This window comes from Ursus arctos, unplaced genomic scaffold (assembly GCF_023065955.2).
Source record: "Ursus arctos isolate Adak ecotype North America unplaced genomic scaffold, UrsArc2.0 scaffold_1, whole genome shotgun sequence".
Taxonomy (NCBI): domain Eukaryota; kingdom Metazoa; phylum Chordata; class Mammalia; order Carnivora; family Ursidae; genus Ursus; species Ursus arctos.
The window spans coordinates 20,651,156-20,723,244 of NW_026622763.1; positions in this window are offsets into that span (position 1 = coordinate 20,651,156).

Below are 72,089 nucleotides of genomic sequence, written 5' to 3' on the forward strand. Positions count from 1 at the left end.
CTTGGTGACTCTTTCCAATAAAATTCAGTACTCTTTTAATACTCTTGTTTTGTCTCTACTGTCACTATTGCATGAATGATTCTCTTTACTTTCATGATTTTGTAGAAGAGTTTCAGTGCTGTTGGAGGATGACCCAATCCGACTGAAGGCAATTTCCTTGAGTTGGTTATGAAACCCAAATGTAGATACGAGGTTTCTCACTTTCATAATTCGAACATTCTCTTTCTCTCCTTATTGAGGTGCAATTGAAATATACTTTTATGTTAGGTCCAGGTGTGTAATGTAGTGATCTGACATTTTTATACATTGAAAAACGATCACCGTAAGTTTAGTTACCACCTGTCACCATGCAAAGTTAACACAGTTTTGTAACGGACAGCTTGGGGAATACAGTCAACATCACCCTGACTTCACTTATTTTATAACTGGAAGTTTGTACTTCTTGTCCCCTTTTGCCCATTTTGTTCCCCAACCTCCAGCCCTCTCCCCTCTGGCCACAGCAATCTGTCCTCCGTATCTAGGAGTCTGGGTTTTGTTTGTTAGATTCCCCATATAAGTGAAATCCTGTGGCATTTGTCTTTCTCTGCCTTACTTACTTTACTTAGCACGATACCCCGAAGCTCCACCCATTCTGTCCTAGATAGCAAGATTTGATTCTTTCACATGGCTGAGTAATAGTCCCTTGTGTGTATATACCACATCGTCTTTATCCATTCATCTATCGATGGAACTTAGGTTGTTTCTGTGTCATGGCTGTTGTAAATACTGCTGCAATGAATACAGATATGCATATATCTTTTTGAATTGGTGTTTTCATTTTCTTCGGATAGATACCCAGTGGTGGAGTTGCTGGATCATATGTTCTATTTTTAATTTTCTGAGGCACCTCCATACTGTTTTCCATAACAGCTGCACCAGTTTAGATTTCTACCAATAGTACACGAGGTTCCTGGTTCTTCTCTCCATATCTTTGCCAACACTTGGTATTTCTTGTCTTTTCGATACTAGCCATTCTGACTGCTGCGAGGTGATCTCTCATGGTGGTTTTGATTTGTATTTCCCTGATAATTAGCGATGTTGAACATCTTTTCATGTGTCTGTTGACCACCTGTAGGTCATCTTTGGAAGAAGTTTATTCAGGTGCTCTGCCCATTATTTAATCAGATTGTTTTTTGTTATTGTATGAATTCTTTACGTATGTTGTAGATGAAATCCTTATCAAATAAAAGATTCGCAAATAGCTTCTTTCCCCCAGGAAGTTGCCTTTTCATCTTGGTCGTGGTGTCCGTGTGTCTAGAAGCTATTTTATCTGATGTAGTCCCAATTGTGTCTTTGTTTTTATTGCCATTGCCTTTGGAGTCAGATCCAAAAAAAAAAAAAAAAAATCAGCGTGAAGAAGCTTACTGCCTATTTTTTCTTTTAGGAATTTTCCAGGTTTACGTTTAAGTCTTTAATCCAGTTTGAGTTAATTTTTTTATATGGTGTAATAAAGTGGTCCAGTTAATTCTTTTGAATGTAGTTGTCCACTTTCATCAACAGCATTTATCGAAGAGACTGTTCTTTCCCTGTTGTATATTCTTGCCTTCTTTGGTATATTTTAATAACTTTATGCCAGGGTTATTTCTGGGCTCTTACTCTGTTCCGTTGATTTATGTGTTTGTTTCTATGCCAATACCTTACTGTTTTGAAAACTATGGCTTTGGACTATAGTTAGAAATCAGGGAGTGTACAGTAGAATTCTCTGACTTTGTTCTTTTTTTTTTTTTTAAAGATTTTATTTATTTATTTAACAGAGATAGAGACAGCCAGCGAGAGAGGGAACACAAGCAGGGGGAGTGGGAGAGAAAGAAGCAGGCTCATAGCGGAGGAGCCTGATGTGGGGCTCGATCCCAGAATGCCGGGATCACACCCTGAGCCGAAGGCAGATGCCCAACCGCTGTGCCACCCAGGCGCCCCCCTCTGACTTTGTTCTTAATGTTATTTTGGCAATTTGGGTCTTTTGTGGTTCTCTATCAATTTTAGAATCAGTTGTTACAGTTTTGTGGAAAATGCCATTGGGAGTTTTGGTAAGGATTACACTGAATTTGTGGATTGCTTTGGGTAGTATGGACATTTTCACCATATTCTTCCAATTAATGAGCATGGAATATATTTCCACTTATTTGTGCCTTTAACCTTTCATCCAAGTCTTATAGTTTCAGTGTACAGGTCTTGTAGCTCCTTGGTTAAATGTATTCCTACATATTGGGATTGTTTTCTTGCTTTCTTTGATAGTTTGTGCTGAGTGTATACAAACACAACAGACTTCTGTATGTTCATTTTGTATCCTGCCACTTCACTGAATTCATTGTTTTCTTTTTGGTGGTGGCTTTAGGATTTTCTACGTATAGTTATCATGTCGTCTGCAAAGAGTGAAGGTTTTACTTCTTCCATTGTGATTTGTAAGCCTTGTATTTTTCTCACCAAATTGCTGTGGCTAGTACTTCCAACACTATGTAGACTAAAAGTGAGGCGCGTGGTCATCCTTATCTTGTTCCTGATCTTAGAGGAAAAGCTTTCAGCTTTTCACCTGTAAGTATGATATTACCTGTGGGTTTGTCATGTATGCCTTTTATTATGTTGAGCTTTGTTCCCTCTGTACCCACTTAGCTGAGAGTTTTTATCATAAATAGATGTTGAATTTTGTCAAATGGTTTTTCTGCATCTATTCAGTAGGTGATCATAATTTTTATCTTTGTTTATCAAGTGGAGCCACCGGTTCTAGACTTGGTTTGCAGGTTTTTGATTGCTGATTCAGTTTCCTTACTGATAATTGGTCTATTCAGATTTTCTGTTTCTTCGTGACTCAGTCTTAGAAGATTTAAAGTCTCTTGCATTTATCTATTTCTTCTAGTTTGTCCAATTTATTGGTGTATAATTTTTCATAGCAGTCTCTTATGATCCTTCATATTTCTGTAGTATCAGTGGAAAGATCTCCTCTTTCAGTTCTGATTTTATTTATTTGAGCCCTTTCTTTTTCTCTTACCGCGTCTAGCTAAAGGTTTTTTAAATTTTGTTTATCTTTTCAAAGAACCATCTTTCTTTTTATTGATTTTTTCCTTTTGTCTTTTTAGTCTCTATTTCATTTATTTCCACTCTGATTTTATTTCCTTCTTCTTACTAACTTTGGGCTTTCTTTGTTCTTCTCTTTCTTTAAGGTGCAAAGTTAGATTTTTTTTTTTAATTGATATTTCTTTTGTTTCTTGAAGCAAGTCTGTATTGGTATGAACTTCCCTCTTAGAAGTACTTTTGCTGCATCCGTAGATATTGGGATATATTGCCATTTATCTGTTTTTATCTCTAAGTGTTTTAAAATTTTTCCATTGATTGCTTCTATGATCCAGTAGTTGTACGGTGACAGGATTTTTTAATCTCCCCTTATTTTTTTTCCAGTATTTTTCTTGTAATTGATTTTTAAGCTCCATACCATACTAAGTTCCATAGAAATCCTTGATATGATTTCTATCTTCTTGAATTTATTGAGACATTTTTGTGGTCTAATGTGATCTAACCTGGAGAATGTTCCATGTGTGTTTGAGAGCAATGTGTATTCTGCTTTGGGATGGAATGTTCTGTATGTATTTAAGTCCATTTAAGGCTGGTGTTTCCTTACTTGCTGTCTGGATGATCTATCTATTGATGTAAATGGGGTGTTAAAGTCTACTCTTTTGGTATTGCTATCAATTTCTTCCTCTAGGTCTGTTTATAGTGGCTTTATATATTTAGATGCTCCTATATTGGGAAAACATACATTTACAAATGTATCTTCTTGCTGGATTGACCCCTTATTATGTAGTGCCCCTCTTTGTCTTTTATTACAGTCTTCGTTTTAAATTTTATTTTGTCTGATATGAGTATAGCTATACCTGCCTTCTTTTTGTTTGCATTTGCAAGGAGTGTCTTTTTCCATCCATTCACTTTCAGTCTGTATGTGTTTTTACTTCTGAAGTAAATCTCCTGTAGGCACTAAATAAACATGTCTTGTTTTTTATCCATGCAGTCACTCCGTCTTTTAAAGAATTTAGTCAATTTACATTTAAAGTAATGAGAGACTATGGACTATGAGAAACAAACTGAGGGCCTCAGAGGGGAGGGGGGTGGGGGAATGGGATAGGCCGGTGATGGGTAGTAAGGAGAGCACATATTGCATGGTGCACTGGGTGTTATACACAACTAATGAATCATCGAGCCTTACATCGAAAACCGGGGATGTACTGTATGGTGACTAACATAATATAATAAAAAATCATTATAAAAATAAATAAATAAATAAAGTAATTATTGATAGGCATATGCTTACTGCTATTCTTAAAATTTTTTTTCTGGCTGTTTTTGTAGTTCCTCTCTGTTGCTCTGCTCTTGTGGTTTGATGACTTGAACGTTAGGTTTAGACTCCTTTCTCATTTTCTTTTGTGTATTTACTATAAGTTTTTGCTTTGTGCTTACCATGAGGTTTACATATATCCTCCTATGTATATAACAGTCCATTTTTAATTTGTAAGTTGATACCAACTTCAATTTGAACACATTTCAAAACTCTACATATTTACTTCCCCCCATTTTGTTTTTGATGTCCCATTTTTATATCTTAATACGTATCCCTTAACTATTGTGGTTTTTATCTTACTACTTCTACCTTTTAACTTTCATAGTAATTTTACAAGTGATTAATCCACTACCTTTACTATATACATTTGTGTTTTCCTGTGAGATTTTTACTTTTGTATGTTTTCTTGTTATTAATTTGTGCATTTTTTTCAGCCTAAAGAAGTTACTTTAACAATTCTTATAAGGCTGGTTAGTGGTGATGAACTCCTTTAGCTTTTGCTTATCTGAAAAAAATCTCTATTTCTCTTTCTATTCTGAATGGTAACCTTGCTGGGTGTTCTTATTTGGAAGTCTTTTCCTCTCAGCACTTTGAGTATGTCATGCCACTCGCTTCTGGCCTGGAAATTTCTGGTGAGAAATCTGCTAGCCTTGAGGGGTTTCCCTTGCATGTAAGAGGTTTTTTTTTGTTTTTTGTTTTTTGTTGTTGTTTTTTGTTTTCCTCTTGCTGCTTTTAAGATTTGTTCTTCATCTTTAACTTTTGACCTTTTAATTATGTGTTTTGTTGTGGATACCTTTGGGTTCTTTGTATTTGGAACTCTTTTTGCTACCTGGACTTAGAGATCAGTTTCCTTCCCTAGGTTAGGGTAATTTTCAGGCATTATTTCTTCAAATAAGTTTTCTGTCCTTTTCTCTCCTCTGCTTCTGGGATCCCTATAATGCAAATATTATTCTGCTTGATGCTTTGCTATAGGTTCCTTAAGTTATCTTCATTTCTTAAAAAAAAATTCTTTTCTTGCTGCTCTGTTTTGGTGAGTTCCATTGCTTTATCTTCCACCTTACAGATCCATTCTTCTGCTTTGTCCAGTCTGTTGTTGAACCCCTCTAGATTCTTCAGCACTGTAACTTCTGTTTGATACTTATATTTTCTATCTCTTTGTTGAATTTTACTTTATTCATCCATTCCTTTCTCAAGTTCAGTGAGCATTTTTATGATCATTACTTTAAATTCTTTATCATGTAGAATTCTTTACTGTTCTTGTATCATTAAGGTCTCTTTCTGAGGCTTATGTCTTGTTACTCTGTTTGGAACATATTTCTCTATTTCCTCATTTTTCTTGACTGTTTGTTTCTGTATATTAGACAAAACAACTACCTCTTTCAGCCTTGAAGAAATAGCTTTGTGTAGGTGATAAAACTTCTCATTCAACCTTGCCCTAGCTCTTGGCTGTCTCTCATACTTTAGTGATTGGATATGTCAAGAATATATCAGGCAGTTTAGACACTGTTGAGGGTGTGCTAAGACCTGTCAGTGTTCCAAGGGGAGGAATCTCATTTAGCACCTAGTTTCAGGCTGATTGGAAGACACACCCTCAGGCAGCAGCTTTGATAGTACGCAAATATAAAATCCTAGGGGCCACAGTCATAATCCTTGCTGACCTCCAGACCAGGGAATTTGGAGGAGACCCCTAGGCAACAGTTGCAAAAATTAGGACCTCAGACACCTATATAAACTCCTTTCTGGGACGCCTCACTGAGCTGTAGCAAGGCCAACGATGTGCACAAGGATGGTGTCTCCCTACTTATATTCCCTGGGAGTGCCTCCTTAGCTTCTAGGTGTGTGGGAAACCTGAAACCTGTCCCTCAGGCTGATACCCCAGGCTAAGTAAATTGGACTTTTTTACAGGAAGACTGGGGTTGTGCTTTAATCTGCTCTCCTACCTTGCTAACAAGGCAGGTGGAGTTCAACAGCGGCATCCTCTAGCACCTGCATCTCCAAGGAGAGTTTCACTTGGTCCCTGAGCCTCCAGCAAATGCTTTTTTATTAGCAAACGAATTCCCTTGACATGTAGTCGAGGCACTTTTCAAACTGCTGATTTTTGCTGGGTCTCAGAGTTAGTGAGACTATGCGTGAGCCATTTAAAAGAGAAATCTCCATTTCTTACGACACTTTGGGTCCTTCTGACGTCACCCCATTGGTTTTTTAAGCCAGATGTTTTCGGTCTTGTCTCTGTAGTACAGATGCCAACAGTTGGGGTGCCTGATATGGGGCACTAACCACTAGATCCTCTGGAAAAAATACCAGACTGGTAAGGTCCCTACCTATTGTGTGTCATCATGCCGGGGGCGGGGGGGTTGGTGAGACTGTATCCCTGACTCTCCTACCCAACTCAATGTAGTCTTTTCATCCTTTGTTGTGGAGAAGGAGTTCGCCTAGTTTTCCAATCTATTAAAAAAGGATCCATATGTAACTCTAGATCCGATGAGTCCGTGGGAGGAGGTGAACTCAAGATCTTCCTATGCCACCATCTTGCAGAAGTTTCCACTCTTTTTTCATAGAAAATATTTTGTAATGCTTCTTTCACCACCCTGAAATAAATTTCATCAATAATATAATCTACCTACTCATATTTATAAAATTTTCAATGCTAATATAATGCCTTACCTGTAAGAAAAATATAAAAGAGAAGTAATTTATAGTAAATTAATGTGTATTTCAAGATGTAAATACTGGAGCAGGACTATATTTGGAGACATAATGAAGTTGTCAAGTGCTTATACCTTTATGAAGAATCACATTGAATCCAAAATCCTACTGGTGTGTTCTGTTGGTAACTCAAACTAGATAACTAGATGGCATTACTTACATTCATGTGATTTTTTAAATTAATTAATTAATTAATTTTTAGAGCAACTGTAGGCTTACAGCACAATTGAAAGGAAGGTACGGAGTTTTTCCATATACTCCCTACCTCCATAAATGCATAGCCTCATCCATTATCAATATCAGTAGCCTCCACTACAATGGTACATTTGTTAAAATTGGTGAACCTACACTGACACATATAATTACCCAAAGTCTATTGTTTACATTAGGGTTTATTCTTGATGTTGTGTATTTTATGGGTTTGGATAAATGCATAATGACATGTCTATTATAATATTGTACAAAGTATTTTCACTGCCCTAAAAATCCTCTGTGCTCTGCCTATTTATCTCTCCCCCACCCTACCCCTGGCAACCACTGATCTTTTTACCACCCCTACCCCCCAGTTTTGTATTTTCCAGAATGTCCTGTATAGAATTATATAGCTTATGGCCTTTTCAGATTGGCTTCTTTCACTTAGTAATATGAATTTAAGTTTTCTCTATGTCTTTTCATGACTTGATAGCTAATTTCTTTTGAGTGCTGAAAACTAGTCTATTGTCCGGATGTAGCACAGTTTGTTTATCCATTCATTTACTGGGTTTGGCATCTTGTTTGCTCCCAAGTTTTGACAATTATGAATGAGGCTGCTACAACACGTGCAGGTTTTTGTATGGACTTAAGATTCCAACTTCTTTTGGTAAATACCAAGGGACATGATTGCTGGATCCCGTGGTAAGAGTGTGTTTAGTTTTATAGCAAACTGTTTTCCATGGTAGCTATATCACTTTGCATTCCCATCAGCAATATATGAGCGCCCCTGCTGCTCTACATTCTCACTGACATTTGGTGGTGTTAATATTTTGCATTTTAGCCATTCTAGTAGGTGCTCAGTGGTATCTCATTGTTTTAATTTGTATTTCCTTGATGACATATGATGTGAAGCATTTTTCATATGCTTATTTTCTATCTGCATATCTTCTTTGATGAGATGTCTGTTAAGGTCTTTGGCCATTTTTTAATCAGATTGTTGTTTTTGTATCGTTGAGTTCTTCGTATATCTTAGATAACAGTCCTTTATTAACTATATCTTTTGCAAATATTTTCTTACAGTCTGTGTCTTGTCTTCTGATGCTCTCAACATTATCTTTCACAGAGCAGAAGTTTTAAATTTTAACCAAGTCCAACTAATCAGTTGTTTCATGGATTGTGTCTTTGGTATTGTATATAAAAAGGCATTGCAATGCTCAAGGTCCTCTAGGTTTTCCCTAATGTTCTAGGAGATTTACAGTTTTGTGCTTTACATTTGGAGTTAATTTTTTTAAGGGTGTAAGTTTGCATCTAGATACATTTTTTTTTCCATATGTGGATGTCCAGGTGTTCTAGCACCATTTGTTGAAAATGCCATCTTTGTTCCATTATATTGCCTTTGTGCCTTTGTCAAAGTTCAGGTGACTACGTTTATGTAGGTCTATTTCTGGCCTCTTTGTTCTGTTCTACTGATCTATTTGTTGTTTTACCAATATCACACTGTGTTGATTACTATAGCTTTATATTAAGTCTTAAAGTTGGGTAGCATCAGTCTTTCAACTTTATTTTTCTTCAATATTGTGTTGGCTATTATGGGTTGTTTTTTTTCTTCCTCTCCATATAAATTTTAGAATCCGTTTGTTCATATTCACAAAATAACTTGCTGGGATTTTGATTGACTCTATAGATCAAGTTGGGAAGAACTGACATCTTGCATGCATACGATTGTTCTGAAACGATGAAGGATGTCTTAGTTTGCTTGGATTGCCATAACAAAATGTCATAGACTGGGTAGTTTTAAACAACAGACATTTATTTCTCATGATTCTGGAGGCTGGAAGTCTATGATCAGGGTGTGAGCATGGTCAGGTTCTGGCAAAGACTCTTTCTACCACGCAGACAGCTGCTTTCTTGTTGTATGCTCACATGGTAGTGAGGAGGAAAGAGCGTTCTCTGGTCCCTCCTTATCAGGGCAGTAATCCCATCAGGAGGACCCCCACATGAACTCATCTAAACCTAATTACCTCCCAAAAGTCAGGTAATTGCCATTTGCAGACAACAAACAGCAATGGAAGGTTAGGGCTTCAACATATGAATTTGGGGGGACATAATTCAATCCATCGCAAAGGATTTCTGGTAAAGTTCCATAGAAAGCAAAGCACATTCTTTGCTCAATTTCCCTGGTTGTTGTATTCTTGAAAATGCAGTGTGTATCAAAAATGGTATAGAAATACCTGTGTCTCCATTAAAAACAAAACAAAACAAAACAGAGTTAGGTTATAGGCTAAGATATTTGTAAGCTGTATTTCACCCTCATGAATGGGAGGATTCTTTATCATGTGAGCCACCACTCTTAATTTCTCTGCGTAGTGAGTATCCTCACCATCAAAAATGCCATTACAGGTTTTCAAAACTCACTCCATTAGGAGCCATTGGAATAGATGAAAAAAGAGAGTGGACATTGTCTGCATAGAACAGAAAAGGGAAAGGAGAAGGTGGTAAACTAAAACTTACTGAATGCCAGGGCACAGAGCACAAACCTAGAGACTGAATGGGATTTTTGTTTTCAAAAACCTGTTTTAAAAATTGAATTTGAATGCCAATGCACCACAATTTTTATCGCCTTTTATTGCCTTTATCAACCCTATTTTACTTACTTGCGTTGCCTTTTAGTCTCCTAAAGACATTTAAGTTCTTGGTGGCTCATGGTGACCCAGGAGCTGAATATCCATCCACTTGTTTAATCCCTATAACTATTCATCCAAGGAGGAATTCTACACACTCCATTTGACAAATGACGAAACCACAGCTCAAAGAGGTTAACATCACACAGCTTATAAGTGGTAAAGTCAAGATTTGGACCTTCTTTAAAAAATTTGTTTGAATCCAAGAACTATACTCTTTCCACAACACATTCAACATGTTTACCTGTGATCCATCCTGTGTCTGGCTGTGGAGAGGCAGCTCTCTGGAGCTGATCTTAGGGAAACACCCTATCCCCCAGCCTTGAAAATGATGCCCAGATTTCTGACACTGTTTTCTGGGATGAGTGAGTGCTGGTCCTTGGACAGGCAATACATGATTACAGGTCTGGCTGTTCCAGGGGAGACCCAAAAATGACGGCCTCCTGTTGCGTTTCATACCTGCTGAGCTTATCCATTTCTGTTTAAGCAGCCCAGTGGCATCTATAAAGATTTTTCTTTATGGCATGCTCCTGTAAATAAGTAGTTTATCAAATAAAACCTTTCAACAAAGGTTGTGAAGACATGCCATATTGATGGCCCCTCACTGTGTTGTTCCTTGCGGGGATCTTGGTGAGAAAAGTCACCTCCTGTCAACGACTGGATTTGCTGACATCTTGTGGCTTAAGAGGCTTTGAATGAATTTGGGTATAAAGTTGATTTGAATAATCCTAGTCTTCCAGTTCTATCCTAAGGAATAACTTCTTGGAATTCAATAATGCACTGCAAAACATGATAAACAACCAGTTTCCCTGGGTTTTCTGTAATTACCTGGGAGAGAAATCTCACATATATGAGAAGGCAAGGGTATAGGATGAACTCGATGATATTTATTTATCCTGGCATTTTGGTGACTAATAACCACAAAATTCATTTATCAAGTATCCGAGCAGTGTCAAATGCTACAAGGATACTAGAAAGACCATGTTTATACTTTGGGTCCCTCTGTCTCTGCCACAGCTGGCTGGATCAGGAATGGACACCTCACCCAATCTGAATTTACTCTGGGAATTTGGGATTGTGACTGTGAATGGGTAGTCATTGTTCATTCTTGAACTTGGATGACATTTTGGGGGTAGGTGGGCAAGGATAGGGCCTCTTATCCCACAGGAGCAGAGAGGCATAAAGAAAAGTGAGGTCCAGGATCAGAGAGAGGCAGAGGTAGGAACCTGTGCAGCTCCAGGAAGAGGAAGGAACTTCTTGGAGTACCACCTGTTTCTTGAAAGTTCTTCAGTCATTGGTTTTGGTTCCACAGGAGGCCCAAATGCATGCAGAGTTTTGGGGGTTAAGTGAAATCACTAATCTTTAAAATAAATTCTCTATTCTGCTGAAATAAGTCTGAGTGATTTTTCTACTATGTTCAAGCAAACAATTCCTGACTAAACCAACTAGATTTTTTAAACTCATCATTTTGTTTAATCCTTTCAACAACCCTTTGGGATAGATACTACTATTTCTGTTATACAGATGAAGAAACTGAGACTTAGAGCTTTCAAAGAAATTTCTCAAGGTTCTACAGCCACCAAATGGCAGATCCAAGAAGATAAACCCACAAAAATTTCTTGCTGCATGTTAAAATAATCACTTAGCTTGTATGTGTTCTATTTCCAAAACACACGTTTGGGTCTAAGGAAAGGGCTATTTTACAGATGGGGATAATTGAGAGATGGAATAAGTAAACAATTGAATCTGAAATTAGATTATATTGCTATATATGTGTGTACACATTTTAATTCTTAAAAAAAATTGAAATTATTACAAATATTTCACACATATAAAGAAATGCGGGGATAAGGTATGAAACTAAGTGAAATGAAGTTCTATGCAAATCACTCTGTGTACAAAGTTAAATGTTACTAATCTAATTGAAGTTTCCTATGTTCCCTTCCTGATCATACTCCACTTGTCATTGCCCCAGGATAACCAATATTCTATTCCGTGTTTATCTTCTTGCTGTTCGTTACAGGTTTTTGTTTTGTTTTGTTTTTTTAGATTTATTTATTTTAGAGCGAGAGTGAGAAAGAAGGGGGGCAGAGAGAGAAGGAGAGAGAATTTTTTTGGGGGGGGAGGAGGGAATCTTAAGCAGACTCCTTGCTGAGCACAGAGGCAGGACTTGATCTCAGAACTCTGAGATTGTGACCTGAGCTGAAACCAAGAGTCTAGTGCTTAACCAATTGTGTCACCCAGGTGCCCCTGTTCATTGCAATTTTATGTAACTAATGTGTCCTCAACAATGTATTATTTAGTTTTGTTCCTGAATTTTGTATAAAGAAATGCTATATATATTATTTATCAACTTGCCTCTTTCCCCCAACTTTGTGTTTCTGAGATTCATTCATGGTCATGCGTGTGAAGCTATTTCGTTTATTTTCATTGCTATAAAGCATTCCAATTCATCCATTCCCTTGTCAATGAACATTTAGGTTATTTCCAGTTTTTTGCAATTATAAACAATACTGATTTGAAGATTTAGTATCTGTGCCCTGGGGCGCAGTATTAGAGATTCTCTAGAGTACATACCTAGGAGTAAAATTTGCTGTGTTGTGGGATATGTGCCTCTTCAACTCTACAGTAACTGTTACCCAAACAATAGTGTGAAAAATAAAGTGTTATCCAAAGTGATGATATCATTATACCCTCACCAGCAGTCTGTAAATGTTCTTATTACTTCACATTCTTGTAAACTTTTGGTATTTTTTGATTTGAAAATTTCTGGCAATTACATGGATATGAAATGGCTAATCAATTTATATTCTCTACCCATTTTTCTATTAGTATGTTTGTCTTATTGATGTATAAGGGCTCTTTTATATATTCTGGGTATATATGTTAACAAATTTCTTCCAGTTTGTGGCTTGTATTTTCCTCTCTATTGTGTCTTAGCAAATAGAGATTCAAAATTTTAATATAGTCAAATTTATCAATATCTTCCCCTTTGGTTTATGTTTTTTGTGTTGACATGTTTCCTCTTTTGCAGACAAAAAGGTATTCCCCCATATCATTTTCTAAAACATTTACAGTTTTGCTTTTCACACACAATTAGTTTACATTGAATTTATTTTTGTATATAGTGTAAAGTAGATTCCAATTTTGTTCCTTCCATATTATAAGCAGATGTCTAGGATTATTATCCTTTTCCTACTTATTCGAAATGACCTTTACATTGTATATCAAGTTTTCATATATTTGTGGTCCTTTTTCTGAATTTTAAAACTTGTTTTGTCGATTCATTTATCTCTGTACTTTTATACATATATGTATAAATATATATGTATATATAAAATTACATAATATATAAGCATATAGTTTTTATATATAAAATATGTATAGTACAATACATATTATAGAATATGTGTGCATAGCTTTATACTGTCTTGAAAGCCAGGAGAATAAATTCCCTTGCCTTCTTTTGCTTCAGGAGTTTGAAGGCAGAGTGGCTAGCTGTTCCTCAAACCTAATTCCACTTTTCCTTGGGCGTGTTGCTAGACTTTAGTCTCTAGTCCCTCTTGCAGTTAAAGGTTTCCAGCTGGAGTGATGTGTGTCACTGCTGGAACAAAGCAGGTTAGGGGCAATTTCTGTCTGTACTCTTTTCTCATTGGCCAGCTAAATAAGGGGGCCTTTGAGTCCAAAGGACCACATGGAAGATTGGTGGCTGAGAGAACCACCCATATTGGATTTTTATGTGAGGAAAGAAAACCATCTTGGGAAATACTGAATTGAATGTGTCTGCTATAGGAACTAACAATATCCTAATTAATACCTGTATCTTGGTTATTTTGGCCTTGATCTTCAGGATAAAACTTTTGAATCTGCCTTACAGATGCATACACACACTATATCTGTTGGGATTGTCATAAAATTTTATTAAATCAATGAGGAGAACAGATATATTTATGATGCTTAGGCTTCCTGTCTATGATTATATTTTTTCCATTTTATTTAGGTTTTTTAATGCAGTTCAATAAAGTTTTATAATTGTATTAAATGTCATTAAATTTATCACATGTCACTTTATATTTTGGTTGCCATGGCAAATTATCTTTAAAAAAATAATCTTCTTTTTCTTATTTGGTACTTGTGTATAGAAAAAATTTTTCTATGTTGTGTATAAAACTTTTTCATGGTGATCTTGTGTGCTGTAACTTTGACATTCTTAGTAATTACAATATTAAGATTTTCTTGGGGTGTTCTATATAAAAATCAGATCATTTGCAAATAATGAAGTCCTTTTTCATCTTTTACCTTATAATTTTTTCCCGGTCTTTCTAAATTGCCTAGGAACTATAATACATTGTGGAATAGAATGGGCAACCTTGGCTTGGTTCTTACTTTAAAGGGAATGGTTCTAAATTTTCATCCTGAAGAGTGTTTGTTGGAGGTTTTTGGTAGCTATCCTTCCTTAAGTCAAAGAAATTCCCTTTATTTCTAGTTTCTATGAATTTTTATAAAAAATGCTGAATTTTATCAAATTTTTATTCATCTCTTGATAATCATACATAATTTCTGCTATATTACTGTCATAGATTTTGAGTTAATAGAAACAACATCCTCTTAGGTTAAGTCAAATTTATGAGATATACCCAACTTGGTCGTGATAAATTATATTTCTTAACTTTTTCTAGATTTGCCAATATTTTGTTGAGGTGTATTGAATCTATGTTCCTGAAAAGAGCTTGGTCTGCCCTACTTTTTTCTCATGCTTCTCATCCGCTTCTCTACTTCAGGGGCCCTAATTAGGCCCCCATGTTAGAGGTAGTCATTCAGTCGTCCGTGTTTCCAAACCTCTCCTTCCTACTTGCCATCTCCTTGTCAATCTGGGGCACGTTCAGTGTAATTCTTCCAGGCTTGTAATTTCCTAATAATCTGTGTGTAGCCAGCTGTTCAACCCACCCATTTTTAATTTCAATGCTTATATATAAAAATTTTTAAAGATTTTATTTATTTATTTGACAAAGAGAGAGACAGCCAGCGGGAGAGGGAACACAAGCAGGGGGAGTGGGAGAGGAAGAAGCAGGCTCCCAGCGGAGGAGCCTGATGTGGGGCTCGATCCCAGAACGCTGGGATCAACGCCCTGAGCTGAAGGCAGATGCTTAATGACTGAGCCACCCAGGCGCCCCAATGCTTATATTTTGAAAAAAGAATTTTATTCGGTTTGTTCCTCAAAACTAGCTGGCCATTATTAGTAATCTCTTATGTCCTTTCTCATTTTTTATGTTACATATTTTTTTCTTTAAACCATTTAATACAGTTTTTTCTATATTTTTATGTGATATTTCTAAGTTACAGTACTTTAGGGATCCTGTATTTTGTTTCTTCATTTGTTTTATTGATTTTTATTCGTGGTACCCTGTTTCCTTATAATGTTTGGTAATTTTTTTTTATTGTGAGCCCATATTTATCTGAACTTAATCTGTGGGTTTTCTGTGAGGGCCAAGGTTGCCCTGTTTTCCTCCAAAGATAATTTGTTTGATTTCAATTAAAGGCAAGAGGTAATACTAAATTTGCTCATTTTTCTGGCCGTGAGGGTAATACATACTCAATATCCAGATCCATGTGGGGCCAGGTCCATGGTTACCTACACACAGAAAAGATGGTGTGGTTGTCATTATTACTTCTTTTTTTTTTTTTTAAGATTTTTTATTTATTTATGTGACAGAGAGACAGCCAGCGAGAGAGGGAACACAAGCAGGGGGAGTGGGAGAGGAAGAAACAGGCTTCTAGCCGAGGAGCCTGATGTGGGACTCGATCCCGGAACACCAGGATCACGCCCTGACCGAAGGCAGACGCTTAACGACTGCGCTACCCAGGCGCCCCTGTCATTATTACTTCTAACAGAGGTGTGGTGGAGACGGGGAGATTTCTTTGTCATCTCCCTTTGCTACCTGCTAGCAGAACATTTTTTTTTTTCTGGCTTTTTATTTTCGAGACTTTGGCTGTGTGTGTGCATGTGTGTGTGTGTGTGTGTGTGTGTGTGTGTGATGAGGAGAGCATCTCCAGTCCTTAGATTAGGTTTTGCTCAAACTTGGGCAATGCTAGTTTCCAATTTCTTGCATGGCCAGCCATTAACTCCAAATTGCATAATTCTTAGTAAAGGCATGTGATTATTTACTACCGTGATTTTACTTATCCTCATTTTGTTGTTGTGCTTGCTTGTCTTTTGCCCTTGGGGATTCCCTTAGCTCCATTTTTGTGAGCTCAGCAACGTTTTTTGTTTGCTTTTATTGAAATATAGTTGACATACAATGTTACTTTTGTTTTAGGTGTATAGCATAGTGATTCGATGAGTTTATTTATTATACTTTCGTCACCACAAGTGTAGCTCCAGCGGTCACCATCCAACACTATTACAGTTCCGTTGACTATATTCCCTGTGCTGTACCTTCCATCCCTGTGACTTACTCATTCCATAGCTAGAAGCCTGTACCTCCCACTCCCCTTCATCTATTTTGCCCATCCTCCACTCTCTTCCCCTCTGGCAACCATGTTTGTTCTCTGTATTTATGGGTCTATTAATGCTTTTTGTTTATACATTTTATTCTTTTTAGATCCCACATATAAGTGAAATCCTATGGTATTTGTCTTTCTCCATTTGACTTCTTTCACTTAGCATAATACTCTCTAGCTTCATCCACGTGGTTGCAAATGGCAAAATCTCATCCTTTTAATGGCTGAGTAATATTCCATTACATATATAAAACCACGTCTTTATCCATTCATCTTTTGACGGACACTTGGGTTGCTACCATATCTTGGCTGTTGTAAATAATGCCTCAGTAAACAGGCATGTGAGCTCAGCAGCGTTTTTAACATTGTTGCAGTTTATCCAACATCCAGTTCTTTTGGAGTGAGCCTTTTTTTTTTTTTCCTTTCGGTCAGAATATCTAGTCCAGGGGTGCCTGGGTGGCGCAGTCGTTAGGCATCTGCCTTCGGCTCAGGGCGTGATCCCGGCGTTATGGGATCGAGCCCCACATCAGGCTCCTCTGCTATGAGCCTGCTTCTTCCTCTCCCACTCCCCCTGCTTGTGTTCCCTCTCTCGCTGGCTGTCTCTATCTCTGTCGAATAAATAAATAAAATCTTTAAAAAAAAAAAAAGAATATCTAGTCCATCTTCTTGTTAGAAACAGAAGTTTTCTGGCACCCCATTATTTTCTCTGAATGTTGCTCTCTAGTTAGGATGTAGATAAAATCTGATTGTCCTTCCTGGGTCAGAAGATTCCGGTTTGGAAGTACGTCAAAAAGAACCTGAAATTTAGGAGCCACAGTTCCAGGTCCAGTTGCTAAAAGCCCAAACTAGAAGACCAAGTAAGAATTTGACCTAGTCTCATGTGGGCCCTTATCGAATACATGAAGCAGTCTGATGTTTTAGCACTTGGAAAGCAGCTGGAGGATTTCCGCCCGCCCCCCCCCAGAAGCTTTTATAGTGGTTTCTGAGGTTGGTATAGCTACTTGGTCACTGGTTTGCTTTGCTTATATGGCAAGTCCCAGTTATCAATGTACTTACCTAAACCTTGGTGGTCAGTTACCTCTAAAAAAAAAAAAGAAAAAAGAAAGAAAAAAAGGAAAGAAGAAAAAAAAAAAGGCAACAAATCTCAGAAATGACCTGTGTGTGTGTTTGTGTAATATAACTCAGAACCACAAAAATATTCAGATTGATATAACTGAAATCAAACAGGTGTTCTAAAATTTATCATTTTTCCAATTTCTCTTTTATCTTGAAGGTGGTTTTTAAAAATTAAAATGTATACTTGGGGTAGTTATAAATAGATAGCCGACTGTGTTTCCCTAGCCTTCTGAGATGGGGTAAAGTAGAAGGAGGGAAAATTTGAATATACAAATGGGATGCACTGGAGGTTTGTCTTGACTTTTCCAGCCAAATAGATTTTCTGAAAACAACCGCATAACTTTAGAAAGCTGTTTTGCAAGGCTAAGATCATTCTTTCTTCTTCGTTTTTGAAATACACCTTGTTATTTGGTGAGACTTTCCATTACCATTTTCCACTACATGAGAAATAAACCAATTGTACCTTCTTGTCTACCCAATTCCCTTGAAAGTACAATTCGGGGATCCAATAACAATCCAGCCAATTCTAGAAAAACCTTGCGAGTTAGAAATTGCGTTCAGTGGCTAACAAGAGTTAGAGGCGATTAATTAGAAATATAGCATGCATTATGTAATTTTACTAAGGAACGATTCGCCATCCAGAAGACTGGCTGAATTGCAGACAGTAAGCAAACTTTGAAAAAACTGAATCAAGTGATGTGGAGTCATTACTGTTAAATCCTGGATTGGTGGAAGCAATTTTCACTGTCCTTCATGTATTAAACTGAAGCCTATTTGGAAAGGGGAGGTGATGTTGAATGTGGGTTTGCTTTTGCTGCCAATTTCAGACATAATATCTTTTTAGTACCTGGTAAAGGTGATGATAATTCTATCTAGTGGAAAACGTGGGTATAGGGGCAGGTGTTCCACAGTTACCTGGGGGGATGGGGTGTTTATATACGTATTTGTTTATACATGTATAGGATTTAGTCCCCATCACAGGGTCATCTTGTAGGCTCTGATATTGTGTACAAATCTCGCATTCATCTGTCACCAAGAAGATCAGGGTAAACTGCTTGTTCTCCGCTTACATGTCAGGGCTCTGTGATTATGGGCTCCAAGCGATGTACAATGCACATCTCTTTATAGCAAGATACTGAAGAAAATGGTCAAAAGAGAGCTTTCTGTGTAGTGCACAGAGCCCACCTGCAGAGAGAACCCGTATAATCTCGGATGATGTGGAGCTATTCCTGTTCAGAAGGGTGACTCAGACCCACTCTTGTGGTTTATTTCTGAAGACTGACCTGCCCAGTTACCCCTCCTGTAATAATGGAATCAGAAGTCCTCATTCCTTCTCCAGCACACTGGAGCCTGGAGCCCTCTCCCCAGGGATAGTCGCTCACCCGAGGGGCTAGCAGTGTGGCCACAGTTCACCACCCAAGAATCTTAATTTCATGGACAACCCCTCTCCCCATTCCCATGAAGCCCAAGAATAATCTAATGGAGCATCTACAATATTCTATATGTTTAAGAGTGGGTGCTCCTAAGATGAGGCAACCCAAAGTTTCAATTTAGCCTTGTTCTGGACTTTGAATCCTCTTGTAGTTCACTGGACATGTTGTAGTGTTTTCTTTTCTTTTCTTTTCTTTTCTTTTCTTTTCTTTTCTTTTCTTTTCTTTTCTTTTCTTTCTTTTTTCTTTTCCAAGATTTTATTAGAGAGCATGAACTGGAGGAGGAGTGGAGGGAGATGGAGAAACCGACTCCCCGCTAAGCTGGGAGCCCAATGTGGGGATCCATCCCAGGACCCTGAGATCCTGACCCAAGCCAAAATCAAGAAAGAGTCAGACGCTTATGTGACTGAGCCACCCAGGTGCCCCATGACACATTGTATCCTTCAAACCTGTTTCTTTGCGTGTGATGTCACTCTGCCAAGAATGCCCCTTTCTCTTTTCATTTGGAAAATCCTATTCATTCTTCAAAGTCCATTCTTTTCTGTAAAGCTTTCCCTGAACATTTCTGACAGAGGATTACTTCCTCTCTCAATAAATTTTGTGCCTTATCTCTTATTGAAACCCCATTCTAAATTTAAACTGTTACTTATTAATGAGTATTAATCGTTTGTCTTACACACTGGCCTCATTGGTGGCAGGCACTGACTTCTACCTGCCTTTGGACTGCCTGCCAGGACTGCCTGCCTCTACCCCAGCAAGTACTGGGCAGATAGCACAGGCTCGTCAGTCGAGTTAATCCTACTACAACAGAAGTGCCTGGGCGTCTTTGAATAGTCCGTGTGTTTACCAGTTATGGAAGGAGCTGCTCCAGAGTGCAGACTTCTGCTCTATCTAACCAGACCTCAGTTCATAACACAACTGGAAGGCAGCCCACAGTAAAGAGGATGCATTTTTGCTTCTGATTCTCTTTGGCCTCCTGAGAAGTGGCTCATTAAGCTCATTACTGTAAACTGTGAAATAGGTAGGAAGGCGTTACTCGTGGTCTTGGGTTAAAGTTAGAGGCCATTCCCATTAATTAGGTTGCCTACCACTCAAGTCCGTGGCTTTCTGGGGGCATTGTTCCCCGAGAAGGGCCACAGATAATGGTTTCCAAGTAAGATCCAAAGTCTAGATTACCTTCAAACAAGGTGAAATGTTCCTAGAGCTAACAATTAAATAGATTTTCTTCTTTTTCCCTGGTACTTTCATCCTAAAATCCACTGTGGTTAAACTGCTGGTTGGTCAGGCTCCTAAGACTTATGAACATTTTGGTGTGTTTTTGATACCAACTTTTAAAGAGCAAATGATTTCCCACCAGTAACTGGAATCCCCCAAAGGTAGCATCCTTTATGAATTCACAGCCTGTTAGATTGCTGGCCCGAGGGACTCTGTGTTTTGTTCTGCCTCGAGAGATGTAAGGGAGAGGTGCCGTTCTGCATTAGTAAGTTTCTGACTAAAGTGACCTTTAATTAAAAGCAGGCAATTAATTGTAATCACTCACCAATTATTTTTTTCTTCAAGGGTTTCGTGTTTTCATTTGTTTAGTATTTTACGTGCATTTTCAAACTGTTCTGTTACATTTCAAGGGAAATGAGCTATTATGATAATGATATGGTAGGTTAAGAAAGGATGGAGCGCCTGGGTGGCCCAGTTGGTTAAGCAGCCAGCTGGCCAGCTCTTGGTTTCAGCTCAGGTCATGATCTCAGGGTCCTGGGATTGAACCCTGTGTCCGGCTTTGTTCTCATCAGGGAATCTATTTGAGGATTCTCTCTCCCTCTGTCCCTACCCTTGCTCTCTCTCAAATAAATAAATCTTTAAAAAGAAAGAAAGAAAGAAAGAAAGAAAGAAAGAAAGAAAGAAAGAAAGAAAGAAAGAAGGAACTCTTTTTAAAAACACACTTTCCTTCCTTTCTTTCCTTATCAAAGGGCCTTGGACACAAAGATAAATAATGCCAAGTGCTCTCAACTAGTTTACAGTCTGGCAGGAAGGGGATCATTGAAGGAATGCCAGTGATGAGGTTGAAGGAGGGCTTGAAGGTGGACTGGACTCCCAGAGAATGGGCACCTGACCACATTTATGGCGTGGGAGAAGTGGTCAGGGAAGATTGCAAGAGCCCCGACCCATCTACCCGTCCTCTACCCCCAGCAGCGCACACATCTCCGAGGTGGTGCATCTGAGCTCGGATTCACGCTCTAGGCAGGAGGAATAGCATGTACAAATGAAGGAGGCCCGGGAGGAAATAAGGATATCTTTATTTTGGGAGTAAGGGATTGACTCATGTTACAAAATCGGTAGATTCTAAAGTAAGTCTTGAAAGATAACAGGAAAGGAGGGAGCAGATATTACAAATAGCAACTGAAGCCAGAGATAGGGGAAGAAGATTCCTGGACCCAGACAGTGATTCTGGGGAAAGAAAGATCTGGAATGCAGGCTGAATAAGGAGGGCAAGAGGGCCACATTTAAATATGAGGATTGAGCAACACCCCATCACTTCAGCAGTGAGACTGGGACTTGACTCCATATCAGGAGTCAGCCAATCCGGTCTCCTTGGGTCTCTGGACTCCAAGCCCTGGTCCAGTGTCCTATACCAATAGAGGAAGGGTGATGGTGGTGATGGTGACGATGGTGTCGATGCTTCCAGTTGCTATGACACGTGTTTATCTCCGGGCCTGGAAGTGGGGCAGAGAGTTTTTTAGCTCCCAGATGAGAAGGAATAAGGTAGTAAGGGTGGCAATCAGATGTTCTCTGAATGGAGCCCACTTCAAGTTTCCAATAATATCAACAACACTTTTCTCCCAAGGTAAAAACAATGTTCTTATTGAACTTTGTTATTTTCTGCTAGATTAAAAAGCTTTTTGAAATGATAAAATTGTGGACAATATTGGAAAAATCTCATTGAGGACAGGTGTATCTCTGACAGGAAACGGCTCTTGTAGTGTTTTTGGAGGCAATTAATAGGCTTGATGTTTGGGGGAAGAAGGTTCCACAGTGATGGGCACATTGTATACCATCAGAGATTAAGACATTAAATGGATGAATATAATTTGTCATAAGTAAATGAAGTAGAAACAGGTAAAATACCAAGATCTACGTTAACCCCCCAAACCTCTGCAGGGCAAAAGGAGCTCTATTGCGCTAATGGGGGTAGAGTAGCAACAGGAGTCAATTCATGAGGACTGACAGTGGGATCTTATTTTCAAAGAAGAGTCCTTTGTTGTTACCTGTTATTGAAGCCAGGTGGAAGACCATGCCATGTCAACCGGAGTCCAGAAACTTCCTAGAGAAATTGTTGTCCTAGGGTTCACATCAACCAGAGGACAACCTTTTCAGCTTACCCAGCCCACCCTCTACCCTAACTCACCCAGAGATGATGACAACAATAACACTTACGAAGGATAGTGGCGTTATTGGCACTTTACCATGACACAGGGATGTTAAGGAAAAGAAATTGTCTGTTGGCTCGGGTGTACTGACAAAATATACTATCTTAGGCTAATTATACTATAATTTATAACGTACCTTCTCTTCCTCAAAGCAGATTATATCAAAACCATTTATGAATGCACTGTCTCAGAATCTATGTAGAACCCAGAGTTGAGGCAAACCTAATCCTTGTCTGCAGGGAACTTCTATTCTTGCTGGAGAGAGGAGCAGTAAGCCTCTTATAAAATGTAAATACTTTTTATTCATTACCACTTAAAAAGACAAAGTGAAAGCTCAAAGTGATAGTTTCAAACACCAGGAAAAGAAATGAATTTCTTATGAATTCTACAAAGGTCACAACCCAGCAGACCAGAGCTATATTTATTTGCCTGGCAAAGTGTGTTTTTTTCTTTTGTTTTAATTAAATTGAGATGCCTTTAGGGGAGACAAGTTCCCTCCAGTTCTCCCAATTCCCCATTTATGCTGCCTAACCGGCTCCTGGGGGTGTAGGAGTTGCTTCTTTAGGTAAATGCCTAGTGTAGAGGGGAAAAAAAGAACACTCTCAACTAGAGAGCGAAGAAAGATACTAAGGAAAATCTGGGTCCTAAAGGGTAAGATTTGGATAGAGGGAGTTTGAGAAAGGATTGGGCAAGAACTCTTCCTCTTCTAACTGCTAAATTTCACATCAATTGAAATATAGACACAGATACAGGTAGGTACCCGATTTGAACAGTAGCTTTCTTATATATGTGTTAGGATAGGTTAGGCTCTTCTGTATTACGAAACATCTCCAGAGTCTCAGTGGCTTACTACAACAAAAATATCCATGACTCATTTCTGCTACATGCCCAGTACGGGTCTGCTGCCTGCTCCATTGTAGTCATGCAGGGGCCCAGACGGACAGAACCGTATAGGTCTTTGAACTTGGGTGTGTGGGCTGTGCGGGAATCAGCTTTTAGGTCCTCAGCCTCCACATGGCCTCTTTCTTAAAAAATTGTCTGCCTGAGAACCTAGCCCTCCCTCCCACAATCACACTTGTCTGCTTTTTAAAAGAAACCATATCTTTGACCCATACTCAGTTTTACTGTCGTTCCCTTCTCCAGGGTGAAAAAAATCTCTGGTGTGCTAAAAAAGTGGGACAATTTGGGAATGTTTAGTTCCTGAGGCAAAATTTTGGGAAAGAGGCTTTTTAGCTAAGGAGTATTGAAGGGAGCTAGTTTCAGAATCATGGCCAGACACCCACCTTCCTGTTCTCCTTCCTTCCTTCCCCCCAGCTATCTATCCATCTGTCCATTGCTTGATCGATCCATTTATCTCATGGTATCTTAAACTTAGATTTCAGAAATGAATAACAAACATCACAAGGATATTTATTAACACATTGGGTTGGATTTTTAAAAACTGAAGCCATAGTTTTGTTTTTTTCAGAGTGCATGCGAGGGGCGGGGGGAGTAGAGGGGAGGGGCGGAGAGAGGGAATCCTAAGTAGATTCCATGCCCAGCATGGAGCCAACTTGGGGCTTAGTCTCTCGACCCTGAGATCGTGACCTGAGCCGAAATCAAGAGTTGGACCGTTTGACTGAGCCACCGAGGCACCCCTGAAACCACGCTCTTTGTTAGAATTCAAACTTGGTTTAGCTGACTGGTTTGACAGTCAAGACCTCCTTGTCCATTGGGTTACATGGCAGACATTTTTTATGAATTAAATGAGCTAAATTGGCAGCCCCAAGGTTTTAATGAAAATATATTTAAAGCATATTTACAATTATAGTCTGAAAATCACATGCCTTTCTATTAAACATATATGATAAACATTTCAGAAATAAACTTAAAGTCTAAAGTCTTTTAGAGAGTGTGCTAGCAAGAAAGAAAAAACCAAAAAAAAAAAACCAAAAAACAAATTATTTTTAAAGCCCATTATCTAGTGGTCTTGGCATCCTGACTGGGATGGCCCCACCGTAGGGTGAAGAAGCAGCCTTTGTGGTAGTGGTTTCACGAGCAGTCTTAGGGAGAGGAAAATGGGCAGGAGGGCCCAGAAAAAGCAAGTGCAAAGCAAGGACAGATGGGGAGAAGGTGAGCGCCAACAGACAAATGTCACGAAATGGTCCCAGAGGTTCCTGCTGGGTTCCAGGTTCCAGGCCTATCCGCCAACACCCAGAGCTTCTCTTTGGTTGCTCAGCTGGCCCATCCTCTGCCTCACCAAGGTCTGTGCTGTCATAGGACCAGCAGCAGCGACAAGTTTGTGTCTTAGCCAAAGCCCATCACCACTAATATAAAAAATAGTTTAAAGTTAGTGTTCCAAAGTGGTAAGGTCAAGGGCACACCTGGGTGAGGAGAGCAGCCCTTAAGAACAGATCTGTGAAAAGCACTTTGAAGATATGTTGAGCACAAGACTGGGGAGCCAGGTGTCCCTGTGATTGCATGTGTCTCTCCTATCCCACCCCTTGGGGTTTTCAAGAGAGCACAGCTCACCCCTTGCTCCTTCAGGGAACCCCCAGAGTGAGTGTCACCAGGATCAAAGACCGCAGTTCCAAGAAGACATTATCTGAACTGTTGTCCACGCCCAGCGGTGGCTGCTCAGGGGAGCCTTTAGTTTTCTCATTTCTGGAGAAAAACGTTTAGGTGGACTGAATGTAAATAAACAATGAAGGCTATCTTTGGCAGGGTTACTTTTTATTTCCACAAAGAAAAATAATTGGAGCATGTTAAGGAACATTGATAGGACTTCTGGGAAGTGATAGTGAAAATGAAAGTGGACCAAGGGGAGAACACGTCATGTCTTAATTGGAGCACTGTGAAAGGGAGAGGCAGGGTCCGGCGTGTTCACTTGGTGGTGGATTTCTGATTTTGCTCCGTCCCATCCCAACTGTCTGCAGGCCTCAGGGTGGGCAGTGCTGTCCTCAGCCTCTCTCTGGGCTGGTCTGAGGAGGGAGGATAGAAGCAAGGTTAACAATTTAGGCTTGAGTCAGCCAGACCATGGCTCAGACCTCAGCTCCAACGTCACTGGGACTTACCCTCTTAACAGTAATTACGAGTAGCTGAATAATAACAATAATATCTTCTAACACATTTGTGGAGTGGTTAATATGTACCTAGCCCTATGCTATGTTTTTAATATCGTTTGTGAAACAACCCATATATATAAAAACAATTCTACTACGAGGAACCTGAGCTTTAAATCAGGAGTTCGGGGGTCCCGTGGGTGGTTTGTCAGATTCTAGAAGCCACACTCTGAACCCCTGGGCTATGCTGTCCTGGTTTTCTACACTGTACACGAACACCTCTGTAGTAGAGTTGTGAGGATTTAATGAGCCAGTGGGTGTGAAGCAAATGGCATAGAGACTGATGCTTTATTGAATTAACAATAAATGCAAATGACTGAAAATGCTAACCACCAATATTTATTGCTTGCTTACTGCTTACCGACCGTCGTTCTATGCTCTTTTGGGGTATTCACTCATTCAGTCGTATCCTCTTACCAGCCCCGTGAAGTAGGCATCGCTATAATCCCTTCTTACAAATGAGGAGGTTATAAATGGAATGGTTAAATAACCTGCGAAGGTCACAAAGCTAACCAACGGCAGTGCTGTCATCTGCACGCATTCCATCTGGCTCAAACGCCCAAGCTCTGATTAAGCAACACTGTCTTTATTATTGTCACTGTAATAGGTAGTAGGAGCCAGGGCTCTCTGGAGAAAGAGAGCCAATAAGGATGTATGTATAGATACATAAAGAGATTTATTGTAAGGAATTGGCTCATGCAGTTATGGAGGTAGGCAGGTCCCGAGCTGTAGGGTGAGTCAGCAAGCGGGTGACCCAGGAGAGCGAGTGGGTATAGTTCTAGTCTGAAGCCTGGCATTAAGACCCAAGAAGAACCATTGTTTCAGTTTGAGTCCAGAGGCAGGAAAATGTCCCAGTTCAAATGGTGTCAGGCAGAAAAAATTCTCTCTTACTTGGGGGAAGGTCAGCCTTTTTGTTCTATTCAGGCCTTCAACTGATTCAGCAAGGCCCACCCCACATTAGGGAGCAGTCTGTTTTACTCAGTCTACCTATTTAAATGTTAACTCTACCTAAAAACATTCTCATGGAAACACCCAGAATAATATTTGACCAATTATCTGTGCATCCTGTGGCCTAGTCACATTGAAACATAAAATTAGCTGTCACAAGTCTGTCCTTTGCAAACTTGACACCTCTGTGCATCTCCTTAAACCATACTTAATCTTTAAATAAAGATATCAATGAGGTCATAATTCTTTTACTGTGTTCTTTTGTTTATTAATCTTTTTCCTTTAAGAAAGATGTATGGACCTCTTGTACTATAGCTTTATTATATACAGTTGACCCTCGAACAACACAGGGATTAGGGTACCAACTCCCCTGCACAGTTGAAAATCCCTGTATAACTTGACTCATCAAAAACTTAGCTACTAATAGCCTGCTGTTGACTGGAGTCCTTACTGATAACCTAAACTATAGATTGATACGTTTGTATATTCTATGTATTATATGCTGTATTCTTACAGCATATAAACATACATCTTACAGCATATAAACATTCATGTAAACATGCATGAAGCTGGATTATATGTTGGATAATTCACTGACACCAGAGTGAGACCGTACCTTTTCTTGCGAAGATCAGAATGGGATGGAGACGACACCATATAGACAAATAGTGAGAGCATAACCATGATGCACTGGCAGAGCTACAGTCAGGGTTTCAAGGGACTAGGAAGCCCTGTGCCTCACTGAGGCTGGCATGGAACATGAGATGGGCTGGGGGACAGCGTGCAGGGGTGGCTTCCAGAGGAGGTCATGCTCAAGTTCAGATTTGAAAGACACAAAATTTTTCCAGGTAGCAAAGACCTAAAGTATACCAGAAGAGAGTAGCATGCAGGAGGAAAAATCTAGAGAAGTAGCCCCAGGAGAGATGGTGAGGGGCTTTGTCTAAGTTCTGGAGAGGGGACTTCATTTTCTCCCTCATGGGGATCTGCCGAAAGATTTTAAGCAGGACAGAGGCATGATCTGATTGGCATATTAGAAAGATCTCTCTTGCTGCACCGAGGTTGACAGATTGACTGCATGGGGTGAGACTGGAGACTGGGGGGACCGCTTAGGGGACCATCACTGTGAATTAGGCAGTGACGCCGGGAGTCTAAACTGTGCCATTGTTGAGGCTTGCTCCCAAGGAGGCTGTGGTGAGCTTCGTGAGAGCTGGGTCGCTCCCCTCGGCCTCCAGCTGCAGTGTCTGCTTGACGGCTCCATTTGTAAGAGGAACGAATGACTCAGTGTTAGCAATTGCACATGGGGCTTGGATGTTCAACTCTCGTGGACATTTGATGGAGAAACGAAAGAAAGGAAGGCTGACAGGAGCAAAGACCAAACAAATAGACTAGTGACTACCAGGTGTCGCCTCCCTGTCTTCAGGAGATAAGTTTAATGAAGGAGCCACTATCATCTGAGCTCAGGGAAGGATGTGGGGCGATGTTACAAATGTGTAAGGGTTCCACTTTCAGGGCTGTTATCTCTGTAAACTCTTGCCTGAAGCAGGCGAGAAAATGGTTGCTGGGAAAAACCAAAAAAGGATATAACTCTAGGTGAAATGAGGCATTGTTCTTTTCACATTATTTTTATGGCTGCTGAGCAGGACTAAACTAGTAACGTATAATAGAAACAGGCAAAGTTGTCAAGAGCTTGTAGTCTAAACAATGTGTGTCTTAAAATGACTTGTTCCAAGCCATCAGGATAGTCTTTTTGTGCTGCGAGAAAGTCCCCTTCTGTTGTGTGGACACTGTGAAAGTTACTCTGGAGAGCGAGAAGACATTTCCCCGGGCCCTCCGGGCACGCACCGATGCCCCAGGCAACCCGGAGGGAGCCTGCAGCTGAGGTGGTATGTCCTGGGCACGGTCTCGGGGCTGCTTCTCGTGTGGGGGGATCATCACTGCAAAGCCCGTTCACAGAATGCTTAACGTGGGGAGAAGAGTTGGGAGTTATGAAGAAGCCCAGGCTGGTTGGAGAAACAGCGTTACTGGGCCAGATGTTTCCTCTTCCCTCCTGTTCTTGCTGGCGTCTTGAGGGGTACTTCATCTACCTAGCTGCCCAAACCCGAGACTTCACAAATCCTAGATCTCACCCTGTGTCGCGTAGGCCAGGCGAGGTGACGCAGCAATGACAGATGACTCCAGGGTCTTCGTGTCTTTCAACAGCCACATTTGTTTTTTCATTCAGGTTGCGTGTCATTTGCAGTTGGCTGTCTAACGGGACCCAGACTGATGGAGCCCGTCTCACGTTGCTTGTCTTATGGCACAGGGAAGAGGGAACATAGTGATCACGTCCTGGGTCCTGCAACTTCTGCTGGGAAGTGGGGCTCGTTACTTCGGCTCACATCTTATTGGCAAAAGCCTCATGTCGAGACGGGAATATACTCTTCATGAGGGAAGGACAGCAGATCTGTTTGTAAAGGTGTTGTATCTGGAACCACAGAGAACAGAGTTCAAATCCAAGCTCTTCCGCTTTCTAGCTAGGCAAAGTGTGCTTGATTTCCTTATTTCATGTCTTGGATATCTGGGGTCGCCAGATAACCTATATGGTGAAGACAGGGACTATTTGAAAATATCACTTTGCTTATCCCTCATCTACAGAGTATGTGCTCGGTTGAATAAATACATAATTTTGTGCAAGTGAGACTCCCCTGTACTAAGACTGGGAAGTGGGTAAGTATCTTTCTTGATCACTCCCCACTGACACCTTCAAGTCATTTTTGCTGCTCCTTCAATGCTCAAGTTCCACTAAAGTCTATGTCATTAGACATTACTACCCAGTACCTGTCCTTTTAGATGTCCCCTGTGGACACCTGAGCTGTTCCCTCTTGTTCATGTGAGACTGCAGTGTCTGGCCTCCCCCCACTCTGCCGCCTTCTTCTTCTTCTTCTTCTTTTTTTTTTAACTATCATCATCTTTATTGGGAACTTCAGCATCTATACAGACAATCATAGTCAATGTCTTAACTTCTTGGTTCCTTTACCTCCTTACTTGTAAGGATGTTGTCCTCTGCTCTACTTCAGCCAGCCCTCCTCCCCCGGTCTTATTTTAGGTTCTGTGACAACCAATAATTATACCACCTCCAAAATCTCTATTGTGAGATAGAGATTGTAAGACTGCTCTCCGATCACCAAGCATACCTTTCCACCTCACTCTCTTTACTGTTCCAAGTACAACTCTTTACGCTGGGGCCTTGAGTTTGTTGTCCCTACTCCTTTCCCACTACCCATCTCCCACATGTCAACAGAGCCTTCTGTTTCCAGCCTAGACGCCTCACTGAAGTTAGCCAAATTGTGAGGTAAAGGGCAGAGTCCTCCAGACCACCAAGTCTGCCCAAGGCCTCTGACACCAGCGGCAAGTTCGGGGGTGTATTAGTTCCTAGGGGCTGCTGTCACAAAGTGGCACAGACTGGGGGGCTTAAACAATGAAAATTTGTTGTCTCACAGTTATGGACGCTAGATGTCCAGGATCAAGCATCAGGAGGGTTGAATCCTTCTGAGGGCTATGAGCGAGAATCTGCTCCAGGCTCTACCCTCGCTTCTAGTGTTCTGCTGTCAATCTTTGGCATTGTTTGGTCAGAAGAAGCTTCATTCCAATCTCTGCCTACATCTTCACATGACTTTCTCCCTTGCGTGTGTGTGTGTCTGTGTCCAAATGTCCTCTTTTCATGAGAGCACCAGTCACAGTGGATTAGCGGCCCACCCTATCCCAGTTGACTAATTATATCGGTCATGAGCCATTTCTCAAATCAGGTCACATTTTGAGGTTCTGAAGGTTAGAACTTCAACATAGGAATTTTGGAAGAGTGCAAATCAACCCATAAAAGGGGTTTCTAAAACCATCCTCAGGTTTGATGATTTACTAGAAAGACTCGTAGAATTCATGGAAAGCTGTTCTCATGGTTATGTTTATTACAAAGAAAGGATATACCAGAATCAGCCAGAGGAGGAGACTCATATGGCAGAGTCTGGAAGGGTTCCAGACATAAGGCCTCCAGTGTTCTTAGGACAAGTTACTCTCCTAGGATTAATGTGTGGTAATACACAGTATTACCAACTCCAGGAGCTTATCCACACTTTGGTGTTTAGGGTATTTATTTATTTTAAAGATTTTATTTATTTGAGAGAGAAAGAGGGAGCATGAGTGGGGGGAGGGGCAGAGAGAGAGGGAGAAGCAGACTCCCTGCTGAGGGCAGAGCCCAAGGCCAGGCTGGACGCAGGGCTCAACACTGGCTGGATCCCAGGACCTGAAATCATGACCTGAGCCAAGTCAGACGATTAACCTTAACCAAATGAGCCACCCAGGCGCCCCTGGTGTTTAGGGTTTTTATTGGAGCTTCAGTATGTAGGAATGATTGATTAATTGCCCATGTGGTTAAACTCTGCCTCAAGGGCAGTTGATACTAGTGACCCAAAGTCTCCCCCCTCCCTCATATAGCAGATGTGGTAGCAGTGCTACCTTGAACCATCTTGTTTCCATAAACTATTAGGTGTGGTCCTAAGGGCCCACCATGAATAACAAAAGACACTCTTACCATTGAGGACATTCCAGGGTTTTAGAGGTTACCTCCCAGTTTTCAGAACTGAGGCCAGACCTCTCTTTTGATGAGGCCAAATTCCTTATGACACAACAGCGGTCCATTGCCTGCTGATTCCATTGAACGGCTCTGATTAAACCCTGACCTAGTGAAATCCAAGTCTTCCTCCTTGGTGCCTGCAGCCAAGCAGCTGAGCATTGCTGGAGAAAATCTCCAAACAGGGTAGATGGTCTCGCTTCATGAGCACGTATCTCAAATGGGCCCTCTTTTCTGCCAGTCTTACTACACTTCCCCGGTGCAGCCCCTTTATCTTCCTGTTTGATTTTACTGTCTTCTCTACATACACCTCCTGCCCCATTTCTACAAGCCTCTCTCTCAGATGATAAATCTCATATTTTTCATTGAAAATAATGGTTGTAGTAAGAGTGACCTCATATTTCCTTCCCTAAATTCATCAGCCTTTGAGCTACTTGACCCCACATACTCTGTTTACCCTCCTGGTACATATCCACCCCTCTACTCCCAGTGGCTCCCAAATGGCCCAACTTATCTCCGAATCGCCCAGGTCATGTATTCAGCTCTCCATCGGGACTTCACCTCTTGGATGCACCCCATATCCTTCACATTTACCATGGGCAACATGGAACTCTTGATTCCCCTACCTCTGTTCCAGAACTAAGTTGCACCTAGACTTTCCCATCTGAGGAAATTCACCATTTTCCTTCAGGCTCAGACTCAAAAATGAGGAGTTACCCTCAATTCCTTCAACCCTCCCTCCCAGTCAGGCTTTAAGCAAGTGTGTGTCCGTGATACCTTCAAAACACACTCTGCATCTGACCACTTCTCACCATCTCCACCAATAAAGCCTTAAATGCAGCTCTTTACTTGGAACCAGTGCAAACATTTCGTAAGCATTTCTTTTGCTCCCATTTTTTATACTTTTCCAATCTATTCTGTATGCAGCAGCCAGAGTAATCTTTATTAAATGGAAATCATATATAATCATCACCCTGTTGTCAATTAGACTAAAATTCATCCTCTTTTCATGACCTGTTCGCACATCAACATTATTTCAAATTTGGGGCTTGTGGCAAACACTGGCTTGTTGTTGAATAAACCATTTCCCTTTTATTCTTGGTCACACACACATTACCTTGCCTCCTCACAGGTGGGTGTCTGAGTTGTTGCCAGTAGAATGTGAACAGAAATGATCCTTTCCTATTCTGGTCCAGAAAACTATCCGCATGCAAGCTTATATTCTCTTTCTCTCTCTCCATCTACTACTTGAATACAGAGGAGGATGAGGGCTTCATTATACTGAATCCACATTTTGGAAGAAGCCTGAGTGTCTGAGTGACTTTTGTGAAACAGGACACCTCCTCACCCCTCCCCTAAGGCCTTCATTGGACTGTGCTTTTGCCTAGGTGAGAAATATGTTTTTATTGTATTAGACCTTTGATATTTGGGGGGTGTTAGTTATTACAACTGTTAGCATAATTTAACAAATAGAAAACTCTTGTGCTTTTTTTCCCTCTTTTTAAAAGTCTCTTTCCCAAGATCTTTGTATGGCTTCCTCCCTCTCAAGATTTAAGGTTTGGCCAAGTGTTGCATCCTCCTCAGAAAGGCTTCCTCTGGTCCCTCTATCTAAGCAGTTCCCCAACTGTTCCCCAGTTCATATCAAATTTTCCCACTTGTGTTCTTCACAGCACTAACCACCATCTGAAATTATATGGAAATGTGAATACGAATTTATTTGTCCTTTGTACATACATTCATATGCCTGTCTTCCCAGCACAGTGTGAATTCCAACGGGGTGCAAGTCTTGTCTATCTTTTGCATCACGACATTCTCAGCTTCTGGAACAATATCTGGCACACAGTAGGCACTCAACAAATACCTTTTTGAATTAGTTAATGCATTTTAATAGATCCCAAATAGATTTTAGAGTGATAGTATGAATTCCCAATTTGATGTTACTTTTCTATCTGAGGGAAGCCTTGCTTTTAATGTTTTGTCTTACAAATAAGAGACTAAAATGGATAGTACTAGGAAAAGAAGTATGTGGTATAATAAAAAATAAATGTTTGGTCTTTGTCCCTGGTATCTGGCATAGAGCTCCTAAAACCCTTGGGATTTCCTGAGTAATAAAAGTGTCTTCTGTATGCTAATGAGATGATTCAAGTTGGAGGTGTGCAAGATAGCTCCAGATGAGGACTGGTTATCAGAAAAGCCAATCATGTGATTAGAGGCTTGGAGACTTCTGCTCCTACTTCCTTCCATGTCCGGAGAGGGGAGAAGGACCTGAGATTGAGTTCAGTCATGAATAACTAATGGTTTAATCAATTATGCCTACATAATAAAACCCCCATGAAGACCCCGAAACAGTGGAGTTCAGGGAGCTTCCAAGTTGGTGGACATATTCGCTTACTAGAGGGTGGTGCACCCTAACACCATGGGAACAGCATGAAGACAGAAGTTCCTGGGCTTGGGACATTTCTGGACCTTGAATTATGTACATCTTCATCTGGCTATTCATTTGTATTCTTTATGATAAACTATAATAGGATAGCAATTTATAATATGTGAGCTGTTCTAGCAAATTTTGAAAACTGAAGGAGGGGTTGTGAGGATGCCTGAATTTGTAGCCAAGTTGGACGGAAGTGCAGGTATCCTGGGGACCTGGGACTTGTGACTGGCATCTGTAGTGGGGCAATTCTTGTGGGACTGAGCCCTTAACTTGAGGGGTCTGCAGCAACTCTGGGTAGTTAGTGTCAGAACTGAATGCAATTCCAGGATACCCAGTGGGAGTCAGAGGACTAGAGAATTGTTTGGTGTTGAAATGACATTTTTCATGTCAAAGACCACACAAAGTGGGAAATCATTGGCTTAATGTATTAAATAGCTGGCTTCTTACCCCAGGATTACTCTGGAAGAAGGGCATTTGAGTTTAATCCTTCAGGAGGCAGCCAAAATAGTATTTATGGAAGGCCCCTTTCCTCCCCTTGAGTGGATTTTCCCTACTCAGCGATACTGTTGTGGTGTTAGGGACATGGTTCAATAATACAGATGAACAGAAGGAAGCAAAGAGGAAGAACTCCATCTTTATGTCTACCCCAGTACAAGATACTCTCATTGCTTTTTCCAGACTACAACATTTAGACTCCAAATGTTATACTGTCCCCTCCATATGTTAACTGTCCCTCAACCCCAATTTTTCTCCACCCAACAGCCAGAGTGACTTTTTCAAGCCCAGAATATGGTTAGGACAGTAAGCAATGACCTACTGTTCAAGGTTCTGTGTCACCTACTCAAGTTCAGCTCTCCAACTTGATGTCTTCTATGCTCACCAAGACCCTGAGCTCTGGCCACCTTTATGTGATTATGTGGTTAATGTCTTTTCTTCTCACTAGAGTCCAGGAGGTTAGGGATTGTGTTCTTTGCTGCTTAGCATTTTATCTTCAAATGCCAATCACAGTCACTAGCAAATAGTAGATGTTCAATAAATTTGTGTTTGGATAAAAGGAGAATGAATAATAGAATTCAGGTCCTATCTCACTGATAATAAGGGAAAAGTTAAAGATCTCAAACAAGTCATGAACTCTATTGTATAAGTGGACTGGAGAGAAAATTCTGTTATCACGTTAGCTGTGGATAGTCTATTGGGGTGGGAGGCAGTAACCTAGATATTCAGGTTTCTGATGAGAAGGTGGACAACCTCTTGCTCACAAACCACTTGGAGTCATTGGAGCCCGCAGACAGTGTGATATTTCAGGACCATGGAGACTTACAGGCAATCCCTGGAATCCTTACTGATCAATCTTAGTCACTTGCATCACAGGTCTGGTCACTATGTTACATGTAGGCCAATTGAGTGCTTGATTTTTAAAAAATATTTTGTGTCATTTTTTCAGACCACAGCCTCCTGCTTGTCAAGTTCACATCATAATGTGTATGCTCTCTAGAACCGGTGGGAAAAACAGAACAAGAAATTCTTATATTAGGCATTTTGCAAGAGACATCAACTAACAAACGTGGCAGAAAATAGGTTGAAGATATTGATATGTAAAGAGACCATAGCCATTTATCAAAGAAGAAATCAAAATAACTAATAAACATAAGAAATCTGTTCAACCTCTTTAAGAATCTAAGATAATAGAAAATAAAAGTGTTTTTTTTTTTACTACAATGTTTAAAGTTTTTAAAAAATGGTGTCAGCAGGATTGCACGCAGTGGACGCTTCGATGTTTGTGGGGTGATTTGCTTCAACTTTTCTGTAGCAAAGTGTATTGGTGATATGTAACAGGACCATGGAAAATATTTTATACCTTTTGTAAATCACCTTCCCAAAATCAATCCAAAAGATGTTTGACACGGTGTTATTTACATTAAAAAATAAAATCTCATGAAAATCCACCCTTAATATCTAATAATAGAGGAGTTGTTAAAAAATATGGCATTGCCATATGAAGAATTTCAATAACAGGGAAAATGCCCAGAAGGTTATTTAGTAAACAGAGCACGGTACAAAGCTGTATCATTAGATGTCAACTTATAAAAGAATATTTGCATACGATAAAAAAAGAAAATATAAAATGTTTTTATGCCTAGACATAAAGAGGAAAATAAAAACCAACATAATCTCACAATTCTCAGTACAGATATAAGACAACACAGTATGATTATATTATAGATTTTCAAAATTCCTACATTAATCCTATAAGTGTAGAATAACATGGAAAAAGTTATTAAAAACTCAGGCAGTGGTTTGAGGTTAGCTAGGCTTAGGTTCTGATCTTGGTTCTGTTACTTCTTATTGTGATCTTGAGCAAGATGGTCAGGATCTGTGGGTTTCAGTTTTCTCATCTGTACAGTGGGCATAATAATGTACAGGGTTGCTGGTAAGGTCAAATGAAATATACTACGTAAAGTGCTTAGCATAGCACATGACATAGAGTAGGCTTTAATGAATATTAGTATTCTCATCTTAGAATCACAGAATATGTGAATTTCAAATGCTGGAGGATGTCTTATCCAACCTTCAAGGTACATGGGGAGGGCAGCTGATGATAAGAGAGGACACTGGCTTGTGCCCGTGGCATTGGTCCTAAGCACCTGCGCTGTCTCTGAACCTCAGCCTCTGATTTTGCAAACCTGTTCTGTTTTCTTTTTGCTAAGCCTTGCTTCCTTGCTTCCTTGGAGAAAGAATTCAGCCTTGAATTGCTCCTTTTTGGTTTGGTTGGGTTTGATGTTTTTTTATGCTATTCATTCCTGCAAAAGCGAACAAATTTCCTAGAGTGATTATTGATGCTAAAGCCTAGTAAATTACATTCTGAGAGAAGAATTTAAATGACAAATACTGCTTACTATCAGCTGAGAATCACTGAGTGCAGGAAAAGTGACAGACCACATCAGGGGAAGTTGGGTTAACCTATGTGGAAAGTTAAGTTTACCTCGTAGCAAAGAGAAGGGGACTTGGGAAGGAAGGTCTTAAATTTACCAGGAAAGAGCCTGCTGACTGGCATCTTTACTTGGGCCTCTCTTCTCACTTGTTCAGCTTTCACACTACGGGCGTGAGCTCTGTACGATTAACCTCTGCTGAAAACCACTTCTGGCCTTTTATTGCCTGCAAGATAAAGCCGAGACATCCTAGTATGGCCCGAGCCCTTCACCATCTGCCAACCATTTCTCTTTTCTGCTCTGTGCATTTTCTTGGACTGCAGTGCCTCATCCCTTCATTAGCCTATCTGAAAAGCTCTTACTCATACTTCAAGACCCAGAGCAACTGTCCCTGGACTGTAAGTTCGCCGACTAGACTGTGGTCCATGATGTCAGGGAGAGGGTCTCATTCATCTTTGCACTCTCTGAGTTTGAATGTTTCAGCTGCAAGCAAAGGGACATCAGACTAGTAGGTTAACAGTGCAGGCATGGGTCATCTCACTGAACGTAAGTCTGGAGATAGCAGTTCTAGGATTGGCCCTGGGGCTTGATAACTTTGTGCCTTCATTTTTTCCCTCGGCCAACCTGAGAGGGCAGCCATGTTTCCTTTTGTGGTCATGTGATAGCTGCAGCAGCTACAGCTGGCAGGTGAGGTTCTGTTAGGGAGGAAAACATGTACAGTGTTAGGTAGGCAGGACAGTATGCAAGTGCAGAAGAGCAGAAGTGGTGGATCAAAGGCTTTTGTTCCTGAGCCCTCTTCTCTTTTAATTAATTGGATAGACATTTCCCCAGGAGCTGTCCAGATTTTTCTCTTGCATCTCATTGGCTAGAAATGGGTGACACAATTACTCCTAAGCCAATCACAGGCCAAGGGGAATGGGATGGCCAGGACTAGTCAGTCCAAACTTGACTCCTCCCTTTATTTTATTTTTATGTATTTATTTTTTATTATTATGTTCAGTTAGCCAACATATAGTACATTATTAGTTTTTGATATAGTGTTCAGCGATTCTTTAGTTGCATATAACACCTAGCGCTCATCACATCACATACCCTCCTTATTGCCCATCGCTGAGTTACCCCATCCCCCCCACCTCCATTTCTGTAACTCTCAGTTTGTTTCCCGTAGTCAAAATTCTCATTTGATTTGTCTCCCTCTCTGATTTCTTCCCACTCAGTTTTCCCTCCCTTCCCTTATGGCCCTTTGCACTATTCCTTCTATTCCACATATGAGTGAAATCATATGATAATTGTCTTTCTCTGCTTGATTTATTTCACTTAGCATAATGCCCTTCAGTTCCATCCATGTCAATGCAAATGACATCATCCTTTCTGATGGCTGAGTAATATTCCACCTGTATATATGAACCACATCTTCCTTATCCATTCATCTATTGAAGGACATCTTGGCTCCTTCCACAGTTTGGCTATTATGGACATTGCTGCTATGAACATTGGGGTGCATGTGCCCCTTCTTTTCACTACATCCATATCTTTGGGGTAAATACCCAGTAGTGCAATTGCTGGGTTGTAGGATAGTGCTATTTTTAACTTTTTGAAGAACCTTGAACTGTTTTCTAGAGTGGCTGTACCAGTTGCATTCCCACCAACAGTATAAGAGGGTTCCCCTTTTTCCACATCCTCTTCAACATCTGCTGTTCCCTGTCTTGTTAATTTTAGCCATTCTAACTGGTGTAAGGTGGTATCTCATTGTGGTTTCAATTTGTATTTCCCTGATGGCTAGTGATGTGGAGCATTTTTTCATGCATCTGTTAGCCATTTGCATGTCTTCTTTAGAGAAGTGTCTGTTCATGTCTTCTGCCCATTTCTTGACTGGATTATTTGTTTTTTTATGTTTGATAAATTCTTTATGGGTCTTGAATATTAGCCCTTTAACTGATATGTCATTTGCAAATGTCTTCTCCCATTCTGTGGATTGCCTTTTAGTTTTGTTGATTGTTTCCTTTGATGTGCAGAAGCTTTTTATCTTGATGAAGTCCCAAAAGTTCGTTTTTGCTTTTGTTTCCCTTGCCTTTAGAGATGTTGACTCCTCCTTTTAGTCTGGAGCTGTCTTCTCAGAAATCTGCTTGATATCTGAACATCAGAGGGGTGTTCTTAGGAAGGAAAGGTGTAATGATATTAGCTGGGTCACCAATAGCTTTTACCAGGAGAACCAGTACTGCATCTGATAGAATGTTCTCTGTAAAACCCTTCAATCCTTCTGTGAAGTTCAATACTCTGTCCTCTGTGTCTCCACAGTCTATTACTATCACTGTATCATAATTTCTGTTTGTATTTTCCTGTTACTGTATCTTAATTGGCCATCTGCTTGTCTCCTGCATGGAACTATTAACTCTTTGGGGACAGTAAGCATATTTTATTTAGGTTTCAATGTCAAGCATTTAATGTACATTTGTTCTCAATAAATGTTTGTTGTTTGATTTTCTGTGCAACTTCTATCAAATCTAATTTTTTTTCTTTTTCGTTTCTTTTGATGTTCTGTCTTCACTGAGACCATTAGTAATGTTATTAGTGCTTGAATTTCCATGTGTTGGAATGTCACATACCTACGGTCATACTTAGAAATGCAGTGCTGATATCCATGATGAAGCCTGAGGCCCTGCTTCAGATGACAATAGCTACATAAAACAGATTTTGACTGAAAAATTTATTAATGATTCTTTTCTTTGGGAGATAAAAACCTGCATTTGACTTTATCAAAGACAATATAAATTGAAAATTGAAAAGTTCAAATCTTTTGCATGAAAAATGGGTTTCATGCAACCCCAAACCAAATCAAACAAAAAAAGTTAATCCAGCTTTCTCGAAAATGACAGCTTTAGTCAAGCTGATTTATAGAGTTTCCAAGGGCTTTTGTGACTCTCGCTTTTCCTCTCTCCATACCACCCATTTATATGTATGCTTGGAGACTGTAACTCTCTCCAGTGGAATGAGTGAGGAGCTGTCTTTCTCTAAATGACCATGTCTCAGAACCTATGAAAGAAATTCTAAGACATCATTTGTGCAGTAGGCATCTGTGCATGTGTGAGAGAGAGAGATTGCTGTAACTTAATGTGGCATGTAATAATGGTATCGCACATCTTATTCTTCATCCAGAAAGCTTTTCCTGACCTTTGCATCTGGCTTAGGAAATCTTCCTTCCAATACCCTTAACATGCTCCTTACTCTATAATTATCTACCATGCTTAGCATAGCGCATGTGCTACAAATGTTGAATAAAGATTGTACTGGGGAGATATATGTATTTATATATAAATACACAGTTTATTTTATATATATATATAAATATAAATATATATATATATATACACACACATATATAAATACACACATACATAGCACTTACTCTATGTAAGGCATGTTTCTAAATGCTTTACACATATTCTACAGAATTTTACAATATACCAAAGCACTTTTGACACATTGGCTCATTGATTCCTCATTTTCACTTTAGTGAGCAGATGGATAGAAATTATCCCCATACCACAGCGAGGCGAACAGACTCAGAGAGGTTCATTTATTTACCCAATATTACATGGTTTGCAAACAGCAGAGTTGTATTTTAACCTACTTATTCGGACCCTCAGCCCAGTGCTTTGCAAGAAGAGCCTTTCTGGAGCCCCTTTAACATTTTGAGGTTGCCACATCTGTGGTAGATGAAGACCAGAGGGGACTTTTGGCAATTTTGTGAAGTTGTTTAAAGAAACAAAGATTTTTTTTCATACATTTTTAAAATGAATTTTAGTAGTGCCTTAGCAAATGCTACGGTGGTGCTGCCTAATAATCCCTAAATTCAGTGTCTGAGATAACGCTGCAGTTGGCTAGGAGGTGGCTGATCTAGGTTGGGCTTGGCTGCTCAGTTCTGCATTAAGCAGTAGATTGGACAGGGCTCAGGTCCTGCAGGTAGTCTGGGCTCAGGGCTACTCCATACGTGTTCACTCTGGGGTTTGAGCTGCTCCCTGCAACATGGTAATGGGCGAAGTACAGGAATTCAAGCCCAATGACACAAACCCAACTCAAGGCTCTGTGGGTGTCACATCTGCTAACATCCCATTGGCCAAGGCAATTTATATAGCCAAATGCAATTCAAGGGAGGAAGCACCTTCTACCCATGATGAGGCCAGAGCAAGTTACATGGCTAGGATCAATTTTGATGGAATGGGAATTTAAACTTCCCCAGTGAAGATGAGGGAGAGATTAGGTCTAAATATTTTTTAACAGTAATCGAATCTACTACAAGGGAATTCTAAATAGGGTTGTCAAATATAGCCAATAAAAATACAGGGTACCCAGTTAAACTTGAATTTTAGAAAAACATAAAATATTTTTAGTATAAGTATACCCCAAATATGACATGGGACATACTTATACTAAAACATATTTGTTGTTTATCCAAGATTCTAATTTAACTGAGTATTCTGTATTTTATCTGGCAACCCTAATTTTAGATGAATCAGTTGCTCTTCACAGGGTTAGACTAATAATATCTAATTGACCAGATTATGCAAAAAGTGTACTCATGTTGATTTCTCCAGTAACTTCCCTTCTGCCAGAATTGGCCTTGCTCCCAGAGAACAGGCACAGGGTTCTCTGAAAATAACCATTAATTATTTTAAGGGGTAAGATAAATGAAGTCCTCAAGCCATTTAGCCACTGGACTTCTTGTTAAACATTCAATGACGGAGGCAGTAAAAAGGTGCCGGAGATTTTATAATTTTAAATGATATTGGGGAGCAAATCTGGGCAGCCTATCCCTACAATCTCTCTCTGCAGCAGGATTCAGGCTTGGTAATTATATGTTTGAGAGTGTTTATCTTTATCATGGCTTTTGCCTCCTCCATACTCATCTAAGTTGAAAAAATATGGGTGTCCTCAGCACCAGATGAAGAATGGGGTGCTGACTGGCCATAAAGGCCAAAGCAGATTCATTTTCATTTGGGGACACTGATGTTGAAGTGGTATGAAATCTTTATTTGGAATGACCCCCTCCCCTTCACCTCTCTGTTGTCCCTTACCCTCAAATAATTATTTATGGCCCACATACCTCCGCTGTGGTTATTGAAATAGAAGGGCAAAAGATACACCTGTGAATTGCTCTAGTTAGCCATTTGAAGGGATTTGTTGGAACAAATTACTTTGTTCTGTGTTTGATTGCTGTAGTGCCAGTCGTTTTTTGAACCAGAACACAGGATCTTAAATTGTCGTGTGTGTGCTTGTTTTTAAAGGTTGAGGAGGCAGAGTGGAGATAAATAGGATATGAGAAGTTTGGGGTTCTTTTCTCTAAGCCTTGCTTCCCATCCAGAAATATTTATATTGAAATGTGAGGCCTGCTTTTTGTAGATGAATGCCAACCCCATAAACTTAGGATGTTAATTTTCATTTCTGCGGGGATTGGAAATGATTCATGGTTTGCCGGAGTTAGAGACACCAAAGCATTTTCTATTAACACCTGGCGCTGACTGCAGAGGTGAAAGGCAGGTCTTGTAGAAAGAAAGATATTGTCCAGGGAAGAAAAATGTCACTTTTGTAGGCTTTTGCTTTCTTTTGTGTGTGAAGATGAGAATTTTTTTTCCTTCAAAAATAATTTGTCTTGTTGCAAAATGTCACTGCAAAAATCTGCTTGAGAAAATTGTGACTCGTCCTTCTGTTGATTCTTTTTGCCACGTTCATGAAAATATCACCTTAAGCATGTGGTGAAAATTAAGGGAAAATGAGCCATTTCACTTGGTTTTGTAAATGAGCACATTCTTTATATTCCTCAGTTCCATGAGAGTTACAAAGGGAAATTTCCCTTGGCTAGCTGATTAAATAAACATTTATTTGTGGAAGCAGTCAGGAGGAGAATGGGCAAACAAGTGGCACAATAAACAGGCACTTAAGTAATCGTTTCCCTGGGTAGCAGCTGTGGCCTGGGTCAAGGCAAGGCTCCTGAGTCAAGAGAGCAGATTTTATTCTGAACAGAGGCACGGATTTTGGCATTCTTGCTTCCAGCCCTTTAGACTGCTAAGTTAATCCGTTTTCAAGGAGTCTTGAGAATTATTAAGTGCATAATGATAATGATAAATATATTGATAATGTAGTGATACTGGTAATCATTGCTATTATTAACTGATCACTAATTATGGGAAAGATACTATGCTAAGCACTTTTTATACTTTGCCCCATTTTTAATCCTCTAAAAATCCTAGTGTGAAGATTATATTATGGTCACATTTCACAGACAAGGGAGGGTCCGGGGCATGGGAAGGTCGGTAACTTGCCTGTGGTTCTGCAGGCATTATATAGGCAAGCCATATTTGAACTCAGGTTCTCTGACTCCAGTGCCAAAATCTTTTAACTTGAAATTCTATCACAAGCTTTGGTATTGGTCCCCGACTGGATTATGTCCCTGCTTGATTTGTTACTTTTTCTAGGTTATATCTTGAGCCTTGCTTTCTTGGCCTTGGCAAGTTGCATGGGATGTCAAGTAGGGAGTTAATGCTGCAAAAACTTCCCAGAGCCAGGGATTGAGAAGTCAGGTGGTCACAAGAGCTACGAAAAGCAGAGGGAAGAAGAGTGTATTACATTCAAGAGGGTATCAAGTGTCAAAAGTGTGACAGTGTGGGAGATGAGGAGAAAAGGTATCAGGAAGATCCAGAGTGTTTGCTGAGAATAGCTCCAATCTCCTCTTTGTTGTGTGTGTCAGGTGTGGTGGGCACTTGGGCCAGTGCTGTGAAGATGGATCAGGTGAAGGTCAGGGTCAACAAACTTTACATTACTGTCATGGAGGCTGTTGTTGACTTCTCCAGTATCCATGGTCATTACTCCTGTGCATATGTATGTACAATGGGAGGTAGAAGTGGATGTAAGCATGGGAGGTGTTTCTGAGGTGGATCAGATACTTTCATATCAATAGATTTCCTCTAGGGGAATATTGGGCTAAGGTTTTGCATCTCTGATATATTTTTGTTAACTTTAGACATGATGGGGATAACATCCTTACTCATTTTTATATTACTATAGATTACTCAGACACATAAATTTTGATATATGGAGGGTCAGGGCAGGAAGACATCAGGTCTGTTAACTTTTTGAGTAGACACAGGCCCAGGATGGACCCTGCAGAGGTGGCAACCAGGTCTGCATGACAGTGGGCACTTAGTGGGTGGCAGCTAAGTGAGGCCCAGAAGTTAAACTTTCTACTTCACAGTTGCCCACAGCCCATCTCTACCAGTAACAGTACTGTATTCACCTGTCAGGTTTATGGATGAGTCAGGAGAAGTATGGGGGCACTGTGGCACCCCCAGTGGAAAATCATTCTAACATCCAACAAAAGGTCGTGAAGGAACAGCATCATGGCCTATTGGACATTCCACTCTTAAATCCCTTGTGCTGCCAGTGGCATGTCCTCTGTGCTACTTCTCTTAGGCTTGCTGCAGGTACACAAAAGTCAGGAGTTCTATAGGGAGGGGGCTGTTGCTCTGTTACATGGCTGGACTTGCTTTTTTTTTTTTTTTTACTAGTTTCCAGTTTCCACTGTGCCAACTGCTAAGTGAGAAGGCAGCATTCTGTTGCTCAAAGTTGTGCCTGCCCCACCCAAGGGCACGTGTTTTGAACTGGTAGAGGCCCAAAGAGCTTGGCTCTGAGCACGGTACCACCATCAACGCGGGCCTGCACTTTTAGCAGGATGGCAAACTTCAAGGGAGAAAAGCTTTTAGATAGCTGGCTAATGGACATAGCCTTAAAGAACTTAGGACCACTCCCCTGCCCCTCAACCCTGTCTCATCTTTCTTGGCAATAAGAATACTGAATAACTGTGCTGTCCAATGGAACTTTCCACAATGATGGAAAGATTGTGTCTGTGCTGTTGAACCACATAGTAGCCACTAGCCTCGTGTGGCTATTGAACACTTGAGTTGTGGTCAGTGTGATTGAAGGATTAAACTTTTAATTCCATTTAATTTTATTTCTTGTAAATTTAAATAGCCACAGGTAGCTAGTGGGTACTGAGTTATATAAAAGTACTTTGAATACTTTTGTCATGGCTTGGAGATGGCTTGGCAAACAAAGAACACATGCGCGTGCGCAGACACACTCGTAGCACGCTGTCTACCATGTCTGCGCACGTGCACGGCTTTATCAGCACATCCATCGTCTCTAACACCCAGGAGGGTGATGCTTTTATTTTTCACAGTTTCTAGATGAGTTACAGAGCAGTACCATGTTTTATCTAAGGTTATTTAGTAAGCAAGCAGGGAACCAGGGCTCCAACCAGGCCTATTTCTCAATCCTAAGGGCTGTAGGTGGTGATCATGAATCTCTCAAGAAAGACTCAGTCCCACAGCTCTCGTCAGTCTATTGGCCACAAGACCGGGGCAGCCCTAAGGTGGTTCACCTGAAAAAGAGAGCCTAGGACAATAGCTTGGTTCTCATAATTTATTTTGGGAAATGATCCTGAAGGAACAGAATTGAGGGTCTGGGAAGTGAAATAGGAAAAGACAGAAAGCCTATCTAAGGGTATGTTACTGAGAGTAGACAGCTGGGGCTCAATCCTGCAGGGACTATCCAAGGGGTTGTTCAGAATGCTCCTTAATGTTGTCCAGCAGACACAATGGGGGGGGGGTGTTTGTCACCAGCTCCTGTTTCCACTGGTCAAAGAGTTAACTCCTTGCGTTTCAGGGTTTTTCATGTGCTGGCTTAGTTGAGTGGGCATCCACTGGCTCCCACGTGGTGGTGCAGAGCAACCTGCGAGAGTTACCTGGTGTACCTGAGATAAGGAGCTATTAGGTTATACCTGTGTGCAGCTTGCTGCTACAGCAAGAGCTGGAGCTAAAAAAGTGGCCAAGAGTATATGAGATGGGGCATAAAAGATATCCATGGACCAAGGGAAAGGAACTAAACAGAGCAGCTGGGGGAAAGTCAGAAATGGGAATTAGGAGAGTCTATGAAGCTCTGAGAATGATTTCTCCAATAAAAAATTGAGAACAGATGGGCCTCAACTTTGATGCTGTCAGTGAGCTATAGTCTACTTGGTCGCTAGCGCAATGATACTACTTTTGTGCGACATGCATGGCACTGTTTTAAAGTGAGGCTCGACTCCTCCATTGCCCCATCTCTTCCCAGCTGACTTCTTTATGCCACCTAGATGGAGTGAGCTCAGTGAAACCAATAATTCAATGTATTCCAGATTTAAATTGTTATAATCTTATTCACTCATTTAAGGAAAGCACGACACAGAGGTTAAGAATATTGCCTCTGAAGCCAGATTGCTGGGTCCAAATCCTTGCTGTACTTTCATACTAGCTTTGGGGCCCTGGGCAAATTACTTAACCCTTCTGAGGCTCGGTTTGTTCATCTGGAAATACGGGTTATAGTGCTTATTTTATAGAGTTAATGGTGAAGATTAACTGAGTTGATGTATATGCAGGGCTTAGCACACTCCCTGGTGGGTAGAAAGCACAATATGCATGTCTGCTATTTGTTCATTCTCTAACTGATACGAATGCTTACTGCCTTACAGATACAAGGCACTGCTCTCCTTGATCAGTATGTGAGTCTGGGTCTGACAGTATTTTGCTTTCTCCAGGCTTTTGAAATTCTTTCTGCTCTACGCTCTCAGACCGCCACCCTCCCCTCTTTCTCCTCTATTTTTACTGATCAAACCTTATTTTCCTTGCTGATTTCTCTTCTTTCTCCAACCTTTAAATGTGGGAGCATTTCAGGGCTCACTCAATCTTTGACTATCTTCTTTTAATCACCACTTTCCCCTGAAGTAATCTTGTCTAGTCTTGTGATTTTAAATACATCTTTATGCTGATATCTCCCAAATCTGCCTTTCTAGCTTTGACCTCTCCCCTGGGCTCCAGGCTCATCATTTTAACTCCCAGTGTGGCATCTCCATTTTGGGATTTGCTAGGCGCCTCAAACTTAACATGCCCGAAAGAGAACTGATATTCTTTTACCCTCACCCCTATCCCACCACGGGATCCCCTTTCCATCTTCCCTGTTTTGCTAAATTAACTAATTGCTCAGGCTTCAACCCAGCAGTCATCTTGTCCTCTTATCCCATACTCAGTCCAACACTATATCCAAAATTGTCTCCAGTCTCAATATAACCACGGCTAGGATCTCCCTCTGTGGTTATGCAGACTGCGCACTGCCCAAGGGAATTCCCACTAACATGATAGACATCATAGATTTGTATTATTTTAATAAAAATGTTCCATAAGATGGCCTAAATGTTTCCTCTTCTCAAAAAAAAAAAAGAAAAACAGAATATTAATCTAACAAATAGAATGAGAATATCTTGAGGATTAAGTGTCTCTTTTTAGATGAGCTCAGGTGCATTCAGGGTGATACGGCACTAGACTAGGTGCCTCTGTTTAATTCTCAGGATAGTGTTATGAGAGCTAGCAGTGACCCAAATCATTGCCACAATTCTAGTTTAGGCCACAATTATCTCTTGCTCCGATTATGACAATAGCCTGATAATCAGTACCTCATAATCACCTTCTCTCTTTGCCTCTCCGGTGGTCCATTTTCCACAAGGCAGTCAGAGGAATCCTAGAGTATAAACCAAATGGTACCACTCTTGTTCTTAAACCCCTCTGTATTACTAATCTATTGTCCTCTGACAAATTATCCACATAATTATCTTAAAACAACAGAAATTTATCATCTCACAATCATCATGGGTCAGATGTTCAGGACAGGCTTAGCTGAAAGTTTTAGCTCGGGGTCTCTGATGGGATTGCAGGTAAAATATTGACCAGGGCCACAGTCATCTGAAGACTTGATCTGGAGGATCCACTTACAAGCTGGCTCACTCACATGGCCCAGAGCAGGAGGCCTTAGTGCTCTGCCATGCAGGCCTCTCTGTAGAGCTGCTTCAGGGTTACTACAACGTGTCAGCTGACTTCCCTCCCCAGGATGAGGGATCTGAGAGAGATAACAAGGTGGAAAGTATGGTGTCTTTTATGAACTTGCTCAGGGGTTCTCAACCAGAAGTGACTTTGCCTCTCTTCCCTCCCCCTGGGACAGTTGGCAATGTTTGGAGATATTTTTGGTCTTCGTAATTCGTTGAGGAGTGCTATTTGGTATCTAGTAACTAGAGGCCAGAGATACTGCTAAATATCCTACAGTGTGAAGGAACATACCACCCCCTCCTAAATGAAGAATCATCTGATCACAATATCAGTAGTGCAGTGGTTGTCAAATCCTGGTCTAACCTCAGAAGTCACATATCATCACTTCTATCATATGTCTTTGTTTTCACAGACAAAATCTGATATAATGTGGCTAGGGATGATACAAGGGCATGAACATGAGGAGGTAGGGATCATTGGGACCATCATTGGTTACCACCACTCTCCAGTGACTTGGGCTTGCAATTAGAATAGAAGGTGAACTACTTACCGTGGTCGTCCCGTTCTGCCTTGTTTGGCTTCAGCCTCCTTTTGCCACTTCAACTCTTCCCACCTCCTCCTCTTCCGCTGTGCTCTCGCCACACTAGCTTTGCATCTCTCAAACATGTCAAGCTTGACCCTGTTTCAGGCGTTTGTCTCTACCTGGAATTACCTCCCCTGATCTTTGTGGCTCCTTCCTTCTTGCCATTCAGGTCTAGCTTAATGTCCCCTTCTCTCTGTTCTCACCTAAGCTAAAGCCGAGATACTTCCCTGAGCTGACACCAGTTATTATTATTCCGTAGTCTTATTTTACTGCATTCATAGCATTTATCACTACCTGAGACTATTTATGTATGTGTTCACATATTTATTTCTGTCCCCTCCCAGTAGAATGAAAGCTCTATGAGGGCAAGTACTTGTCCTATATTCCCTGCCCCTTGGGTAGTGCTTGGAACATAAGTAGCTGATCAATAATTATTTGTTGAATGAATGAATGAATGTGCTCTTATTTTTCAAGTGTTACAAATGAATTTCTGGCAGACTGTGGAGTTGAATTTATTAAATATATGGGAAAGAAGTGAGACAAGGAGCAGAGAAGTAACATCCTTTTGAAGTAATGTCGTTTCACAGCAATGTCAGAGGAGACCTCTGCTTATGTTTTGAGTTGTTTGTCCTGTTACGCTGATCAATTTGCTATTCCACGTTTCCTTCCCTTTCCTTCCTGTATCCATTCTCCCTTTATTGCCTTAGCATGCACATGTAGGAAAGTTAAAAGGCACCATCTTTGGACATGGAATAGGACAAGAGAATTGATCACCCGACCTTGGCTTCATTAATCTAGTACTACGGCCATTGTCGCTAACTAGCCGAGGACTCAAGAAATCGAGTTCAGCTACATTAACTGCTTTGGGATTCTTTGACTAAGGAGCTATTTTTACACAGTAGCAGAATGTACTGCAAACAAAGAATCAATCTTTTTTGGGAATAATTAAAAGCCAAACTCACTGTACCACACTGCAGTGTTAGTAGAGTCTGTCTGCACTATTCTGCTAGTCCCTTGGGTATTTTGAATTTATAGACACTCTTTATCCTGAGTTTACTTTTGGTCTTGGCTGTCTCTGGAGCAGTGATTCATACAACTCTAGTACAAGAATCACCTTTAGATAGATCACAGCTGAATTCCTAAGCCCTCAAATCTTTACTCAATGTGACACTTTCAGACAGCTCCAAGGAAAGGAAGATGCCTGCATAGAATAAGTTGTCTATTAGGACAGGAGCTACTAAATGCGATGATGAAGGAAGCAATGCCTTAGTAGAAGGGGATTCCTGGGCAGAGACTACTGGTCAACTCTGTCTCATGATTATCCCATTTAGACCCAAATCCTTTCCCTGGTGGCTTCAAACCTTGAGATTTCAGTTAGAAGCCGGAGTAAATGCCTGTGGATTTCCCATTTATTGGATGAGGATTCCTGAAACTAGACTACTCCATGGGAGGACTTGTGAGAAAAATCATTACTAGCATTTGAAACCAGAGTTTGAAAATTCTTAGTTGCTGGGCATCAGTGTGTCACTGAGGCGACCCCCTTGCCGTGCTGGGAAGCAGACTAGCTCTGCTTGAAATAACATAATTATAGCACTTCGCAAAAAGTGGAGGACAACAGAAGCGAAGTTAGAGAATTCAAGCACATCAGCCAGTCAGAAAGGCAGAAAATCTCAATCTAGATGTCCTGAGGGAACATGAGGTGATGGGGTCTGAAGTGCACACAAGCATTTGTGCTAAAAATGGCAGCTGCCTCAAGCAGAAATTTTTATTACAGGACCAAAAGAGGGATTCAGTGGCACATTCATGTAGGTGAATGAGTCAGTACAAGTTTCTTTCCAGATTCCTGAGTTATAGGCTCCAGGGAGGCTTTGAAGATGGAAAGGTATAAAATCAGAATATAAGTTCCTGAGGTTTGGGAGGGAGGTGATATGAAAGTAGGAGTCTAACAGAGTCTGGTCTCATCTCTGTCACTAACTAGGAACTGTCTGCTGTTATGTAGTCATGTTGACAAATCCCTTAACCCTCCATGATTTGTGGAGACCTTCAAGTCTCTCTGCTAGAAAAGCCTTGTGGCCCGGAATTCCACAAGTCTTTCCTGGAAGAACTGTAGATACTGTCTTTGTTTTGTTGTCCTCTGGGACATTGCCTGACAGGAAATATGGTGATAAATGAGAAGAAATGACACAGATATTTTTGGGGTGATGTACTTGTGAAGCTGCTGCTATCAAGACAGTAGTAAGAAGCCCCCAAATTCTGGTCACAGAGTTCATCTCTTAGGCTTCAGTTTTCTTGTCAGCAACTCGAGAGGCTGGAGCTGGATAACTTTCATGTTTCTTTACGGATCTTTTTTATGAGAATTTCCCAAATTAAGTGAAAGTTGAAGTCATTAAACTGAGGATTTTGTCTATCTCATTTATTCAAAAACGTTTATGGCACCTCATCTATCAGCCAAGGACTGTATTGAAATCTAGGAGTTTGGAGATCAGTGTACATGGTCTCTCCCTCAAGGAAACATCCCATCATAGACCATATGGTCATGACTATAATGAAGAAACACAGTGGCACACATTTCATTCTACAACACAGGTTTGAATGAGGGGTCTTGTTTTGTTTGTTGAGTTGCTACCAGATTCTATCTCTCCTATTAATAAAGAAAAAAAATCAAAACTTTTAAATATTAACCTTCAAACATACTTCTCCTGTTCCAGGGAAAGGAAGGCATAAGCTGAGCAGATGGCTACATGGCAGGAAGGGTCCCTAAACAAAGGCAGGCACTTTGCATCAGCCCAAGAAAGAAGGCCCTCTCCTCAGCATGCAGTGCAGAGAAACTGCACCTGTGGGCAGGGGAGGACGTTGCCAGTGTCCCAGCTTCTTAATTAGGCTCCATAATTATTTGTGAATTCTTAGAGTTCTGGCTGCCATGCAAATACATGGGTCCAAATACTTTTCAAAGCTAAGTAGAAACAATCCTTAACTTCCCACCATTTTGGAGTCTGCATACCTACCTACCCCTGCCCTTTATCCGGGCACATAGACAGAAATTGAGCATTCTGAAATCTCCAGGTGCATAATACCGTAAAACCAAAAGGGAGTGTTGAATGGAGGTCAGCTTCCTTCAGTAGTACAAGGTTTCTCTATTTTCCATTTATTTTGTCTGTATTCCATCCATGAAGGTATTCTGCCTATAGCTTCTGAACAAGCCCTGTAATTTCTCCCCCTTCTCTGGAGCCCAGGGAGCCCAACTTGCCTTGCTCTTCGCTGGCATTGGCGCAGTGAATTGTGGCACCTCTGAACTCTTCACTGAAGAGTAGCTCCCATCCTTCCAGATTCATTTGTGTCTTTCTGCACATTACTTACTGAAATGACAGGAGTCAGGCGCACAAGCCTGAGCCCAGTGGAGGAAGCTAATAAACACCGCTGATGCAGCCTACAGGCTGATACTGATAAAAAAAAATAAAATTAAACATATTCCTGGCAAAGAAAACTTTTTAAAAAAAGAATTCAGTTAACTCACTATCCATGCTGATGGAGGGGGGTGGTAGCGTAGACAATCCAGATGTCGGTTGGCTTTAATTTTGCTCTGCCTACCATATTCTCTGCGTAACTAAGGCATCGGGGGTAGGTAGAGGCCTCTGCCGGCGGCTCAGAGGCCTGAAGGTTGGTTTCTCTCTCTTTTTTCTTTTCCTTGTTTGTTTTGTTTCTTAAATTCCACATACGAGTGAGGTCATATGGTATTTGTCTTTCTCTGACTGGCTTATTTCACTTAGCATTATACTCTCTTGCTCCATCCATGTGGTTACTGTAAGTGGCAAGATTTCATATTTTTTACAGCTGAATAATATTCCACTAGATACATATTCTTTATCCATTCATCTATTGATTGGACACTTGGGCTGCTTCCATAGTTTGGCTATTGTAAATAATGCTGCAATGAACATAGGGGTGCATGTATCCCTTTGAATTAGTGTTTTTGTATTTTTGGTGATTTCGTGAAATTGCTGGATATAAGGTGGCTTTATTTTTAACTTCCTGAGGAACTTCATACTGTTTTCTACAGTGGCTACCCCAGTTTGTATTCCCACCAACAGTGCATGAAGGTTCCTTTTTCTCCACATCCTCACCAACACTTATTGTTTCTTGTGTTACTGATTTTAGCCATTCTAACAGGTATGAGGTAATATCTCATTGTAGTTTTGATTTGCATTTCCCTGATGATTAGTGATGTTGAACATCTTTTCATGTGTCTGTTGGCCATCTGGATGACTTCTTTGGAGAGATGTCTGTTTATGTCTTCTGTCCATTTTTAGTTGGATTAATTGGTTTTTGGGTGTTGAACCGTATAAGTTCTTGATGTATTTTTGATACTAACCCTTTATCAGATATATCATATGCAAATATCTTCTCCCATTCAGTAGATTGCTTTTTAGTTTTGTTGATTGTTTCTTTAAGTGTGCAGAAGCTTTTTATTTTGATGTAGTTCCAATAGCTTATTTTTGCTTTTATTTCCCTTGCCTCACGAGACATATCTAGAAAAATGTTGCTATGGCTGATGTCAGAGAAATTACTACCTCTGCTCTCTTCCAGGATATTTACAGTTTCTGGTCTCACATTTAGGCCTTTAATCCATTTTGAGGATTTTTGTATGTATGGTGAAAGAAAGCGGTCCAATTTTATTCTTTTGCGTGTAGCTGTCTAGTTATCCTAACACTGTGGAAAAGACCGTCTTTTTCCCATTGTATATTCATTCCTCCTTTGTTGAAGATTAATTGACCATGCAATTGTGGGTTTATTTCTGGGTTTCCTGTTCTATTGATCTGTGTGTCTGTTTTTGTGTCAATACCATACTGTTTTGACTAGTACAGCTCTGTAATATAACTTAATTTTTGAAATTGTGGTATCTCCAGTTTTGTGTTTCTTTTTCAAGATTACTTTGGCTATTCAGGGTCTTTTGTGGTTCCATACACATTTTAGGATTATTTGTTCTAGTTCTGCAAAAGATGCTGTTGGTATTTTGATAGAGATTGCATTAAATCTATGGGTAATATGATATTTTAACAGTATTTGTTCTTCCAACCCATAAGCACGGAATGTCTTTCAATTTCTTTGTGTCATCTTGAATTTCTTTCATCAGTGTTTTATAGTTTTTTAGAGTACAGTCTTTCAACCCTTTGGTTATGTTTATTCCTAGGTGTTTTATTGTTTTCGGTGTAATTGTAGATGGGGTTGTTTCTTAATTTCACTTTTTGCTGCTTCATTATTAGTGTATAGGAATACAATAGATTTTGGTATATTGATTTTGTATCCTGTGACTACTGAATTTATTTATCAGTTCTAGTAGTTTTTTGGTGGAGTCTTTAGGGTTTTCTATATATGGTATCATATCATCTGCAAATAGTGAAAGTCTTACCTCTTTCTTACCAATTTGGGTGCCTTTTATTTCTTTTTGTTGTCTAATTTCTGTAGCTAGAACTGCAGTACTAAGTTGAATAAAAGTGGTGAGAGTGGACATCCTTGTCTTGTTTTTGGCCTTAGGGGAAAAGCTCTTGGTTTTTCCCCATCGAGAATATTAACTGTGGGTTTTTCATATATGGCCTTTATTATGTTGAGGTATGTTTCCTCTAAACCTACTTTGGTGAGGATTTTTATCGTGAATAGATGTACTTTGTCAAATTCTTTTTCTGAATCTACTGAAATGATCATATGGCTTGAATCCTTTCTCTTATTGATAGATGTATCACGTTAATTATCTTCCCATTGCTTATAAAGATTAAATTCCTTAATAAAAGTGCATGTCTCTGTGAAGTCTGATCTCTGCTGATCTTTCTAGATCTCTCCTGTATCATGCACTCTTGCTCTCAGCATTCCACCTCTGCCTCCTATGGGCTGTTCTCTTCTACTGCTATGTCCCCTCCTAGCTGTAAGCTGAGGGCCCTCTCCCTTTTCCACCAGGTCAAATGACTCTAAGATAGACAAAACACTAGGTACTTACGTTTTATAGCATATATCACACTGTAGTTTTTGTATGATTGTGAAAGTCATTCAGTGCTCTGTTTGCTCTACTAGACTCTAAAATCCAGGAGTCACCATTTAATCTCAAGCATGGAGCCTAGCATATGTTACCAAGATCAATAATTATTTGTTGGCTGAATGAATGAATAAATGATTGAATGAGAAGGGGTGGAGAATATTTGCAAGTGGCATTCAGTTTGCAACTTGACCATAGGCCCTCAGGACCTGTTGGAGATGAGTTATAATGAGCTTGCTAGGGACACTGGTTTGTCTACCCACAGTGTCTGTGGGGTGGGGTGGTGCTAGCTCTTGGCCTTCCTTGTGTTTCCTGAGATGGTAAATAGCAGAGCAGACTCAGGCCCATGATTGGAACAATCTCCCCCCCCGTGTGACTGTTGTTCCTGTCTCCTTTTTGCCAGTTGTCCCTGGAACTCAGTGCTCCCAGCAATGAACTCCTCATCATCTGAATGCTGAAGTCTGGGCATTATACTTAGTCCTTTTCATCGTCTACTTCTCTCTTTTTTGACCAGTTACTCAGCTTAATGCTCTAGGTTTCTCTAAGGCAGGCCTGACTCAAACTCTCTTCCAATGGAGCCTGGTTTGTACATTCCAGCCCCTCTATGTAGGTGCCTCACTTGGCACCCCAGCTTGGTGGTGGGGACCACTCTGAGTGGACAGATGACCTAGCTAATGACAGTCTGACAGAAAGTCCTCTGAGCATTGCCTGTCACCTGGATTCTTTACCACCATTCCCTCTCCACTTGCTCAGGTCTTCAGTAACAGTTTATGGGATGATGTCTGAGACTGTGTTATCTCCCAGGACCCTCTGCCTTGGGCAGTACTCCTGAGCCTCAAAGCTGCCAACACTCTGCCTTGAGAAGTCTGCTGCTAGAATCAGCCTTGTAGCTGGGTAAGTTCCCCAGACTTCCATGATCTCCATGGTGAGAAGGCCTTGAATCAGCTCAGTGTCACCTTTTCCCCATCATCCAAGTCACAAGATACCATTAGGATGAGATCCAAAAGACTCAGGATCAGCAGCCAGGAGACAGCTTTAGTCTTAGATTTGTCACTATTGAGCTACGTGATCTTAGACAGGTTCCTTTACCTCTGTTAGTCTCAGCTTCCTCATGAAGGAAGGAGGGAGATGTTATAGAAACTAGAAAGAAGGAAAATAGAAGCTTTTTGCTAGATCTAGGTTTCCCAGATAGTTGCAGCAGTAAGTGTTCGGTGGCCAAATATGTTCAAAAAACACTTAGATTAAACAAATTTTAACAACTTTTCTTACAGCAGGACTTCTCAGAGCCTTTAATGTGCTAATATGCATTGTGACTCTCCATAACAAATGGATAGAATTAATAGTTTGCCACACTTACTTAAACACTTGTGGAAATCAGTTTGGAAAATAACAGCTTAGATTGTTTCTGGTTCTAAAAGTCTAGTCTTTTAATCTAGAATTTTGGCTTTCTTATCCATATTTTGAAATGTGACAGCTACCTAATTGTGCCATGCTCTGAGTCTTTGAAGAAAGAATGATGCTGCTATTGAAAGGATGTGTCATTGAATGGAGGCACTGCATCAGTTCAGGTCAGGACTTCTGGGTAGACCATATGCTTCTCCAAAAGAGAGCATCTACTTTCCATCCAGTGCCTTCCCCAAAGAGGCAAATTCCCTCATCATCTGAATGAATCACGGAAGGTCACTAACCTAAGACCAAGCACTCATTTCAAAAGGTGAGAGTCCTAAAGACTTAGTGGCCCAGGTCAGGATCCACTTTGGAAGGTGGCAACTGCTGGAGTTCACTGACCCAATGCTAGCTTGTTAGCAGGTCTTCTTGAAACCTGAGAGGGCTGGGCTCATGTGTCGAGATGATATGAACTCTAAGATTCAACGGCAGAGTAATAAATCCTATATGGTTTATAGACCAGAACATTCAAGGTCTGCCCCATGGCCAAGACAGGAGCATTTTACCTGCTGTCTAGAGCTCATGATCTCTGATCTGAACCTTTCAGTTTTGCTGAGTTCCCACTAACTACTGGGCTTTTCCAGTCTTTTTGCCTCTGATTTCATATGGATTCACGACTTATGTTGTCCTATGTAGCAGCTCAAATCTCCCAATTGTCCACCTCATTTTTTGACTGAGTTTTCTGATTTGTTTTCTTCTTGTTAAAAACTCACTCACTCACTGCTCACCCATTCACTGATGCTGAGGGCACTCTCTCGACCCATAGGTTTTTTCCTAGTCCTTTCCCACATTTTCCAATTTTCAAAATTAGACCAGACTCCATCTGGCATAGCTCTAGAAAGTCGTATCTGACAATTTTTTTTTTATTTCTAAATAAAAAGAAGGAGAGAGACAGCAGCACATATTAATGGACCGTGACAAACACAGGCTACTTCCTTATAACCCTTGGTATTTGTCTTTATTTTTAGAATGTCCTCCTGCTGCTTTTACTATCACTCTCTATTTGTTTTTGACAAGGATCATAGAACAGGGGAGACAGGAAAGCGGCAGGAGAGAGTATAAAGAAAGTTCATTAAAAAATGTAGAAGAAGAAGAGGAAGAAAAAGAAAAAAGATAAGCTGTTACCACCACCAAACCCCAGCTGATAGGAGCCTGGTGATGCTCTTGTTTTTTTGGTTAGTATCATGCATCACCTATTGTGACCTTGGTTCTCATTCCTCTGTGCTGGCCTACTGAGTCCTGGTTGAATGCACAGTGGCTTCTTGAACTGACAAGCAACACAGAACTTCTGGTGTGGTTGGAACAATAGAAAAAGGGGACAGTGTCACTTACCATTGAGATGTTATTAAGGTTTTTTGTTTTCTTCTCTTTTTCTCTCAATAACAAAAACGACTGAAGTTTTTGGATGTTTGGGAAAACCAAAGGTAGGTAAAAAATAGATTGCCCTTTTGAACAGGGACTTTGTTGCTTCCCTGAAGGACTTTTCCTAAGTAATGATCACCAGCTCTTGGTACTTCAGCAGGAAACCAGCAGCTGTTTTGTAGTGTCTTCTATAAACCATGCTAGAAACTATTGCAAATGAAATGTCCTAGTAGAGTTTATGATTTGGTTGTGGATATAGAATATATACAAAACATTAGAGGATGATGCTGGATGGTGTAAATTGCAAAACTTTGTCCTGCTGTGTAGAATCATGTCAGAATACAAAGTCAAAGGATTGGATAAATTTTTCCTCCTTCATTACATCTCCTCCCAGCATGTATCCCAAACTACCTTCCATCACACGTAGGCAACCACCACCAACACACATGTATTTGCCACCGAGTGATGTAAACATCACTCAATTCAAGCCAACTCCTTTGTGATGCCTTTACACTTCCATCCCTTGGTGTACTCCTTGCTCTATCCAGTATAGAGGAATACACCATAATGCCCATGACCCTTTGTTACACATACTTTCTATAAGTCTATTTTCCTCTAGTAGAGTGTTAGGTCCTAGAAGGCAGAGATCTTTCTTGTTCACTGTGAGTCCTGGACTAACCTAACTAGATGTGTAACCTTGGGCAAATAACTTACCCTCTCTGAATCTTAGATTCCACATATACATATAGTAACTGGGAGTTAATATTGTCCTTATTGCATTAAACTGTTGTTAAGGCTTAAATAAGACAATGAAGCTAATGCATGTAGCCCAGCACCTGGTGTATAGTAAGTGCTCAAGAAGGGATATTTGAAGCATGAAAGAGAATGTCTGCTTTCTCAATACCAGGGCAGCCAGGGATCATGCATAAAAGAGTCACAGTCATGGTCAATAAATAACTGAAGTAAGAATGACTGAAGCAAGAGAGAGATAATAATAATTCGAAATGAATTATTCTTGCACTGAAGATAGTGATCTATAATTTCCTTTTAATTAAACATAAATCTTCATGCATTTTTCTGATTCCTTCTAGAAAAAGAAGTGCAAAATTTCCTTAAAATGGGTGGGTGGGGGGAACACCACCCTACTGAACAGTTCAGGAGGAATTGCTGAACAGGCAAAGAAAAGCACCTTATGTTGGTTAATCTGAAATTTTGGGCAATGCTTCACTGGACAGAGGTTCAAAGGTGGTCTGGCCTTGCTCTTAGCCAATCCCAGCCTGAATAGCACCCTCGGCTACACATGGTAGTCACAGAAAACTCCTGGATCTTATTACTTGCTAGCTTTCTGACAACATATCTGCTCCACATGAGAGGAAGTGAATTGGGGTCTGGGTCTCCATGGTATACCAATAATAATTGGGCAGTAAACTCCTGGCCCACACCCAATCAATTCTGAGTGAATAGGAAATTAGAGAGTAAAGTGTGAAGGTGAGATCCGTCAGAGGGAAAATGGAAGAACAGGTGGAATATGTTGGTAACTACCTTCTTGTTCCCCTCTTCCCTCTTGCCACTCTTTCCTTTTTGCCATTTACCCAGCATCTCTGGGTCTTACAAACCTTCAGTCTGGCTCTGCCATCTCCATCTTGCTCAGCTGACGTTAGGGGTGCGTGGTACCTAAAGAAGAGAAGCCCCAGGAATTTGTGATTCCATCTTAGCCAAGAAAGGGAAGCTGTCTTGGTCTGGACCCATGCCTTGTCTGGGGGCACTGGCACTCTGCTCGGTGCTTATCCTCTGGTGCATGCTTTGTATGCACTTGGCTGTCGTTCTGTTCCGAGCTATGTGACCAACCACTGCTCCATGTGATCAACCATGAGGGGACTTCTGTGACTAAGTTTCACCCCTTGAATCAGATCCCCATTGATGTGGACCCACCTCTAGTTCAATTCAAGTACATCACTCTTCTTGGACAGCATAATCTAAACTGCTCATTTTTCCCTGCCTCCTAGGACACAGATCCACAGTTGTATAATCTCCCTCTCTTCCACATTCCACAGACGTTAGAACTCCTTTCCTTCTCTACTGTTCACCACTAAAGTCCCAGTAGGTCTGTAATTAGCAACTGTTATGAACTGAATGATTGTGTCCCCCTAAAATTCATATGTTTAAGTCCTAACCTTTAAGGTGATAGGGCCCTTGGGAGGTAATTAGGGTAAGATGAGGTTATGAGAGTTGGACCCTCATGAAGGGATTTGTGCCCTTATTGAAAGAGACACTAGACAGCTTGCTCTGTCTCTCTCCCTACCATGTGAGGACATGATGAGAAGGCAGCCTTCTGCAAACCAGGAAGAGAGTTCTCATCAAGAACCAAATAGGTTGGCACCTTGACCTTGGACTTCCCAGCCTCCAAAACTGTGAGAAAGAAATGTGTAAAGTTACCCAGTCTTTAGTATTTTGTATGGCAGCCCAGGCTGACTAACACAACAACGCATTTCCCCTGGATTTTGCATAATCTTCTCTTCAGTAGAATGTGAGTTAGGAAGGGATAAACTAAATTTCACAAACGAAGGAGAGACAGAGACAGAGAGGCTTAACACAAAGTGATGGTGGAATTTTTATGCTCTGATGACTGGTTACTGGAGGAACTGGCGGGAAGTAACAGATCCTCCTGGCCTCCTTCAAATTTCCTTCCATAAGTTGTTGGCTGCTCTACTGCCAACCAGAACTGACCTGGTAAAAATCTATTTAGTAAGTTAACATTTATAAATGCTTTGCTCTGGTTTTCCTCCTATATCACAAGGTTTCTGCTAATTTTAAATGACATTGCCTCTTCACTGAAGATTAACAAGATATGAAGCAATCCCAATATTTTAATCAGTGTTTGGAGATGATTCCTGCTGAATAGCAGGCAATGTTGTTCTTCTGGAAATCCATTTTTCATTTGTTTTCTCATTTGCATCCTTAGTTTAAAGAAAATTGACTTTTTAAAAGTGAGTGATAATTAATCTTTGAAAACACTACAATTGTTTGGTTTTAATGCTACTTAAAAATACTCAGTTACACCTACGCCAAGAAGAACTCTGCTGTTAGGGTGGTGTTGGAATGACAGAGTGAGGAGCAATAGTGGCAGCATGCAGACTCATTGGTATTAGGCAGAGAGCCAGTCCAGCTGGTGGGGAGGGGCTGGGAGGCATGAAGCCAGTTCTCCCCAGCCCCCTTAAGTGGTCTAAGAAATGCTTGTGCTCCTCTGAGGTACTTCACAGTTTTTCTGTAAGTGGAGAAATGGCCTATTCAATTCAGATTAACTGCAAGGCCAGACTGATGGATGGTTCAGATATGTATTGTAAAAATTAGATTATAAAAGAATAGATTTCATCTTCAGCAATATAATACTAGATGGGCAGATAAACCCTTTAGACATAGAACAGATAAAATGGTAGATAAAATACTTCAACATGTATTTGTAAAGCAAGATTGAGCTGGCATTACATTAAGACGAGCAATCAAAGACTATTAATGGTAAGAACTTGCTATTCTACAGGAGTAAGCAAGCATCAGAGTTGGTGATTGTCCTGAGGGTGTGTGCTTCTAGAAATAGCTGGTCAAAGGTATTATTCATGCAGACCACACCTGGCTGTGCATATTGAATGAGAGCTCAGAGCTCTAATATCCTGGAGCTTGGGTTTTTAGACAACATGAGGATGCACAGTGTACAGATGATAAAGTTTGGGGTGTGAGCAGAATAGGAGGTTGGACTAAAAACTCCTACACAAAGCTTTGATCTTCAAAGATCAACACATTCAGTAGGTAAACTAGAACATAATCTTCCCTACAGAAGAATTGTCTGCCTCTGCCTTGGGTCTTTGTGGAATGAAAAGTAAAAAAAAATTCTACTAAGAACTCCATCTCATATGTCCACCCTTCATGTCTGATGGAATTCGTGCCACTTATGCAATTAATATGAAAAGTAAAACAACACACAAACATATTAGATATATGTATCCTCAAGTTGACAGTGCCCAGAAGAGCCTGACAGATGCAAATGAAAATCCTCTCTGGAATTACACATTTAAACTCCAGTCCCAAAATTTCTCTAGACACAATTTCAGGGAACTGATGCTTACAGTAAAAAACAAAAAAACAAACAAAACAAAACAAACCAAAACACCAAATATACAGGAGAAAAAGTCACCATGAGTGAGAGTCAGTAGAAACAACAAACTACAGAGTCGGACCCACAAAGAATACAAATATTACAATAATCAGAGAATATAATGCATGTGTGTTTCATGGGTTTAAAGCAAGACAAGAGAGGAATGAAAAAATGACAGTACATAAAACCAGGAAGATTTGGGAAAAAGTAAACAGAATACTTAGAAACAAAACTAAGAGTAATTAAAATTTAAAAACTTTATATCTAGCCTAAATAGCAGATTAGATATAAATGGAGAGGAATGAACATTTCAGAAAACAGATCTGAAGAAATTACTCTAAATGTAGTATTAGAGACACGGGATGAAAACTATGAAACAGGTTAAAAGACACAGGACAGTATGAAATAAAACCCTGCATCTACCTAATTGAAGTTTCAGAAGGAGGAAATTTAGGAATGGTGGAGAGGTGATGTTCAATGTAATAATAGATGAGAATTTTCTACAATCAGTGGAAACAATGGACACCTTGAATCCGACACCAAACTAGGGCAGTACAGATAAGGAAAATTGCAGACTAGTCACACATGGGCACATGCAAGAAAGCCCTCACCAAAGGAATTCAAAAATAAATCTAACAGTGTATAAAGAAGGTAATAGTACATTATGACTGGTCTTAGGCTATCTTCTCTTTTTCTCCTAGTCACTTTATCACAGCCATGAGATTGAAATATCATATGCATGTTAATGAATTCTACATTTATATCTTTAGCCTAGAACTCTTCTTCCAGTTTAGATTCAGGTATCTGACTACCTACGTATCAGAGCCATCCCAGGCAAAATAAATCCAAAATGGAGCTCTTGAGCTTTCTTCACGTGTCTGTTTCCCTGGTTCTGGTTTTCTTCCTCTCTCACCTCCAGAAGTTTCCTTTGGCTCTTACCATTCCCCTTCCATTCTTTTTATCTAATCTATTGCTACATATCCTTCATACCTCAAGTTCCTCCACCAAGAACTTTCTCCCCACCTAACTTCTCCCCCCAACCCTCAAATTAGGGTTAGTTTTCCCTCCTGCAATTTTTAGAGTAGCACTTACCGTGTGGTATTGCAATGGCGGTGTACTTGCCTGTCTCTCTCAATAAAACTTCATAAGAGAGGGACTCTTATTTATTGAGAGAACATTAACTGTGAGCACAGAATCTGGTCTGTAATTGTTAATTGCTCCATAAATGTTAGTCAGCTAACCGAATGAGTAAGGTAGGATAAATATTAGAGTTATATACAAGGCAATAAGTGAATTCAGGTGAGAGGCACAGAGGAATACCCCCACTCCAATTTGAGAGATGCAGCCCAAGAAATGTTTGAACTGACTCTGCTAATATATGGTAGAAGCTTTAGCCAGCTTGAGAGGAAGAAGTAGGGTGTAGAGAAAAACATTTGAGATGAAGCGGGTGCCATGAGCAAAACCTCATTTGGGGAAATGTAAACAAGATACCTAGAGCTAGGAGTTAGTGTTTGGAAGGCATAAAAATGTTTCTGGAGAGGTTAGGTTCTCCAGAGCTTTGGAGGTCATGTCTCAAAGTTTGGCCATGCTCCTTAGAGTGAGGGAGCTGCTGCAGGATTTTTAAAGAAAGACCCGCATGGTCAGATTTATACCTCAGAAAGATCACTCTGGAAGCAGTGAGGCAAATGGCCCAGAGGGGTGTGGAATTGGATGCAACAAGACAAGTTGCAGGGCTTGCAGCCATCCAGTTGATAAATGACAAGGGCTGAACAAGGACAATGATGGTTTGTTAGCAAGGAGGGGAGCTGATTGTTCTGATCAGAGTACTGTGGGAAGGTGCTAGTGGTAACCTGAATATTCTGTTAGGACTGTCATTGGGGGGATTATCCGGCTGTCAGCACATTTACTGGCCTGGCTGGAGCTAAGCTGATCATATTTGTATCTCCCTGGAACCACTGCTGGAGTTGGTGGACACATCTCCCCCCTCCAGGAACCATCTGGAGAAGGTCAGTCTGACCTGAGGGATTTATTTTCATTAAAAAGTTCACAGAAGCACAAGACATTGCTCAGAAAGGGAGAGATTACATCAACTTTGATCCTTTGTGTTGTTCATTGCCTTCTCTTGGTTTTATTATCATTTGGCACCATTGTTGATTTTGAAGCTGAAAACAAACAGTGACTATGTGTCCAATATTCGTTAAATATGAAAGGATATGTTAATCCCCAGGAATCTAATTTTGTTGCTAAAACCTATGCAGACTTTTCCTTTTTCGTATTTTGAATGCCTTTTGTGGAAACTGGTGACAAATTGTTAAAAAGAGGTTAGGCCTCATACATTGATTAAACTGCATTCCTTTTTATAATTGTCCTTTTTTTTTTTTACACTGTTTTAGAAAATACTAATTTATTAAGCAAACAGTAATCTTCACAGACTGTTATCTATGTGTTTAATTTGCATACTGAATCATACATACATATGATAGGGTAGAATAGATGTGACTGAATTCATTAATATAGATGTTCCAAGATGAATGATTTTTCTGCTGCCCTGTGATGTTTTTCAACTCAGATTTATATTAAAGCCCACTGGCTTTTAATGCCACACCTTACTGTCTCCTCTGTCTTTAATGGATAATGTTGTTGATACCCCTGAACAAGCAAGCACTGGCTAAGGAGTTGTGTGTATGTCTGGCTCTCGGGAGAAGGCCAAGTGAGTGGCGGGGATTGAGATAAGTGCATTCCAGCAGCCTCGCCCCAGTCCCCCGGCACAGCTTTGTGTGCTTATCTGCCCCCAGCCTGCCAAGCAGGGTTAGACAGCCCTCAAGGCATGCTGGGGGAATGGGCCATAAGATGGACTCCAGAGGAAAATAATTCTTTGTCCAAATGAGTGGTAGGGAGCTTAGGAGGAAACTAAGACTGCATTACACAAATGCCTGTACTAGGTTTACTGAGAAGCAGTATGGCATAAAAATGAAGGGGATAGACTTCAGACTCAAAGTTCCCCATTTCCGATCTATGTTTCAGTTTCCTCATTGGTAAATGAGGATCTTAATATTTTCTTAAGGCTGTTGTGAGGATTAAATGAGTGAGTGCATATAGGGAACCTAGAAATTGCCCTTCACAACATACTCAGTCGTTCTCCCTTTTCCATTTGCGTCCGGCCCTCTAGCACAGCGTGTGCCCTAAACTCAACCCACTGGCCTCAGTACACACTCTCCACACACCTAGTAGGTGCCAGACCCTGGGCCAGGCACTAGGAAGACAATGATCAATAAGACGCGCTTTCTGCCTCAAAGAAACCATCATCTAGTAGAGGAGGCAGGCTTGCAAGTGGTGGATTCGTGCTGTGCTATGGAAGGATTGGTAGAAGCGGGGATATAGTTCCAGAGTAGACACAGGCTTCATTCTGATTCAGGAGGTTGGCATAGGTTCCAACTACTCTGCTGGGTTTTGAGATGTGACTAGGAGTTAGACTGTCAGGTTGTGGGTGATGAGGAAGAGTAAAAGAGTTAAAGAAAGCAGGTATTGAGGGGCGCCTGCGTGGCTCAGTCGGTTAAGCATCTGCTGCTTTCGGCTCAGGTCATGCACCCAGGGTCCTGGCATCGAGCTCCGCTTTAGGCCCCTAGCTCAGTGGGGGGCCTGCTTCTCCCTCCGCCTGCCACTCCCCCTGCTTGTGCTCTCTCTCTCTCTGACAAATAAATAAATAAAATCTTAAAAAAAAGAGAGAGAGAGAGAACAGGTACTAAATGAAGAATAAGAGAGGAAAATATGCCATGTCCTTCATCCTTCTACGGTTTTGGAGTATTACCCGTTCTTAATCTAAATTTGGAAAGAGTTGCATGCCCAGTGGAAGCAGCAAATTGGAGAATTCCCTCTTACTCTAGGCACAGGCAAGCTATTGTCCAGCTGCATGTGAACTGCCCTTTATAGACTGCTGGCTTCTCTCCAAGACAGAGTCTAGACTTGGTCCATTTTCGTGCTTCTGAAATGATCATCTGGCCAAACCAAATCAAGAAACTGTTTGCATATCAAGGCCAAATTCTTAGCTATTCAGAGCTTCATGCTTCATTCTTTTGGGAAAAATGAAATGGCAAAAATTTGAGACAATTTATGAATTTAAAAAACAACTTTCTCCTTCGTGGGATAGAGGCTGGCGTACGGGAGTAACAATTCTCACAATCACCTTCTCTGTTTCTTCTGCCCTTTGTCACTCGCCTGTCTTTCAGCACACCATCATAGTAAGAAATGGATTAAAAAACACCTCCATTTCCAATTTATTAAAGTTAAATGTGTCACATCTTCCAAGTGAAAATATAATTTTCATATGGAAAATGAAAATATTTTCCCTCCTATTTTGCTATTACCGTCCCCACAGACTCACAGTTGGCAGTCTTAACTTTAAAAGGCAGTTTCACACAGATGTGCACAGAATTCATCCTGGGAACATTAGGATTGGGGGGGGGGGTGGTTAGTATGGTGTTCTTAAGGGAGCCAAGCTGTATGAAGGACCTCTGAGCTGACCATGAGAACCATACCCCTTTTCTGATGGTCTTGCCTGGTTGAAGAGTAAATCATTTACTAAAGCTGAATCAACTGGTAGGTCATTTTCTTGGCAGGTCTTCTTCTTTCATCACTTATCTGGACTTCTGTAGTAGCTTATCATTGGGTCTTCCTGTCTTTGGTCTCATATATTCATCTGAGACTAAAACTGATCATGTCGTATACTCTCATGGTACTGAGACCAACTCCAGACTTCCTCACATGGTGCTGAAGGCCTGTCTCAGGCCCCTTCCTCCTTTCCAGGTGTCTTCCCTTCTGTTCTCTCATATGTACCCTGTGCATCAGGCATACATGACTGTGAGTAATCCATTAAGCATGCCTGACGGTTGCTCTTCCTGCCTTTGTTTATGTTCTTCCTGCAACTGGATTGTCTTTTCCCTCTAATCTCCCTGTCAAAGCCCTTCAATTCATCTCTCTATGAATTCTTTCTTGAATCACCTGTGTCAGTCACCTGCTGGCAGGAAATAGTTCATTCAAAGGGGTAACTCGAGGGCAGTTTAATAAAGAGAATATTTACAGAGATGTGGGAGAGTTGCACAGGACAAGATAGTCAGTCCCCTGAGGCTAAAATGGGACCTGTCATCTGCCTCCTCCCTGGGGAAGAGAAGCGTTACCAGAACCCGGAGACAAAGAGGGCTGTTGGAGAGATGCAGCCAGCCCACAGTCCTCCCTTTGCAAGAAGAGAGCCCAAGGAAACACATGCCCTAACCTTACTCTCTTCTCTCTGTTCAGTCTCCTGCCAGCATTCACCACTGGCTGAAACCAGTGGGAGCAGAACAGGAGGGGGCGAGGAAGACTTTCATACAAATCATACTGGTCAGATCATCCTGGGGCACAGAGCAGGATGGAGATGGAGGAGTGGATCTACAGGGCAAGCAGAATATACCTAGCACCCTATCCAAGCAGAAGTGATCGCTTGTGACTCAAAGCACCTGATTTACACTTCTCTTATTGGCATTATAATGCCACTTCGCAACTACTTGTTTGTATATTTCTCTCCCCTACCATGCTGTAACCTTTTGGATAGCAAGAGGCATGTGGTTTTTGGTTTTTGGATTTTTTTTGTTTTAAATCTCTATATTCCTGTTGCTTACTACGGTGCCTGGCATGCAGCAGAGTAAAACCCTGGAGGGTTAGAGAACTGACTCTTCTTGGATATCGGAGGGGAGGGGACAAGTTACATGACACTAACAACACCTCTTCCTGCTCACTGCTTTATGTGTTGGACGTTTTCCATTCTGTCCTCACTTTCTCCCTTTAGCTCCTTGGTCCACTTTCTTAAAGGATACCAATGTCTAGAATCCTTAAATCTCAAATCATTATCCAGCCATCTTGGGGTGCTCAAAAAGACAGGCCAGGCCACTTCAGACAAATAAGAACTTCTATCTTCCCCAGTTTCTATACCAAATCCTGGTCGAACTTCTGCCCTGGTTAGGGGCTGCTGAACCACTTATGACCTTTGAATTTCTTCCCATTTGATCCCTCTCACTTAAAACCCAGAGTAGAGTCATCCCTTAAGAAGCTTCTTAGATGTTTCCTCTTTTGGGTCTGACCCCAGTGTCTGTCAGGCCCTCTTAGGCTAAGGGCATATCAAGAAAAGATATTCCCAGCCTAAAATGTATCATCTGAAAATAAGTGAAGAGAAGATCTTCCCTCCTCCTATTTCAGTCTTCCAGCTGGAAGACCCATATCCAGTATGACCAATATGATGGCTCTAGTTGGTTTTCCCTGTGTCCCAGATACTGCATATCTGAACCGTATCTAGATTTAGATTGCAGAGGGAGAGGCTGAGGGCTTGGAATCGGGCTGTGATGAATGGTGAGAAGAGCATCCTAATGGGAAAGAGTGAAATCTCTTTGTACAGATGAAGCTCCTTAGCATGACTCTTGAAGCGTTTCCTCTTTGTGGTGGGGACTATAGCTCACTGAGAATAACATTGGAATTTTGTATGCTTTAGACTTGTCTTTTCTACCATTACCATCATTAAAGTTAACAAATTAGGCAGTAGATAACTTAAAAATCTTTTCACTAGAGACTGTCTGAAACACACAGGAGGCATGTGTTACCAGTGTCTGTAGTGATGAACTTCAGTCTTTGTCCCAGGGAACAGGTGATGGGTATGAGGGGGAAAGTGGTAATGAAGTTGAAGACAGAGAGAGGAAAGGTACAATAAACCTCTAGTGTGGGTATCCCAACCTGGGATGGGTGTTCTTGCTCTGGACTTCCTGTTCTTTCTCTATAAGATCCCTTAATATACTTTATTGTAATTGCCTTTTTAATGTCTGCCTCTTCCACTAGACTATATGCCTATTAGGGTAGGGAGTTTATTCTATTCATAAGCCCAGTACTTAGTACGGTGTCTGAACCATGACAGATACTCAGCAATTCTTATGTAAAATAATGAATTCACACTGCTTGAAGAATGTCTTTGTGCCAGTGGGAGGCTTACACTTGGCTCAGTAAGTTAGGTCAAATCTAGAGGGTGCTGGGTATATAGTGTGACTGTGGGAAAGAAGATTCTTTTATTTCTTCTGACTTTCGTGGGGGAATGAGTGTTCAACTTATTTTCTTATGCCTGTATAATAAGACCCAGGCAGATGAGATGATTATGATCTCACCTCCTTATTCTGATTTGAAGGCTCTTGTAACCTCAAAGTATCACCCCTTATTACTTGAGTTAGTCATTATCAGCCTCTATCAAAATGAAAATGTGTATCATGGAATAAAAGCATGATGATTCATCATGGGCCATAGATTGTTAATTCTACTATTAGATCAGCTGGGATACAATGTAAGCCTGGGCACAGGATGGCTATGTTTTGATGAAGTGAGAAAGAAAGGAGTCATTTTACATATTGGCCTTCAGTGTAGGATGAGTATAAAGGAAGGCAGTTCCATAGGGGTTGGAACCAGATTAGCTGCTTCCCTGACAGAGGTGAAGTGGGCTGTTACGGCAGAGCAGTTTTGGGGGGAACACTTCAGGCCAGACACCTACAGAGCCAGGAGAAAGTAGACGAGGAGAGGAGTCTGCAAATATTTCAAATCTTACCTGGCATTCTGTCGGGAAATTAATAAGATGCGCTAGGACGCATGGATCTACCTTTGACATTAATGGCTCTAAAAAGACACACAGGCATAAACTGAGATGAGAAACTGAGGCAAAAGCAAGCCTGCTGGCCAAAATGGATTCAGTACCGTTCACAGTGCTCATGAGCACTTATTAAATTCAAGACGCTGTTTTGGATGATTAGGGGGTATACACGAGACATGTGAGACACCATCCCTTCCCCCAGGGATCTCACACTATAGTTTTGAAGACATCATAACAGAATATCAAACCAACCACTTCTTTGCCTTGTATTTAAAATGTATCAATCTTTGCTCAATCAATAATATAGACGATCTGCCTTCCAGACTCTTGTCAGAGAAAATAACCTCAAATTGTCAGCTCTCTAGCACTTATCAGAATTCAATCTGAAAAGAAGAGATGTTTAAGGAAGATAGTCTCTGAGGAATGGTTTCAGACTTTTTTTTTTTTTTTTTGGCAACAGGTTTTTCACTTCCAATGATAATTCACTTGGAAACTCTGTGGGAAATAGGGAAGAGTGGAGGTACTCTGTTTGAAGAGGTCAAGAAGCCCCTGAAACACCTCAGGCCCTCTTTGCTACCTAAAGCATTTCCATGTGGCCCCAATGCCTTAAGGAATGCAGTTTGGAAGCCACAGGTCTAAGGGAAATCCAAAATCTTTACTCCTTCTCAAGTTCTGTCCTTCTAAACCTACAGTAGAAAGCTACAACCAGGATTCATTTAACTTAGCATGTGTAAGACTACCTTCTCTGAATTATGCCCCTTGCTTACCCTAAGGGCAAGAGCAAGAATGATCTTGGGTTTTTTTCTCTTTATATATTTTCAAATTGATAATAAAAAATATATATAAAGAAGTTGTGTTACCAGCCCTTTTTTCTGTAATGTCATTTGCAAATATCTTCTCTCATTCCATGGATTGCCTCTTTGTTTTGTTGACTGTTTCCTTTGCTGTGCAGAAGTTGTTTATCTTGATGAAGTCCCAAAAGTTCATTTTTGCTTTTGTTTCCCTTGCCTTTGGGAACGTGTCTTGAAAGCAGTTGCTATGGCCAGTGTCGAAGAGGTTACTGCCTATGTTCTCCTCTAGGATTTTGATGGATTCCTGTCTCACATCAAGGTCTTTCATCCATTTAGAGTTTATCTTTGTGTACGGTGTAAGAGAATGGTTGAGTTTCATTCTTCTGTACATAGCTGTCCAGTTTTCCCAGCACCATTTATTGAAGACACTATTTTTTTTCCATTGGATATTTTTTCCAGTTTTGTTGAAGATTAGTTGACCATAGAGTTGAGGGTACATATCTGGGCTCTCTATTCTGTTCCATTGATATATGTGTCTGTTTTTGTGCCAGTGCCATGCTGTCTTGGTGATCATAGCTTTGTAATATAACTTGAAATCAGGCAACGTGATGCACCCAGCTTTGTTTTTCCTTTTCAAGATTTCCTTGGCAATTTGGGGTCTTTTCTGGTTCCATACAAATTTTAGGATTGTTTGTTTGTTCCAGCTCTTTGAAAAATGCCATTGGTATTTGGATCGGGATGGTGTTGTGAAAGTATAGATTGCTCTGGGCAGCACAGACATTTTAACAATGTTTATTCCCCAATCCATGAGCATGGAATATTTTTCCATCTTTTTGTGTCTTCTTCGTTGTCTTTCATAATTATTCTGTAGTTTCTAGAGTATAGATCCTTCACCTCATTAGTTAGGTTTATTCCAAGGTATCTTACAGTTTTTGGTGCTATTGTAAATGGAATCGATTCCCTAATTTCTCTTTCTACACCGTTGGTGGGAATGCAAGCCGGTACAGCCACTTTGGAAAACAGTATGGAGGTTCCTCAAAAAGTTAAAAATAGAGCTACCCTATGACCCAGCAATTGCACTACTGGGTATTTACCCAAAGATACAGATGTAGTGAAAAGAAGGGGCAGGCACATGCACCCCCATGTTCATAGCAGCAATGTCCACAATAGCCAAACTGTAGAAGGAGCCGAGATGCCCTTCAACAGACGAATGGATAAAGAAGATGTGGTCCATATATACAATGGAATATTATTCAGCCATCAGAAAGGATGAATACCCACCATTTGCATCAACATGTATGGAACTGGAGGGGATTATGGTAAGTGAAATAAGTCAAGCAGAGAAACAATTATCGTATGGTTTCACTTATATGTGGAACATATGGAATAGTATGGAGGACATTAGGAGAAGGATGGGAAAAATGAAGGGGGGGAAATCAGAAGGGGAGACAAATCATGAGAGACTTCGGACTCTGGGAAACAAATTAAGGGTTTCAGAGGGGAGGGGGTGGGGGGGATGGGTTAGCCCGGTGATGGGTATTAAGAAGGGCCCGTCTTGCAATGAGCACTGGGTGTTATACTCAAACAACGAATCATGGAACACTACATCAAAAATTAATGAAGTACTGTATGGTGACTAACATAACATAATAAAAAAAAAATTCCCTTGTTAAAAAAAATAATAAAGTGGGTGACAAATACAAAAAAAAAAAAAGAAGAAGAAGAAATGTGTTACTTCTTCTAGTTTGAAAAAATAAAAGCAAAACAGAAAGGGGGATGATGTGATGAAAACAGTACCTTAAAAAGATGATCTGGTAGTAGACTTAAGTTGAGCATATTAGAGACTGCTGGCAGAGACAAGAGGTTGAAAGCTGATGTCATCAGCCAGGGGTGACTCTAGACACCTGCACCAGGGTGGTGGGAGGTACGAGATGGAAGTCCCTGTTCATGAGACCCATTCAGCATGAGGGTAGTTGGACAAGGGAATACAAGAGACATTGGAAGAACAGAAGGACACAGGGCCCTGGCAAAAATGGTCATTGGTGGGGAAATCTTGAGGGATTTGATCAGGGTTTATGCAAGGAGGGGGTCTCACCATCCTTAGAAGTCAGGATTGGAGAGAGCCATAATTGATGGTAAGAACATACTTCCTTTTATCATGAAGGCCATAGAGCCAAAGGGGCCAAAAATGAATTGTATACTTGGAAGTGAGAATACCAAATACTCACTGGGGATTCTAGTTACTGACATAGGATGCTTCCTGCCAAAACCTCTTTTAGATGAGAGACTTGCCTACATTCTGAAGTCCTCTCTGAATAATACAGTTTGACTGATCCTAGTGATTCAATAAAAATAATAATCATTTGCTTTTGCATACATTGTGGATAATACATTTCTCCAAAGGGATTTCACATCCATTCTCTTGTTTGGCCTTTTTGACAACTCTGTGAGGAGAGTAGAGCTGATAGTATCTTGATTTTTCTGGCAAGAGATATGGGCAGAAAGGTAAGTAATACACTTTTAGGTAATGGTAGAGCCAAGTCTGGGACCCAGGTGTTTGACCTGCAGCCTCCACTGGGCTCCCGCCATGTAGGCTCACCTAGCGGGAACTGCAGCCCTGTCTGTGTATGGGTATGCAGCAAGTAGCAGATTCTTAAAGTCATTCTGAGTTTCTACTCTGTTTGGTAGTCTGCACATCACCTTTCCAAACTTTTCCGAATTGGATATTGATGTTGGCCACTTGGCTT